The sequence below is a fragment of the Gossypium hirsutum genome, chromosome A05 (assembly GCF_007990345.1).
Source record: "Gossypium hirsutum isolate 1008001.06 chromosome A05, Gossypium_hirsutum_v2.1, whole genome shotgun sequence".
Taxonomy (NCBI): domain Eukaryota; kingdom Viridiplantae; phylum Streptophyta; class Magnoliopsida; order Malvales; family Malvaceae; genus Gossypium; species Gossypium hirsutum.
Genome location: NC_053428.1, coordinates 20374749 through 20434099, shown reverse-complemented (window position 1 = coordinate 20434099; position 59351 = coordinate 20374749). Strand labels below are relative to the sequence as shown.

The 59351-nt window shown below is 30.7% G+C and overlaps 3 protein-coding genes across 6 annotated transcripts; 2 read left to right on the top strand and 1 right to left on the bottom strand.

The window, feature by feature from the left end:
* Nucleotides 1–2211: 2211 nt before the first annotated feature.
* Nucleotides 2212–6947, bottom strand: LOC107958123 (protein WEAK CHLOROPLAST MOVEMENT UNDER BLUE LIGHT 1). 2 transcript variants are annotated; one of them, XM_016893798.2, is made up of 4 exons: nucleotides 6886–6947; nucleotides 6707–6771; nucleotides 4545–5476; nucleotides 2212–4348 (listed from the first exon to the last, which is right to left on the bottom strand). In XM_016893798.2, the coding sequence occupies exons 3-4, from the start codon at nucleotides 5454–5456 to the stop codon at nucleotides 2474–2476; spliced, it is 2787 nt and encodes a 928-aa protein (XP_016749287.2). In that variant the 5' UTR covers nucleotides 5457–5476; nucleotides 6707–6771; nucleotides 6886–6947; the 3' UTR covers nucleotides 2212–2473. The 2 variants fall into 2 exon arrangements, with proteins under 2 accessions (XP_016749287.2, XP_040969814.1); XM_041113880.1 differs by having other exon boundaries at nucleotides 6707–6947.
* Nucleotides 6948–24481: 17534 nt separating this feature from the next.
* On the top strand, nucleotides 24482–26090 carry LOC107958121 (cold-regulated protein 27). 3 transcript variants are annotated; one of them, XM_016893796.2, is made up of 5 exons: nucleotides 24482–24719; nucleotides 25006–25197; nucleotides 25294–25474; nucleotides 25766–25850; nucleotides 25963–26090. In XM_016893796.2, the coding sequence occupies exons 1-4, from the start codon at nucleotides 24639–24641 to the stop codon at nucleotides 25840–25842; spliced, it is 531 nt and encodes a 176-aa protein (XP_016749285.1). In that variant the 5' UTR covers nucleotides 24482–24638; the 3' UTR covers nucleotides 25843–25850; nucleotides 25963–26090. The 3 variants fall into 3 exon arrangements, with proteins under 3 accessions (XP_016749285.1, XP_016749286.1, XP_016749284.1); XM_016893797.2 differs by having other exon boundaries at nucleotides 24484–24719; nucleotides 25766–25866; XM_016893795.2 differs by having other exon boundaries at nucleotides 24484–24719; nucleotides 25766–26090.
* Nucleotides 26091–28340: 2250 nt separating this feature from the next.
* Nucleotides 28341–31318, top strand: LOC107958120 (coenzyme Q-binding protein COQ10 homolog B, mitochondrial). Its single transcript, XM_041113879.1, has 5 exons — nucleotides 28341–28489; nucleotides 28650–28998; nucleotides 29115–29310; nucleotides 30325–30456; nucleotides 30893–31318. The coding sequence occupies exons 2-5, from the start codon at nucleotides 28682–28684 to the stop codon at nucleotides 31013–31015; spliced, it is 768 nt and encodes a 255-aa protein (XP_040969813.1). The 5' UTR covers nucleotides 28341–28489; nucleotides 28650–28681; the 3' UTR covers nucleotides 31016–31318.
* The last annotated feature ends 28033 nt before the right edge of the window (nucleotides 31319–59351 follow it).

The window sequence follows — 59351 nt, the reverse complement described above, 5'->3', positions numbered from 1 at the left end:
TTCATAGATTTGGATTTTAATTTTGAAATAATCATAAAAAAAATATAGAATATTTGCTAAAATGATGATGATGATGATAATAATAAAAAAGTAGGGCCACGTAATTCTCCTGATGCAAAAAAATATCCCAGGTTTAAGAAGATTAGAAGACAATTTTATTTATTAAAAAAGAGAAAAAGATAGAGAAAATGCTTGAATAGAGAGGAGAGGAGATGGACGGCCTGAATTCAAGTGATGGATTTTTCTGGCAATGTTGAGACAACTCCAATTTCTTGGCCTGAATGGAATTTTGGCAAATATGTTATGACTCACAGCCTTGGCATTCTCATTTCTGATTCGAATGTTATTAGTTTAGAATACGTTAAAGCTTAATGGAAAACTACCGATTTAGCATTATTTATATAGTAGATATCTTGTAAATTAGTAAAATCAAATGAAAGAGAATTTAAGATGTATATGTTGGGAGATTGTTATTAATCTTTAACTTTCAATATTCTAAGTTGATTAATAATGTAATACATTTTCATTATGAGGTGAAGTTAGAATTTTTCTTTTTTTTAGAGGATTGAAATTAAATTATAAATTTTATAATAATAAAAATGTAATTTTTAACCGATTAAATCAAAATAAAAATTTGAAATTTATGATAATCGAAAGATTTCTGTTAGCAGACAAGTAGCTTTCCAAATTTTACATTACATTCATCGGCAACTCATTTTCAGATAAGAGTAAACGTCATGCTTTAGTATTAGTAGCTTGGTGTTTTCCATAAATCATGACCACACTCATGATGTATCCTTAGAGCTTTCTACCAGGAGCTGCAAATGATACACGTATTGGCTAGTTGAAATGGATGATGTCTCTGGCAGGTGTGCATCCTTTGAAGCACACCCAAGCTTGCTGACCACGGTTTATGCTGTTTTTATTGATTAAATCCTACTTAACCACACTCTTCTATTGAAAAATTCATGTCTCCAAGACATGACATAGAACCTCATCATGCAGTGAGTGGCCAGGTAATATATGATTTTTATATGGTTTTCCCCTCGTTTGAATCATGTCATATTCTTGATCATCTAACTTTTAGATATGCCATATCTTGAGAGGTTCACTGATTTTTAAAAAAAGCCATATCTATTAGGCTTTCTTCATCTTCTGCAGATAAATTCCAAAATTTATGAATTTAAAGGATGAACTGCCATTAGTAAGTTCACCATATATCTATACCAACACAAACTATCAGAATTTTCTCCGAGATTAAAAAATGTTGTGCTCTATTTCTAACATAAATAACCCTCCACGGATTCACGGTAAGTTTAAAATTGAATGACAAACAAAAAAACATAAGATATGATATAGGATTTCTTTTCAAAGTCATAAATATTTAAAGAGTTGTGCATAGGTCGGGTCGGGCCCCTAATAAAATTCTAGCCCAATTTATAGGTATAGCCCTATCCAAAAAATAGGTCTAAATTTTTGTCCAAGTTCGACCCGGATAAAAATATTAAAACTTGGGTTCGACCTGATTCGTTTGTATTAATTTTTTATATAAAACAATTTTAAAAATATAATTCATTAGAAACACTAGAAATATTACTTAAATAACATTAACATAGGTACAATTTAATAAGCAAATGTGTCTAAAAATAAAACAAGAGTTGTATAATATCTAAATAAAATCAACAAAATAGTAGCAATATAATAGTAAAATGACAGCAAAACAGTGGGAAAATAGTAAAAAAATAACTAAACTGTGGAAAAACAGGAGCAAAATAGTAGGTTTTTTTTGTGTAAAATATCTTTCGCCAACTCTACAATCTTGAAACCAAGTAAAGCAATATCCACGTTCCATTTACACCCCAGTTTTCTGATCTTCCTTTTGTTTTTATTTTTCATTCACACCACAGTTATTATTGAAGTTATGTTTTCTTTCTGCTAAGCAAAAGCATCTAAAAACATATCCATCAGTAAAATATTTATCAGTTTATAGTTCATCAAATACTTGCTAAAAACATAAACAACAGTTTCGACAAGAACAGCAAGAATTTGGGTATTAAAACTACAAGTTTTCTGCGAAGGAAATTGTTCTTCATGTTACAAGGACATTGAATGAAATTGAACAACTTAATGAAAAGCTAGCAGCTTCCCTGCTGGGGAGAAGTGACTAGCTTATGTAGACGAGGTTAGGAATTTCTTAAAATAAGCATAATGTGAATAACAAACCAAAATCTGTCCTCATAACAAACATCACTTTTACAAGAGCTGACGTCCAAGCGTCTCAAAGCCTATACAGAACCATACAACCCTTCCAGTATGCAAAAATATGTTCTCAACTTTATCATACATCAAATAAATCACTAGAATTTACACTCAATGAGTAAAAATCTGTCAAATCTTATTGAACATCTATGGACACTGTGACAACCCAAGAAAAAGGGAGGCAAAATCACAACAACAAATATACCGCAACACTTCATTGACTGCTTACGTGGGACTTGGATGAACTTGACTTCTTCCTGGACAAAAACATTAAAATCTTCGGGAACAATGACTTTTTCTTTTTCTTTACAACCTTCGGTTCCGGGGATGATTCAGTTTCTGTGGTGCTCCCGTGATCATATGCCTTTGGGCTTGCTAGGGTATCGGCCAGAGTAGGAGCAGCAGGTACAGGTTCAAAGTTCTTTGTTTCTTTCTTTCCCTCAGAGATTGCCCTTGGAGGGTTTTCTCCATGATTCAATTCAGTAGCCTTACGCCGCTGCTCATGTTCAGCCCTCCACCTTCTCAATTCCTGCTCAATACCTAACTTCCCTTCCTTGGCCTTCTCAGCCTTCTCCATAGCAATTTTTAGTGCTTCCTTTCTTTCAGCCATCTCTCGGGTCACTTCTTCCAGCTTACCCAAGCTTCTTGACTCAGATTGCTTAGCTACCTCAATTTGAGAAATAGCTGCTGCAACCCTCGTGTTGGCCTGCTCCTCTGCCTCATTTGCACGTTTACTAAGATCATAATACTCCTCTAAGGAAAGTGTTACACCAGCTGGTGAGTCGACATTATCAATGCTTTTAGCCGATTCGCTCCCTTGCAAAGCTTTGATTGCAGCTAAAGCTAACTTCTCTGAAGCCCGGGCAGCCTCTATCTCTTTTTGAGCAGCAAGTAATCGACTCTCCACGGTACTTGCTCCAGCCTTCGCTTGCGCTGCTGCTTCTTTTGCTTTGCGCAGATCTTCACGAGCCATTTCAGCAAGTGACTTGGCCTCATCAGCCACTTGTGCTGCCTGCTGCAGTTGTTTGGGCAGCTCCACCATTTTTTCTCTGGCCTCTTTTTCCTTCATCTGGACTACTGCTATTTCCGATCGAGTCTTCTCCAGCTCAGCTTCCAAAGAAGCAACTGCAATTGAAGCCATGCCTTCTCTCTGCTTAGTGTTGGCAAGATCAGATTTTTCCTTATCAAGCTCTGATTTTAATGAAATAGCAGCCACCTTCAAACAATCCACTTCTGCAGTTGCTTTTTCTATATTGACCTTCACATCTTCAAGTTCCTTCTTTAATGAAGCAACGGAAGCTTGTGCATCAGTGTGAGTTCTTGTCTCTGATGCCTGTGACTCAGTATTGTGGTGTCCATCAGTTTCCTCCTTAAGTGCAGATTCCATATAAGAAGCTAACTCAGCTTTTAAATCAAGTAGCAGGGCTGAAGCAGTGTCTAGCTTTGATTTTAGATCCTTTGCTGAATGAATTTGCTGATTGAGTCTTTGGAGCTCCTCTTCAACCTGTTTTAGTTCCTTTTCCCAATGGTGAGTATCTTGGTCTCGGGCCATTGCTGCACCAATCCTTTTCTCTTCTGCTTCTAAATGGGCAGCATGTGCAGACTCTAAGGACTCCCTTGTGGCAATCAGCTCAATAGTCAATTCTTCCACTGTCTTCTCAACCTCCTTTGAAGCAGAAACAGCCTCTTCAGCTTTCTTAATGGCAATATCTCTGTCATTCATCAAAGAAGCATATTCCTCTTTTAATGTTTCCAACTCTTCTTTAACGGATTTCAGTTCAGAAACTGCAGCTGCATGCCTGGCTTTAGCAACCTCAAGCTGTGTCTTTGCTGCAACACTAGCCTCATCAGCAATCCCTTGTTCCATCTCCTCCACCCTAAGCTTGGCTAGTTCAGAGTCTTGTTTTGCCTGATTTTCTTCAGTTTGTGCTCTCTCCAGGTTTAGCTTGAGCTGTTCTATTAGTCTCTTTGTGCTATCGAGCTCCTTTAATACTTTCATTTTTGCCTCTTCAGCATCCTCTGACCGTTTTTTATATTCAGGCATCTCTGCCTGTACTTTTACAAACTCTTGTTCCACAAGCTTGCGTCTCTGTTACATAAAAATAAATTTTAAGTTTTAGTGGACATGAACAAAGTAGGCAGAGAGAAAAGACAAATTTATGATGATAAATAATAATTGATAAAAGGCATAATAAAATTCAAGATAAACAACATTCACTAGACATGAAAAAACTTATTGCAGCAACGCAAATTATTTTAAGACCATATTAACATATCTAATATACCTCCAAAGTTTGCATTCTATGAGCTTTCCAATCAACAATTCCTCCAAACTTAGAAACAGCTTCTTTAACAGATTCAAAAGGTGCAGCTGTATCAATGAGACCTCTATTTAAATCAATTTGCTTTTTACGTGAAGGGACAATAGATTTTGGGGATTCAGCAGAACTGATAATCTTTTGATGAGGCAGGGTAAGATCATTGATTTGGTATACATTATCCTCATTTTTAGCATCTCCTGTCTTAGAGTCATTGACCTTGGGAGAGGACGAAATAACGCCATCAAGCAGAACATGAGTACTATCAAGAGAGGATCCAATAGAAGTATCTTGTGAGGACCCAACAGCAATGGTACCAATATCGCGAAGGGGCAAGGTAAGCTCACTAATTTGCGATTGATTGGTAGAAACAGAAGGTAAAATCACGCCACTGTCATTATTAACAAGAGAAGAACTGACAACAGAATTGGTTTCTTGAGATTGTTGTCCATCAGAAACACCATGAATAGATCCAACAGCAGTTCTGGCTGGTTCTAAATGGTCATTTCTGGAATCTCCAACCTTTGGATTGGAGCCAGTATTTTGAGAGGGATGTTCATCAGAACCATCATGTATTCCCCCAGTCTTAATATCTTCCATCAGTCTACCCTGATGATCTGTCTCAGTTTGTTCAATTTTAACTGACGAAGTTGAAGCTGCACTTTCTGTTCTACTGGCTTCTTGTCCTCTAACTGGATCACCAGAAGCATTTTGTAAAGAGGCTGATTTACAACTGTCTGCTACCAACAAATGACTTTCAGGTTGCTTTGTTCCATTACTAATCGAAATTGCTTGACCTTCACCAGAAATGTGGTCCATATCTACTGGCGATGAAACAGATTCTGAACGAGGAATCTCTTCTGCTTTTACATTCTCCATACTTGAAAATGATAAGGTGTCTGAAACCGAGAAAACAAAAACCGTTTAAGGGACTGGGAAAAGAAACTCACAAGATATCACAGCGTAATCCATCTAATTCCAAGAAAAAAAAATAGCAGATCTGAAAATCAGCAATTATGTGTTTAACATGCAAAGTAGATTTCAGCAAAACGAATTAGCGTCTACAACTGCTTTCATGTATTGTAGATCCTAAAATTATGTTAACAAGTTTTGACCAAAGAAATTAGGAGCAAGAGTAAGAAAGCATTAAAAATCAAGTGGACCCTGGAAAGCTAGAACAATTTATCATCTCAAACTTGTTTTCCTCTATCTATGTTTAAGCTAGCACATGCACCTTATAAATGTCCTCTTTTATCAGGCACAGATGTTTAAGTAAAGATTCAATTGGTAAATACCTCAACAACAACTAATCACATCAAGGAATGAATCAACAATGTCTAAGAAAACGGAGCAAAAGTTGAACATCTCATCAAATTTAATTTCGTGCAAAAGCCCCATTCAATTATCAATTAAATGGAAAAAGACACGCCAGCTTTCAGCTCAAACCTCTAAAAACGTCAAAAACAGAGCCCCATTAACAATGGACCCCAAATTCAGCCCCACAAATTAGAGGGTCTCTCAATGACATAAACTAGCAATTTAATCAGCAAACAGACATTTCATATTCCTAAATCTTATTCCTAGTCGTAGATTAGAAGCGTAACCATTTTCAATCCTATTTCTTTTGTTATAAGCAGATAAAACAACTTGATTTAATCAGGATTGAATATCTTTACCAGTGTTTTCAAATAAAAGGATTGCTTCTTATCCAAAGAGTGATAATCATGATAATAATTAGAATAAGCTGACCGGTTATCATCTATAAAATCTGTAACCTTGAATTCAATTGCTAAAAGTTGGGAATATAAGTGTAAAGGAAAGCTCACAGCAGGCAAAAGAAGCTAATATGCTAATTAAGAAGCCATAAATGATTTGAAGTCTCGACTGTTTCCGTCAGCCACAAAAAAGGAAAATAAATCAGGAAAGTAAGCTTCATTACTTAAGTCAACGTCGTGATAATAAATTCAACCGACTCAAACACCAGCAATTTCAAAATTCTCAGATCTTCATTCCCAACAGGCAAAAAAAAAATTGTCGCTTAATTTATAATTAAAGCTTCGACTTGTCAGAGATTAAATGGATAGTTAATTAATAAATTCCATTCCAAAAAAAAAAGGAAAGAAACTTACCCGGATTTCTCAGAACCAAAAGGACTGACGAAGAGTGGAAAGTAAGCTATAATTATAAGTGATTTCTGGAAATTAAAGAAAAATAACTCATTAATTAATAGAGAATGGTGAGAAAAATTCACTGCTAAAATTAGGGAAAATAAATGAAAAAGCAAAAAAGCCAGAGGGAACACACGTGCCTATCTATTCTCGCCTCTTCTTACATACCAGATAACGGACGGATTGTGATTTGAGGGGTGTCGAGATTAAAGAACCAAGTGTGGCGATAATATCGGCCTTGTCCGAGGTCAGTGGGTTTAAGCCCATTGGTAGCTTGTGAATAGCCCAGGAACTGTTTTGGGCAGCTCGGCCATTTTGTAGCATTTAGGTGAACACTGTACTGAACCCAACAAGGGTCGGTCAGGTAGGGAGACTTATCAATAAATTTCAGCCCATTAAAAAGCTTACTGTTTGGACTCTCGCACCCAAAATTCTTAGACACTTGTAGATGTGTTTATGAATAGATGGAACTGTTCGTGAATCTTTTGTCTATTAAGTTAAATAGGTGAGTATAAATAAAATTTTTATGTTCATTTAATAAATGAATGAACACAAACAGAAGTGTGTTCGGTTTGTTTATGTTCATGAACAAACTTATTTAAAAGCTCATTTATTGACTTGTTTATTTATTAATGATATTTTTTTATAAAAATTTTATTAGTATATATTAATAAAATTATCTTAAAATTTTTTATTGTTCTATTAGTATATATTAATAAAATTATCTTGGTTTTTATTTTTTTCATTTATAATATAATTATTAATATTTATATTTGACTATTTTATATCCAATCAATATATGTGTATGTATTTATTGTTTGTTTATTATTTATTAACATTGTTCATAAACATGTTCAATTATATTTCATGAACATGTTTGTTTAATGTTTGTGAATATGTTCAATTAAGTTAAATGAACATTGTAACGCCCCGTACCCGAGACCATCGATGGAGTCGAAAACGAGGTGTTAACAGAATTAATTCATTACTTAAACAGCTCAAACAATTTATTTTTAAAATTTCTAGTCAAGTTAGCAATCTGCGTCACAGTCGCTTAAAAATTCATATCTCGAGTTTCGAAACTAAAAATCAAATTCCGTAAAATTTTCCTGAAACTACACTCATAAATCTATTTACTAATTTTTTTCTAGAATTTTTGGTCAAGCCAATTAGTACAATTTATTAGTTAAAGTCTCCCCTATTTCAGGGTTTGAATGCTCTGACCTCTGTGTATTACGAATCAGATATCTCCCTGTACAGAGTTTCAATGACTATGTTATTTGTTTCTAATAAAACTAGACTCAATAAGGAATCTGTACATATAAAGAATGACTTCTAATTATTTTTGTAAAATTTATGATGAATTTTTAAAGTCAGAACAGGGGATCCAGAAATCGCTCTGGCCCTGTTTCACAAAAATTTAAACATCTCATAAAATATAACTTATATACCTGTTTTGTTCCATCCATATGAAAATAGACTCATAATTATTCAATTCCATATTTTATTCATCATCTAATTATATCTATACTATTTTTAATGATTTTTCAAACTCACGTCACTGCTGCTGTCTGAATCTATTTTATGGTAAATTTTACCTATTTCATGGTTTCCATGGATTAGCTAGCAATTTAGTATACATAACACCAAATATGATCATGATTAGCCATTCCAATGGCTAATCATTACCAAGCATTTCCATACCACTCAATATCCATATCATAAGACCATATACACAAAATGATTATAATGCTATACATGCCATGCTCAAAATATACAAGCCATTATGCCAAGATGATACACGGATAGTATGAGCGAACCTCCGACTGTTCCCGATTTCCGAGCTGGCTTGTCAAAACTACAAGGAATGAAAAGGAGGGAGTAAGCATAAATGCTTAGTAAGTTCACATGCAAATAGCAAGTAACACAACTATATAAGCAAACATAAAACATCATTTGCATAATCATCACCGAGATATTCTTATCACATTTTCATTTATCATCTTACCATATTGTTATTATATCGAGTTTTCAACCCGAGGGTTAAGTACATACCTGTTCAAAGTATCCATTTCACAACACTTACCAATACGTCCCTTTCATCTCGAGTATTCCTCCATTTGAGTAGAATTTTACCCGTTGAACACATCGGAATATAATTTGGATACATGGAAAGTTTGCACATAAGTGCCATATATGTAGCCAATCTACCATGTAACCCGCCCATAAGTGAACTCGGACTCAACTCAACGAGCTCGGGCATTCGCATCCATAAGTGAACTCGGACTCAACTCAACGAGCTCGGATGCCTAGTTACATCTCTCGAACTAGGCCTCAACTTAACGAGTTCGGACATTCGCATTTATAAGTGAACTCGGACTCAACTCAACGAGTTCGGATGCCCAAATATCCTAGTGACATGTCACTTGTATCCTAATCCATTCTAAGGTTCAACGGGACCTTTTTCCCAATCATGTGTCTCAACCATCTTCTACGGAATGCCGATACCGATACTCGGTAGTATTTCACATTTTCCAAGTATATCACATAATTTGACATATTATCAAACAATTACCACAAGTATAATATTTCATAATAATTATCATATCATTTAAATAACATTAAAACATTTAAAATAATAACTATGTTACCAAAATTTACATATGAACTTACCTCGTATGCGAAAATGGCTACTTTTACCATTTCGTCCACAACTTGGTATTTTTCCCATTTTAGCCCGAATTTCAGTTTTCCTTGCTCTATCATTTAAAATATAGTCTAATTAGGACTCACATTATTCAAATTGACCCAAAATCATATTTTGGAAAAATTACAATTTTGCCCCTAAACTTTTGCATATTTACATTTTTGCCCCAAAGCTCGTAAATTAAACTTCAGCCTATTTTCTTATGTTTTATGACATGCTGATCATTTTTCCCTTCTATGGAAACATCAAATTCTCACTCTAACATGTACTTATGACTATAAAGTATTTTTACCGATTAAGCCCTTTTGCTCGTTTTCACTTAAAACCGAGTAGCACAAGTTGTCTAACATAATTTAAAACCTCATGTTCTATCATAAAACACCAAAATACACAAATTTCACGTATGGGTATTTTTCCAAATATAAACCCTAGGTTAAATTATTGCTAGCATAAGCTAAATCAAGTTACCGGGACTCCAAAAACGTAAAAAACATTAAAAACGAGGCTAGAACGGACTTACAATCGAGCTTGGAAGCTTGAAAAACCCTAGCCATGGTTTCTCCTTGCTATATTCGGCCATGGGGTTGAAGATGGACACATTTGGGTTTTAAAATTTGTCTTTTAATTCATTTTACCCCTAAATGACCAAAATGCCCTTTTCACTATTCTTTAAATTTTTACCCTTCCAAGCCCATTTTTGTCCAAATTTTTTTTAGAAATTGGTCAAATTGCTCTTTAAGGACCTCTAATTAATAATCTAATTCAATTTTATGAAAAATGCTTCTAGAACACAAGTTTTGCAATTTATTCAATTTAGTCCTTAATTTCAAATTAAGCACTTTATGTATAGAATTTCTTCACGAAATTTTCACACAATCATGCACTCATATCATAGACCTCAAAATATTTATAAAATAATTATTTATATTTCGAATTTGTGGTCTCAAAACCACCATTCCGACTAGGCCCAAAATCAGGATATTACAAACATGTTTGTAATACCCTGAAAATTTTTACAGTAAGATATTATCCTTGATATAGTAAAATAAAAAAATAAAGTGACATAAAGGGAAATTTTGAGTTATGTCAATATTAAGAAGTATATTATGATATATTAATTCAAGAAAGGACTAAATTGTAAAAGTGAGAAAAGTTTTGTTGCACAAGAGTAAATACTCAAAATTTAAGGGGTTAAAGTGTAAATATGAAAAATTTGAAGGACCAATAGTGTAAATATTTTAAGAGTGGAATGATCTAGAAACTAAGAAAAATGGATGAATTAGGACCAAATTGAATAGGTGAAGAACTATGAGGGACTAAATTGTAATTTTACCAAAATTAAATGATGACTCAAGGATGGAATTTTAAAAGATAATAAAGGGCAAAATGGTCAATTGGAAGAGAGAGAAATCTAGAAAGTAATGATGATGTTGATGATATTTTATGATTATTTAATTAGATATATATTATTTTAATGAGATATTTATTATTATTTTATTATTAATTATTTAGTATAAAAAGAAGGAAAGATGAAGAATTTTCATCATCTTTCCATGCATGCAGCCAACGTTAGAAGAGAAGGAAAAGAAAGAAATTTTCTTTTCTTTACAATTTGGTCCTTCCACCAAAAATTCACCATTTCCACCTAGAAATCAAAAGAATTTCAATTGCTACTAAGAGAGAGAAATGTTAACGAGGCCATGGGGAGTTAGAATATCAAGTTGGATTCAAGAAATAGAAGCTGGAGGAGAGAGAAAATCAAGTTAAAGATTAGTATCAATAGAACAAGGTAAGTATATCAAGATTTCAATATGTTTTTAAGTTTGTTATTATTGATAAAACATGAAAATGATGTTATAGTAGAGTTTTCTTACATAAGGTCTTATGTTCCTGATATGTTAGTGAAGAGAAAATAAGAGAAAGTGATGAGAAATGGTGTAGAAAAAGAAAATAAGGATGTTATAACATGGTAATTAATATCTTGTACTAAAATAGTATTGGACAGCAGGAGTAGACTAACTTTGAAAAATCACCATAAATTTTATAAATCAAATTAGAAGATTAAAAAAATATTAAATTAAAGATCATTGAGTCTAGTTTCTCATAGAAGAAACGGTGTAAGCAATAGATTTGTAAATTTTGAGATATAATGAATTTTGTGAGACAAGGTCAGAATGAATTCGAGTTCCCATGTTCTGACTTTGAAAAATTATAAAAAATCGAATAAAAATAATTAGGGACTTAAATTTATATGTATAGAATTCTGAATGAGTCTATTTTTAATAGAAACAAACAAGAACATCATTTGAATTCTGTATAAAGAGATAATTTATTTTTAGTGAAGAAGGGTTACAACTGTCAGACACCAGAATAGGGGTAACTTTAAAGAATAAACTGTACTTATTGAATGGACCAAAAATTCTGAAAATTTTATGGTAAGAATATATATGAGTATAGTTTCAGGGAAAATTATCGGATCTTAATTTAGAGTTCTAGAGCTCCAGATATAAATAATTTAGTGACTATGACATAGATGGACATCTTGAATATTCATAAAAGTAAATAATAAAAATTATGGATAATGTTACTTACAAGTGTGTTATCTACATTAAGGATGTGGAATGGAGAGGAGGAGGAGGAAAATTATGTATGAATATTCATCTAGCATGGCTAATTTGCATATTTTAGGCTCAGGGACTAAATTGAATAAAAATAAAACTTTATGGGCAATTTTGTAAAAATATCAGAAATGACCAAATTGCATGAAATGGATTATTTTATTATTTAAATTACAAAATTGAATGAAATTATTAATTTAGTTCAAGATCGGGGGAAAACATGTTTTAGGGATTAAATTGAAAAGTGTTGAAATTATGGAAAATTCTGATATTTTATAGAATTCATGGACTGTTATCAATATATATATGAGAATAATAGCTGGAAATAAGGATTAAATTGCAAGAATTTTATTTTCTTGACCCTAAGGGCGAAATCGTCATTAATTAAAAGTTAAGGGCAAAATGATAATTTTACCTAGAGCATTAATTAAATGCATTAGAATATGAAATGAATGAAAACGATGATCAAATTTATTTATAAAGATCCGGACGACTCAAATATGAGACTTGATCGTGGAAAAGAAAAGATATCGGATTACTGAAATTATAAACACAAATAAGCAATGAGGTAAGTTCATGTAACTTGAATTATATTCTTAAATGCTTGAAATGCATGTTTTTGATATGAATATGATTTGAATGTTCATTATATGAAATTTTATGAAACATTGACATATTTGATAAAAGAGGAAGAAATCCCGGTTGAATGAAAGGAAAATTCGATGGATCTCTGAAAAGGAATTGACGGTAAAAAGGATCTAGCCCGGACGGGTGATCCTATCCTGATATAGCCCTCCCGAAGAATACGTGTAAATGGATTTAGCCCGGACGGGTAATCCGAATTAGGGTCTGAATTTAGCCTGGACTGGTAATTCAGATCCAAGCTCATTAGAGTAATTGTCGTTGCAGGGGATTTAGCCTGGACTGGTAATCCCGACAATACTCTATGAGTTTATATTACAGGGGATTTAGCCTGGACTGGTAATCCCACTGTAAGGATGAGGTTCGCGGGAGTGTGCTCTCTGATATGAAATGTGTAAGACCATGGTTGAAAGATACCATGGCAACCTGATATGAAATGTGTAAGACCATGGTTGAAAGATACCATGACAGCCTGATATGAAACGTGTAAGACCATGGTTGAAAGATACCATGGCAGCCTGATATGAAATGTGTAAGACCATGGTTGAAAGATACCATGGCAACATGACGGGAAATAAATAAGACCATGGTTGAAAGATACTATGGCAACGTGACATGAAATGAATAAGACCATGGTTGAAAGATACCATGGCAACATGACAAAAAAATGAGTAAGACCATAGTTGAAAGACACTATGGCATCATGTCAAAGATAAATAAGACCGTGGATGGGAGACGCTATGACATCTGTTGAACAATTGATATTCAGGTAATATGTATCAGATGACGAATGGTTATATGAAATAATTATAAAGATAGATAAACGAAATAAGTATAAGTACATGGAATATAATTTATGTTAAGTTTGATATAAACTATTACCGGAATAAATATACATAAAATATATGGAAATGATAGAGCATGAAATATTGATATAATGAAATGAATGATATATGCTTATGAAGAAACGGTAAGAGCATGATATGTTTCATGACATGTACATATATGATTATCTTTGATATGTTGATACAAGGAAATTATGTAAGTTGAGACTATTATTAAACTCAAGTGCGATATGTGTAACGACCCGCATTTTACTGTTACCGAAAAAGTGTATTTTCGGGTCTCCGTTTCTGAAAAATGGATTCGTAAATATTTATTAAAAATATTTACGAAGTCAATTGAGTGGTTAATTAGAGTTTAATTAAGTAAATTTAGTTTAATTAAGAGTAATTAGGAAAAATGACTAAATTGAATAAAGGATGAAAGTTAAATTGTAGAATAAAAGAAAATGAAGAGGACCAAAATGGCAATTATGCCATTTGTCCTAAATGAGGCGGCATAAACATAAAAATCTGAGATTTTTTATGTGTTAAAATATATATTAAATTATTATTATATTATAGTATATTATATTATATATTATATTATATAAATAAGTAAAGAAACATAAGAAACAGAATGAAAGCAAACGAAACAGAGAAGAAACAGGGGAGAAAGAAAGAAAGAAAAAGAAAAAGGAAAATTTGGGTTTCAAGGCTCAAAGTTTAATTTGGTAAGTCAATTAAGTCATTTCTTCTTAAATTTTGATGTTTTAGAAGCTTTGGAACAAGACTTTGATGAAATTAAGTTGATATTTTGAGAGTTTATAGATTTTCAAGTATAGTTCATGTTGAATAAAATAGTGAATTAAGGGTTTAATTGAGTAAATTTCAAGCTAGAATTGATAATAGGATCAAATTGTAAAGTAAGTTATAAGTTTTATGTTGTAGGGACTAAATTGATGAAATTTTGAAATTAGGAAAGTATGCTGGAAATTTAATATTTAAATGAGAGTATGGATGAAATTTTGAATAGAAATAAAGTATGAATTAAGATAGAAAAGTAAGTGAATTTAGTTAGAATTAAATTGAAATTAAAGTAAATCAACATTTTGTACTAAGACTATTTTGGACAGCAGCAGTAGTCTAAGTTTGAAAAATCACCAAAAATTGTAGAAATTTAATTAGAGGATGAATAAAATATGAAATTAAATATTATTGAGTCTAGTTTCTTATAGAAGAAACGATATAAGCAATTGAATTTTAAATTATGAGATATAATGAATTTTGTGAGACAAGGTCAGAATGAATTCGGGTTCCACTGTTCTGACTTTGGAAAATCACCAAAAATTGAATAAAAATAATTAGAGGCTTAAAGTTATATGTTTAGAATCCCTAATGAGTCTATTTTCATTAGAAATCAACGAGAATGTTATCCGAGTTCTTTACTGTGAGATAATTAATTTTTAGTGAAGAAGTGACGAAACTGTCAGACAGCAGAATAGGGGTGAATTTAAAGAATAAACTGTACTTAATGGCTAAACCAAAAATTCTGAAAATTTTATTGTAAGAATATTTGTGAGTCTAGTTTCTGGAAAAATTAGCGGATCTTAATTTAGAATTTTATAACTCAAGATATGAATTAGTAATGTATTAATGATTATGAATTGTATTAATTTCGTAGTCAATGTGGTACCAGAAATCTCGGCTAAGAAAGGACAAGACAAAGTCAACGGGAGTTAGCTCTAAAATTTACGGTTTGTATTTCTATAATCCGAACCTAATACTTAATTGTTGAATTTATTTCTTAATATGTATATTAAGTGTTTTGAAGTAAGAATTATTGTGTTTTGCAAATGAAATGGATTGATATAGTATGTGATGAAATTATTGAATTTATATTGATTGAATTGGCGTATATATATAGATATATATATTGAATATTGAATATATATTGATTATTTGAATTGAATTGAAATATAAATTGTTTGAAAATTTTAAATATGAGATTTGTGATATTTGGATATTTGTTATTGAAAAGTGAATTGAATTGTATTGAATTATGAATTTATGTGATTAATTAAAATGTGTATTGATTGAAAAAAATTGAAAGTGAATTGAATACCCTATTAACAGTATCGGGCTGAGTCGGATATAGTTGGCATGCCATAGGATTGGAAGTGTTCAGGGATTCTTCGACCTCGAGTCGATGAGACACTGGGTGTCACTATATTTCTTCGGATAGATTCGATGAGGTACTGGGTACCAACTTTACTTCGGCTAGGCCGATGAGACACTGGGTGTCAAATATTGCTTCGAACTATCCGATGAGGCACTGGGTGCCATATTGGTGTGTTTGGTTGGATCCGTGTATCCGCCAAGGTCCGAGTCTTGTTAATAGGGGTAAATAAGTGAAAAGATAAGTCGAGTGAATTTGATTGATTGAGCTATTGGAATGAAATGAGAAATTGAATTGAGAATTGAAATTGAGATATGAGATTGAAAACATGAACCAAAAGGTTCATGAAATGAGTGAAGTTCAAATGGATGATGATTGATGTTAGAATGAATTAAAATGGTATATTGTTAAGAAATAAAGTGTGAAAACAAGTGAATTGTGAATATATTGTATAGAATTTATACGGTAAGTAAATGAAAAGAATTGAACAAATATGTTATTGTGTTTGTTATATGACTTGTATAGAATTTATATGGTAAGTAATTGAAAATTTATCTATAAAACAAATAAATGAATACTTATAATTGTTATTGTGATTTTAAGTTTAATTGTTATATTATTAAGTGTTCGGATTATGGAAATACCACTGAGTATACCATACTCAGCGTGAGTATACCATACTCAGCGTACGGTTTGTTTCCGTGCGCAGGTTTAGTAAAGATAGAACGTTGAATCAGCATCCCAGTTCGATCCCGAATTCATTAAGGTAAAGTGTGTTAATTATTGGTAATGGCATGTACCTAAGATGTTTTACGAGAGTCATTTAGGTTGTAGATTTACTCATGAAATGAGTAAATTATGGTTGGCAACGGTATGTAGTATGAATTTTGAAATTTACTAAAAATTCGTAGTGATTCTAAATTAGTCCCGAATTGAATTTACTGTTTATATTGGACCGCGAGGGCCCATTAAAGGGACATCTTAAAACTAGGATGTGTGTAAATATTTATTTTAATTAATGACCGAAATTGGACTGTACTGACTGGTAATGTCTCGTAACCTTGTTCCGATGACGGTATAGGGTTAGGGGGCGTTACAATATGTCGAGAAAATAGATATATCAATGTTGAATTTATATCAGATATGTGCAAGTATACTAACAATGCTGCTGTTTGATGCTTATACAAGTGTCAAAACTGTTGATTGAATGATAATATATTTATTTATATGATGCATTGAATCGGTAAGTATTTAAATTTTTTTTAATGATCTGTAAATGGTAGTAATGCTCTGAAACCCTGTTCTGGCAGCGGATACGGGTTAGGGGTGTTACATTTAGTGGTATCAGAGCTACGGTTTAGTCGGTTCTCGGACCAAACGTAGTATATGTGAAGTCTAAAAACACATGTCATTATAAATGTGATAGTATGATATCTCCCGACTCTGATGAGATTTGTTTTACTTATAAAATGATATGCTTTCTAACCCAAGATAATTCTGATAATGCTAAAAACGATACTCAGGTATATGAGTAAAAAGTTGATTAAAATGAATTGGAATTCATAAGGTATGAATAAATACATGTTGATGATGAATGTTATGTGTATTATTAAAAGTAAATTATATTGCTACACGAAATATTGTGCTGATGACTAAATTACAAAATATATAAAAGTCGTATATGAAGTACATGATAAGGATTATTAGTAAATTATGGATGAATAAGAGAATTTCAAAAAAATATTACATGTATTAAAGGTAGAGAAGACATAAATAAACGGATTATTGGTACAAGGATTAAATTATAAAGCACGTAATAGTATTATGCGAAAGGTGTAAAAGTGATATGCGTGCATGAAATAATTTTCCCAAGTAGACAAGATTAGAACTACCAGGATATTAAGGGACCTCAGCATGTTCTTTGATTTTCTAGCACGTTAGTGCTATCTGATTATTAGCACATTCAACACATTCGTACTCTCTGTATAGCACTTCAGTGTTCTCTGTTTAATAGTGTATAATAATGCACCTCTATATAAGTCTCGTATATCCGAAGTATTCTATCTAGTCTACTGGGCCTCTGCTAAGTAAAAAGTAGACAATTTTCGTTATGAAGAAAATGATTATCTCTGAGTAAAAATGTTAGTTATGATGAAGCAGAACTCGTAAAAGTACGGATAAATGTTTTATAGTACTTGAGAATGATAAATGTTATATGAGTAAATACATGGAAATTAAATTATGAGGCTTTATGATCTATACTCCTTTACTAATACAGTTATATGCAATGAAATGCATAATATTTATATTGATTAAGTTCAGAAGCGGAAAGTGAAAAGCTCAATGGTTGAACAATTGATAATGCAGTCGGAACTGAGAATGAGTTAATAAGTAAAGATGGGTTCTGAATAAAGATATCAGATTTTTCTTAAACTAGTTAAGATATACAATGTCACTGTTAAAGAAAGAAGTTATTTATGGGAAAATTGATTTATTTAAATATGGGTATCTTATATATACTGATATTTTCAGAGACATATGGAACTGTTCATGTTTGGATGCTATAATCAATATATGAAAAGGTTGGATAAATATGCTAATAGACAGAAATTATTGCAAGTCTAATTGATTCACAAGTGGTACTACTATATCTTTCTTTGGTTTTCCAAGCCAATATATGTGATAGAACACTTGATAATAAGATTCATATGATATTATTTTCTATTTCTGTTGGTAGAAGCTCTGAAAGGCAAATGTGAAATATTGTATTGAAAATAAATTGTGAAATGAAAGGATAGAGAATGGATATAAATGATAAACTGGGCAAATATGTTCAGAAAGAAACTATAGAACCATAGAAATAATGAAATTCATGATCAAAAGAAAACAAGGAAATTTCGAGGACGAAATTTATTTTAAGGGGGAGAGAAATGTAATACCCTGAAAATTTTTATAGTAAGATATTATCCTTGATATAGTAAAATAAGGAAATGAAGTGACATAAAGGGAAATTTTGAGTTATGTCAATATTAAGAAGTATATTATGATATATTAATTCAAGAAAGGACTAAATTGTAAAAGTGAGAAAAGTTTTGTTGCACAAGAGTAAATACTCAAAATTTAAGGGGTTAAAGTGTAAATATGAAAAAGTTGAAGGACCAATAGTGTAAATATTTTAAGAGTGGAATGATCTAGAAACTAAGGAAAATGGATGAATTAGGACCAAATTGAATAGGTGAAGAACTATGAGGGACTAAATTGCAATTTTACCAAAATTAAATGATGACTCAAGGATGGAATTTTAAAAGATAATAAAGGGCAAAATGGTCAATTGGAAGAGAGAGAAATCTAGAAAGTAATGATGATGTTGATGATATTTTATGATTATTTAATTAAATATATATTATTTTAATGAGATATTTTATTATTATTTTATTATTAATTATTTAGTATAAAAGGAAGGAAAGATGAAGAATTTTCATCATCTTTCCATGCATGCAGCCAACGTTAGAAGAGAAGGAAAAGAAAGAAATTTTCTTTTCTTTACAATTTGGTCCTTCCACCAAAAATTCACCATTTCCACCTAGAAATCAAAAGAATTTCAATTGCTACTAAGAGAGAGAAATGTTAACGAGGCCATGGGGAGTTAGAATATCAAGTTGGATTCAAGAAATAGAAGCTGGAGGAGAGAGAAAATCAAGTTAAAGATTAGTATCAATAGAACAAGGTAAGTATATCAAGATTTCAATATGTTTTTAAGTTTGTTATTATTGATAAAACATGAAAATGATGTTATAGTAGAGTTTTCTTACATAAGGTCTTATGTTCTTGATATGTTAGTGAAGAGAAAATAAGAGAAAGTGATGAGAAATGGTGTAGAAAAAGAAAATAAGGATGTTATAACATGGTAATTAATATCTTGTACTAAAACAGTATTGGACAGCAGCAGTAGACTAACTTTGAAAAATCACCATAAATTTTATAAATCGAATTAGAAGATTAAAAAAATATTAAATTAAAGATCATTGAGTCTAGTTTCTCATAGAAGAAACGGTGTAAGCAATAGATTTGTAAATTTTGAGATATAATGAATTTTGTGAGACAAGGTCAGAATGAATTCGGGTTCCCCTGTTCTGACTTTGAAAAATTATAAAAAATCGAATAAAAATAATTAGGGACTTAAATTTATATGTATAGAATTCTGAATGAGTCTATTTTTAATAGAAATGAACAAGAACATCATTTGAATTCTGTATAAAGAGATAATTTATTTTTAGTGAAGAAGGGTTACAACTGTCAGACAGCAGAATAGGGGTAACTTTAAAGAATAAACTGTACTTATTGAATGAACCAAAAATTCTGAAAATTTTATGGTAAGAATATATATGAGTATAGTTTCAGGGAAAATTATCGTATCTTAATTTAGAGTTCTAGAGCTCCAGATATAAATAATTTAGTGACTATGACATAGATGGACAGCTTGAATATTCATAAAAGTAAATAATAAAAATTATGGATAATGTTACTTACAAGTGTGTTATCTACATTAAGGATGTGGAATGGAGAGGAGGAGGAGGAAAAATATGTATGAATATTCATCTAGCATGGCTAATTTGCATATTTTAGGCTCAGGGACTAAATTTAATAAAAATAAAACTTTATGGGCAATTTTGTAAAAATGTCAGAAATGACCAAATTGCATGAAATGGATTATTTTATTATTTAAATTACAAAATTGAATGAAATTATTAATTTAGTTCAAGATCGGGGGAAAACATGTTTTAGGGATTAAATTGAAAAGTGTTGAAATTATAGCAAATTCTGATATTTTATAGAATTCATGGACTGTTATCAATATATATATGAGAATAATAGCTGGAAATAAGGATTAAATTGCAAGAATTTTATTTTCCTGACCCTAATGGCGAAATCGTCATTAATTAAAAGTTAAGGGCAAAATGATAATTTTACCTAGAGCATTAATTAAATGCATTAGAATATGAAATGAATGAAAATGATGATCAAATTTATTTATAAAGATCCGGACGACTCAAATATGAGACTTGATCGTGAAAAAGAAAAGATATCGGATTACTGAAATTATAAACACAAACAAGCAATGAGGTAAGTTCATGTAACTTGAATTATATTCTTAAATGCTTGAAATGCATGTTTTTGATATGAATATGATTTGAATGTTCATTATATGAAATTTTATGAAACATTGACATATTTGATAAAAGAGGAAGAAATCCCGGTTGAATGAAAGGAAAATTCGATGGATCTCTGAAAAGGAATTGACGGTAAAAAGGATCTAGCTCGGACGGGTGATCCTATCCTGATATAGCCCTCCCGAAGAATACATGTAAATGGATTTAGCCCGGACGGGTAATCCGAATTAGGGTCTGAATTTAGCCTGGACTGGTAATTCAGATCCAAGCTCATTAGAGTAATTGTCGTTGCAGGGGATTTAGCCTGGACTGGTAATCCCGACAATACTCTATGAGTTTATATTACAGGGGATTTAGCCTGGACTGGTAATCCCACTGTAAGGATGAGGTTCGCGGGAGTGTGCTCTCTGATATGAAATGTGTAAGACCATGGTTGAAAGATACCATGGCAACCTGATATGAAATGTGTAAGACCATGGTTGAAAGATACCATGGCAGCCTGATATGAAACGTGTAAGACCATGGTTGAAAGATACCATGGCAGCCTGATATGAAATGTGTAAGACCATGGTTGAAAGATACCATGGCAACATGACGGGAAATAAATAAGACCATGGTTGAAAGATACCATGGCAGCGTGACATGAAATGAATAAGACCATGGTTGAAAGATACCATGGCAACATGACAAAAAAATGAGTAAGACCATAGTTGAAAGACACTATGGCATCATGTCAAAGATAAATAAGACCGTGGATGGGAGACGCTATGACATCTGTTGAACAATTGATATTCAGGTAATATGTATCAGATGATGAATGGTCATATGAAATAATTATAAAGATAGATAAACGAAATAAGTATAAGTACATGGAATATAATTTATGTTAAGTTTGATATAAACTATTACCGGAATAAATATACATAAAATATATGGAAATGATAGAGCATGAAATATTGATATAATGAAATGAATGATATATGCTTATGAAGAAACGGTAAGAGCATGATATGTTTCATGACATGTACATATATGATTATCTTTGATATGTTGATACAAGGAAATTATGTAAGTTGAGACTATTATTAAACTCAAGTGCGATATGTCGAGAAAATAGATATATCAATGTTGAATTTATATCAGATATGTGCAAGTATACTAACAATGCTGCTGTTTGATGCTTATACAAGTGTCAAAACTGTTGATTGAATGGCAATATATTTATTTATATGATGCATTGAATCGGTAAGTATTTAAATTTTTTTTAATGATCTGTAAATGGTAGTAATGCTCTGAAACCCTGTTCTGGCAGCGGATACGGGTTAGGGGTGTTACAATGTTCGCGAACATTAAACAAATGAACAATAGCACACATAATTTTAAATAAACGAACTTTAACAAAAAAATTAAACTTTTTAACGAATACAAACTGAATACGAACAAGCTTAAAAATAAACAAATGAACATGAACAAAGGTTTGTTTTCGTTTGTTTAAGCTCAGTTCATTTACAGAAATGTTACCACCACTCTAATCACATTCAGTTTTGACGAAATTAAACTTTCATAGGCCTTCCCTGGAATACAAAGCTGAAGACAAGTCACTCTCGGAAAATTAAAAAAAAAATTTAAGACATCAAAAATAAAGTAAAAGTAAGAAGTCACGAATGAAATAGAAAAATAGTGCACATCAAGTGTTTGAATAAATACTTTAAAATATATTCAAATTATGTTCCTAGATCCAATAATACAGTTTACTTTACATCGATAGCCGAGATTCGAGCTTATCTACAATTGAGATTTTTAAGAGATCGACTTAATCCTTTTAAGATTACAAAATCAAATTTGAGAATGTGTGTATGATAAAACTCAGGCACCCTATTCCCCTTGTACAAAACTACTATACATTAGTGGGGGATTTGCTTTGTGCTCAAACAAGTTTTCAGGCAACAGATACACACAACTATAGTACTCGTATATTTGCAAAAGGTGGAAAATGGAGGCTTCACTTGATAATCAATTAGTTCCCTTTCTATTGAAGCAGGTCAGATTGATTTTCAAAGGAACGGTGATTCCGTAGGCCGAGCAGAAAACTTGAATCAGACAGAGCACTGTCTGTCTGATCTTTTTGTTTCATCCCATGATGAACACTCACTACGCCAAAGCCCAAAAGGGTTGCTAGCTATCATATGGGATCGAATTAGTGAAAGAAGTGCTTCTTGGAAGACATATTCAAGTGGAAGGAGGTCATCTTGACCGCTATAGTTTTGTTTTCCTTTTCTAAAATTGTTGGGTATAAGCTGCCACTTTAAAACCCAAAATTATGTTTAGTCTATTTTTTTGTGTAAATTAAATATTAGTTTGATTCCATTTTGTTCTTTGAAATTTTGGAGGATTCGAAATTCATTGTTTTGGATTTTATTTTTAAAGTAATGATCCTTTTACTTGATTGTTGTTTATATTATTATTTATTAAAATGTATATATGGAGAATATTTCTTTGAATAAGTTTTCTTTTAGGGTTACTTGTTATTATGGTATTCATGAGGGTTGAATTATATATGATTTTTTTACTTAGCCAAATATTTTGCGCTTGGTCGAAATTAGAATAATTATTTCAATTTTAAACAGTGACAATAATACTGAATATTTTAATGGTTGGACTAACATTTAGTTTGAAATTTTATGAAATTTTAAGAATAAGTATAATGTAATTTGAAAAATTTTAACGAAATCCTAAAGGGACACCAACATCTTTATGTTTCAAGTTTCAGCAAAACCCTAATTTAAATTCGTTTAAAGGTAAAAAGCCCTTTAGTTAAAAAAATTAAAAAAAATCAACTAATTCTTAAAAAAGTTTATATTGTTAATTCCTTAATGACGAAAAAATTAATTAAAATATTTTATTAACGAAAACTGTTAGTTAATTAATTTAACCGTTAGTAGTGCTAATACAACTTATTATAGAGACATAAAACTTAAGAAAAATATATATTAAATAAATTTAGATAAATGGTTGTTGAAGTCATTTTTATTTATTTATTGATACTCCAATGTAAAACTATAAAAAAAATTGATGATATTGACAACATAGTTGCCAATGTGATAATCTTCCCTAATAATAAAATACTTTTTGGAAGGTTGAAGTGGATTTTGAAAAGAAAAAAGAGATAGAATACTCACATAATTGTGGACTCAAACTTCAATATTTGAACTTAGTACCTATAAACGTCAAGATATTATTAATTATACTTTATAGGATTGTCAGACGACACAAACTTTCATAATGATCGTAGATTACCCTAAACTTGAGTCTTATAATAAAAATATCTTTTACAGAAACATATAATAAAAGCCATAATCAAGTAAAAAACCAAATTAAATGTATGCATTTAAAGATAATATCTCCAAATATAAATAATAAATAAGAAATAAAAATAGTTGAAGGAAAAAAGGAAAAGTACTGCTACATAATCTTATTTCCAAAGTTAAGCGAAAAAGGAGAGAGGGAGACCGAGGGAGGGAGGAGATATTTTGAACACTCCAACAAATATCTGGCGCTTGTTTTAAGGAGTGATGTGGCTGTGTGAAAGTCCTATGACACGTGTAAAAGTGATGACAAGTGTAACTTTCTTTTTGTCAATCCTCATTCCTCGACTGATTACCTTTTCATTACATCTCACCTGCCATCATCTCTACCCCTCCCTTCAAATATATGTCTTCATCGCTCTAAGGATCTTTTCTTAAGTTGTTTTTTGCATGGAGGGTATGAACAGAATTGAGCCTCGGAGGAGTCTAGAGGCGTCTCCCTCTCAGTTGACAAGTGTAAATTACATATGGGTTTGTAGCTCAATTTCCTTGCTTCACTTTAAAACCACCTAATATACTAATAAAACACTTTTATAGGCTAATTTTTTATTTGTTTATTTTCAAGCATGCATCTTCTTTTAATTTTTCATTTACAACCTTTCTTCTTTTGAGCATTAGTTTTATAGTTTGGTGTTTATTTACTTTAATTTTGGATTGTTGTTTTCTAATCTGGTTGCCAGCAAGAATTACGTACTGTTTTAATTTCTTCCCTTTTGCAATAACTTGCTGATGATGTGTGTTGATGATAATACAACAGAGTTCTGTGGTGGCAGAGACTACCTCTAATGAATGGACAGATGAAAAGCACAGTTTATACCTTAATTCCATGGAAGCATCATTTATTAACCAGTTATATGATTCTGTGAATCTTGTTGGCTGGAACTCACAAAAGGAGAAATTGGAAAGACCAAAATCATCAAGGCAAATACACTGTACCTCTTCTGGCCAGGTTCAAGGCTGATCTCTGCTCCTTCATAATGATAGTGTTCCTCTGAATTCCCTATGCAAAGTCTTATATACTGCTTTCTTCCCATCTATACTGCAGTTTAAAGTTCTTCGAGGTGGTTGCTGGAAGAAGATCAATTTCGAAAGACCTGGATTTCAACCTAATAAAACTAATGGCTCTCGTTCTTTTGTGGGAAGCCCTTGCATCCACCAGTTCAGATCTGGATCTAAGTCATGTGTCTTAGCCTCCTCTAGTCTTCAAGGCAATGCTTCAACCAGAGGTAAAAACAAACAATTTAAATGAACACTTTCATGCATCCCATTACCCATAGTTGGCCGAGATTGTGAAGATAACATTATTTCACTTGGCAGTACTACAACAGATGTCCGCACTGGTATTTCGGTGTGTGCATGATGATTGAAAATTGAATGGTCCATATGTCAACGTTTCAATTGAAGTGCTTTCACTAATATTTTTCATCTCTATTATAATCACCATTTCTATATATATGTATCAAAATGAACATTTTATTCAAGATTATCAGAGCTTTGGCTGGAGTTTTTGTTTGCAGAGGTGTCTGATCAGAACTTCGTAGATGAGGAAAAAGGTGAAAAGGCTAGCAATGAGAATGTAGCTCCAAGAAGCTGAAATCTTTGGTAACTGTTGCTTCATGTAATGATGAGATCAAATTGTTGGCATTGCCATTGATTAATGATCACCTCTTTAGTCCTAAGTTTCTGAATACTTTTTCATTTTTCTGTTTTTTAGTTTCATCCTTAAGGCGAAGCCTGCTTTAGCAGAAGTACCTAGCTTAACATGTATTGGCACGGCAGCTAGATAAAGAGCTTCCACCAGTGAATATTCATTTGGAAAATAGCAGATGTTTTGTTTAGTTACATCCTGATATAGTAAGCAAACCCAAGGATACTCTATAAATATTAAAAACTATTGTGACTTCATACTTAATGCTTGTGTTGCTTGCATTTGCGTACGTATAAAGGAATGACACTAACAAAGAGACAGATAGGAGTAGTTCATATAGGGCAGTTTGTTTCCTTGCAAATATAAACAAGTGCGGCCGACATTAGTATTTAGTGCCAGAAAGATGAGTTATAGGGTTCAAATTTGAAGCATTGGCGATATATAAATTTATACACTTACACAGGCAGTGATGGTATGATCTGAGAATATTTTGGTCTACCCTGTCCTTCTATATGTGCATACTATTGCCATAGCAGTTTTTGAACTCAGAATGGATACCTTGTTATCATCTTCATTGTGTAACAAAAGGTTTATACTAATTTTTAGTGGAACTACAATGCGTAAAGTAGAGCAATGCGTTGCAGATAGTTTGCTGTGTCCTATTTTGCAGTTTTCATATATAGTTCTTTTAAATTGTAAATGATATTATTTTAATAGTTAAATTTTGATCTTATTTGTTATTTTTAGTATTGCTACAACTATAAAAAAATTATATATAAAAATCAAACATGATTTTAATTAAAATGTTAAAACTAAAACCCAGGGTTCGTTTATTTATTTAATATAAGAAGACAATCTTTTTTATGAACAAAGTGAAAACATACAGGGAATACAATGAGAAAAAATACCTACAATCCTAACTTAACAAAGTTGAAACTAGTTTATTAGCTTCTCTACATGTCCAATTCAGGGCTTCAGCATCATTGATATTGTAAATTGGAAGAGTCTTCGCATGATTATATCATTCCATACTAATTGGATTTCCCAAGTCACCCCAAGTAGTTTCTCTTTAGTCCAAAACACTACAAATGAGAAACCCATACGATAAATAGATGCAACGATGAATCGAGAAATCAACAACTTGCTTTTGATCCCAAAGGATTGATGGAAAATTTTTCTTGTGATATCTTCCGGATCTTCGATCCAACATACACGTTATAAGTCGGCGTCGTGATGCTCTCTATTCTCGTCACCAAATTATTTTGCATTAGTAGTTAGTGATTACATAGGCTCTCATAAGCTTTAATCGCTCTATTGACGTAAACCGTAGCCATGATGATAACGATTGGATTTGGGGTTTTTTTTTGTCGTTTCTTAACTAAGTTGTTATTCAATTTGATCAAGACATTAAATAGTGTTGAATTAGTTTCGTTCGGTTTTTGTTTCAATAACATAAGAACTAATATGAATCAGGATCATTTGCAAGTTATACATTTTTTAAAAATTAATGTGTCTTTCGTACTTTCAAAAAAATAGTGTCTTTTATATTTATTTCACTATTGATAAAAATTAATTAATCTTTTGGGAGTCATGATTTTCTTTTTTATGATATTGTTTTTAAAATTTGAACTTTTTTTAAAATACAAATATATTTTGTCATGCGTAATTATATACCTAGGTTTTAAATTTAATCATATATTGAATTTTTTAGTTTTATTTGTTGACTTTAGTTTAAATTGTATTAATTTTTAGCTTGTTTATGTTGTAATAATTTGATTCTACTTTACGATTACTTAGACAATTTGTTCTTATAGTATTTACATTTATAATTTGATTGTGATATATTTGTTACACTTAATCAAAATTGTTTTATCATTATTTCTTGAGACCGTGTACGTACTTACACCGTTTAGTGTGTGTTGCGTGTGAATATTGTTATAAGTTGAGGAGATGGAACAGATTCATTGTCAAAAAAGAATGAAGGACAAGTAAATTTGGAATTTGCTTTATGGTTTGGTTAAGCTAATTGTAGATCAGCTGCCATTGACCTTATGGCCCATGGGCTTTGGTATTGAGGTTGAGGGCTAATCTTTGATTTTCTTTTTTTGTTTATAAAAAAAAACTAACTTTCACGCCTTGCCTGTGAAATTATAGATAACGAAGATATAATATTAATAACTTAACTTTCACTATTTTAATTTTATCATTTTCATTTTAATTTTTTTATATTTCTTTGGTCTAAATTGTTTTTCTTTGAAATATCATGACCTGATAATTTACGTCACATTTCATATGTAATTTATAATAAAAATTTCTGGAAATTCCTAAAAAAATAAAAATTCTAGAAATAATTGATAATAATATCCAGCATCATTTTCAAAATCAAAATTAGAGAAAATTCTCAAATTCTTAAATTTAGAGAAAATTAAAATTTATATTAGTTTTTCTCTTTCGTTCTTTTTTTTTTCCCCCTTCAGAGAGAAACCAAAAATGATATTAATCTAGAAATTTATCACCCAACGCTTAAATTGGAAATTGAAGCCGGGAATATCCAGGAACCTAGCTCCATGTCCCAAACAAAGAAATTTCTATGGTAAACTTGTCCTAGTTCTTCTAAAAGACGTATCTTTTCTTTCCCTTTTTCCTTGTCAACTTAGGGTTTCCCTTTTTCCTTTTTTTAAAGATTTCCTCTTACCTTCTTCACATTAGTCTTCATCATTGGTTTTAACCCCCAATCTTTTTATACCTAACAGTTTCAATTCGTGCCTAATTCCTGAAACTTGCAATGCCGCCATTTTTATCGACCTCAAAGGCGGTCGGGTCGGTAATATCCCGTAGAAATGTGATTAACCAGTTTGTTGGGCACGCAAAGAACGGAGGGCGAACCGGGAACTTCGATCAAATCCGATGGGTTACTAGTATTTCCGGTATCCAAATGCCGTCGGTTCACCCGGTACTTGGTTCACGCAAGGTGGATTCCATTGTTCCATTAAACTATTTTTTCAATCATTATACTTTCCAAAGGAGACAATTTTTAGGCTGTGGTGACGGCGAAGAAGGCGGCGTTTTATCTAAAGTTTACGAGGAAAGGATCGTCATGGGGTAATTTTATAAAAAACCTTCTCATGAATAAAACTTGTTTTACTTCCGTTAAGAGATTTAAGTTAGTATTAGCATAAGATTTCTTATTGGATTAAGATGATTTTGTTGATAATTAGGTATTCGCCAGAACAATTATTTGATGTGGTCGCAGCTGTTGATTTGTACCACGGATTTGTTCCTTGGTGTCAGCGGTCTGACGTAATTAAACACTATCCAGATGGATCGTTTGATGCTGAATTAGAGATTGGTTTTAAGTTTCTGGTTGAGAGTTATGTTTCTCATGTAGAATTAAGCAGGCCAAAGTTTGTAAAGGTAATAGCAGTGAATTTCACCCTTATATTTAAAACTGCTGCTTTCTCTTCGCTTGGCTTTTATGTGTTCTGTAAGCTGATGATATCTACTTAGCGACGTCTATTGTATTAAGATATTGGATATTTGATGTTTGAAAATATTGCAATATGCTAATTACAACACATTTTATCTGGTAGATACTGAGATGGAGTTGAATTTCAATACACTGTTTAGCTGTAAATCTTTTTGCATGCTTTGCCATTTCATGAAATTGAAGATTTGTGACAACATTTACATTGAGCATGCTATTGTCTTTCTCTGGATATGCTACTTGCAATCTGTTAAAGCCTTCATTGTCCTATATATCTACGAATAGAGTAGTTCTTGATGTAGATTGGTTGCCTGTCTGAGAATGTTTCTGAGGCAACTTATGTGAACTCTATGCAATGCATTTAGGGGGATTCAGATGCCAAATTTTGGATTAGGGTGAACTGGGCATGATTGAGATATGATACTTAATGTTTTGAACAGAACCTCACCAAAACTGGAATGAAGCCATTGGACAGCAGCACATGTTTTTGTCTCTCTCCCTTCTCCCAAAATATTGGAGTTAGAAGCCATTGCCATGTAGCCTCAACTTAGAAAGAAATCATCTTATTTCCAGTCAAAACAATCTCAAACTTCAAAGTTTGCCTGAATGTTTTGGGTACCATTTCAAGTTATCTTATAGTGGGTTTTTATTTGTTTAACCTGTATGCTCGTGGAGTATGTATGTGATCTCTTTTGCTCTTTAGGATTGCAATGGCATGCTACTTCATATTGATTGCTTTTAATTAGGGTTTCCTCTTGGCTGGATAATACGAAGAGTCTTTTCTTAGTCCCTGTCTATGGCATCTGTGGGCTACTATTTTGTACTTGTAAATTATAAAAAAGATATTGCTTGGCATCTGTATGGATGATCCCTTTTTTTTTTTTGGTCCATGAATTTAATTTTTACCCTTACTGATGATCTGACCCTATGTAATGTTTTTGCAGTCAACTGCATCAGAAAGTAGTCTTTTCGATCATTTGATAAACATTTGGGAATTCAATCCTGGACCAGTCCCAGGAACTTGCAGCCTTTACTTTCTTGTGGACTTTAAGTTCCAGTCACCACTCTATCGGCAGGTAATGTCCTAATAGGCCATAGGGCGTTTATAGGTCATTACCAATACTTGATTTTCCCTCTTGTGGTATGCATGTAACAATCACTCTGCTGTTTGTTTTTTGACTTATTATTTCTTTTCTCCTTTGACGAAATGTTGCCAGCCTCTTGAGTAGTTGTTTTAGATTCTTGTTAACCACCTGAACCTTCTTCCCTTCTGTTCTCTTTTAATATAACTGCATCCATATTGTCAGCTAGATGGGTTTCAAAGCATTTTATTGCTTGAGAGTGTATATTTTCGGTTGTGGATACATATAGCCAAATATATAAATATCCAAGGACCAACAGAGTTTTAACTATTAATTTTATGGCTTTATAATAGATAGGTTTAAAAAAGGAAAATTTTTATCTGAGGTAGCTTCAATAGTCTTGGATCATCCTAATATTTTGGTGTAACAGGTGGCATCCATGTTTTTTAAGGAAGTAGTGTCCCGAATGATCAGCTCATTCAGCGAACGTTGCCGATTGATTTATGGGCCGGGGGTTCCAGTCCTTGAGAACTCTTATGGAGAAAGGACATAAACATTTGTTTTCCAGAAGCAGCGTTTGAAGTGCATTTTAGGACAGCAGCTGGAATTATAAGGATACAATGCCTGCTGGGTAGTGTGTTTTCTGCACTGCCCAGCCATTAAAACTTGCCTTAACCATATTAGGTATTCGTTTGCCCTCATCCAATTTTCACAAAGATCAAGTGATTGTCATTCAACCAATTTTCAGCTCTGTCTATATTTTACGGTTTACAAATTGATAACTATTGAATTATCGATCATGCATTTGTGTTGTTGCACCCAATAATCTTATAATAGCATGATAATTTTCACTTTAGTTGGAATGAAGGGGTCTTCTTTTTAGTGTTGATAATGCACACTGGTTCTTGTTTCCTTTGCATTCTAAAATTTCACCATAAATTTGGCAAGTTAAAACGACTCATCGGTCCAGGCATATATGCCTATTTTATTTTCTCTCTAGAGGCCACAATGCCTATTGTCTACCCATAGCTAAAGTCTGGGCCTTAGGCCCAATCGTTCTGATATTATAAACCCAATAAATTTAAAAAATCTAATTGGAAAGATATTATTTAGTGGAAGTATAAAAGCCTAATGAGGTTGCGTTATAGTGAAAACTTATGTAATTCGGATTTAATTATTACAATTTACTTATAAATTAAGTCTTTTCAAATTGGTATCCTGGCACGGTAACTTTTAGCTTTTCATTCATATTTAACAAGCGGATGTGTTCGTGTGTCTGTATGGGTGGAATGCGCTTTTCTTGCCATGATTATTACAAGTAATATTTGTTCCTTCTAAGTTATAATCGTGTCATAGTCATCAATGTCTCTTAAGTTATAGAACAACAATAATAGAGCTTTGCATCTCGTTTAAGGATTTAATTTAACTTGATTTTCGAAGACTACTGAATATAGGTGAATACAAGACAAAATTAAATCTTCTTAAAGCTTAGGATATTGTTGGGCTTTTGCATTTGGAGGTAGAAATAAATGTTGAGAGGAAATCCGGGATGTGTTGTTCTAATTTTATGAAGTGACAAATCAAGCATTTGAGGATGCTTCACCATGGCCGTACTAATAATATAGGAAGAATTAAGACTATGCTAAGCTATTGAGGAACATCTTTTTTATAGGATTCAACATGTGGTAAGTGACAATGTTCCCCCAGGTGTGATAGGCCTTCATCACATCAGTTTCTGCCCACCTATTATGTTTACGTGCCCATCGAATTGCCAGTCACTAAATCTGAGTTTCAGATTATAATACACGGGTGAAGTCAAGAACAGTGATAAAAGGAGATTGAAATTAAAGATGTTCATGAGTTGAGACAGATTAATTTTCAATTTAGAAAAATTTCAGATTGGAGCACAGTTTAATCCAATAATTTCAAATAACTCATTTCATTATTTAAAAATTAAAATATATAATTTTATATATTTTTAGAGTTAAATTTAAATAAAAATATTTTTAAAATTTATTTAATAAAGACAAAACATTCTGCCCAAACCTATAACGAGTGGATTACCTAAACCATGAAGAGAGCTACAAAAAATTAGAGGAGTTAAAAAAAGTAGTCCTATCTAATGTTTAAAAATTCCTTAAACCCAAACTTCAAATATAAACAATAATTTATTGTGAGGTTGCCAAAATATAGAAACACCATATCTTTTTATGTAAACATTAAAGAATTAATGTCTCTATAACTTAATTGAATTATACATACAATTATTTAATATAATTGATACCTACTTGATTAAAAAACATTACTAATGAATAAGGTTTAGATAAAAAGTGTTACCGAAATTTATAATTTCAGAATAAATATTTTAAAAAGGCTCAAACATCAGTATTACCTTTAAAACTTTAATTTTTTTTGTTGGACCATATTTTATTATACAAACATTTGATAGAATTTGGGTATTATATACCATCCTTTAAATATATATAATTAAATTTGGGTATTATATACCACCCAAATCACATGTTGTCAAAATCTACAACACTACTCTTACATTTGGATTAGATTAAAATAAAGGAAAGTGAGGGCTCTTGTTTGGATGGATATTTTTATTAAGCCAAGGAGACTACTTTCCTTTGAATTACTCCAATTTTTTATTTATGAGGAGAATGTTGAAAAAAGGAGTAAAAGGTAATTATGTAAAATAATTTTTCCCATCCCCTTAATCTTTTTTCATAAATTATTTTGTATTAAAAATAGATTTTTTTAAAAAAAGTAATTATAATAATCTTTACTTTCTTTTCATTTGTTTAACCATTTTTTTTAAAATAACAAATTTAGCCTTTTAATGTTTATATCTCTCATCAAATTGACTCTTTTTTTTTTATGTTAAAGCTGACACTCAATTTTTTAGAATGAATTAAATTTAACCATAAACTTTTAAAAGATGGTTAAATTGTTATTTTTTAAAATAAAAATATTTTTAAAACATAACAACTCACGTGATGTATATTATACATGTATATATATATAAAACAGAAAAAAAACTTGAGTCTTAGACGGAATTAAACCTCAAAAACTAAATTTATGATTAGTTGTAGTAATATCAAGACTTGTCTATCATTGATTGTCCTTCACATCTATTACAAAGAGAAAAGAATGAATACGTCACTTTGAATATAATAGTTGATGTGAAAACAAGTGTTGGTAAAAATCTTTGGAGAAATCAATGTTCGGAAATCGATAATAAAGAAAAGCAGTGTCTGCTTTATTATTATTATTATTTATTAAGGATTTCACTTTAATTAGGTTAAGCTTTTGAACTGGCAGATGTTTTGGGTACACTTATTATAGTTTAAGGATTGACACGAGTTTGAGTGGGACTAGGGATCATAACTCTGGGCCGCACCATTTGTGAATGCCAATCATCAATCATTGTTGTAGCTACCAACACATGCGCATTGCCCCTTCCTTCAAATCCCCCATCCCCTTCCCCTTTGTTTTTCTGTAGCATTAATAAAAAAGGGTGTGGTGAAGAAGACAAGAGAAAGGAGGCGGGATTATGGAAAATGGGTAATGGATGACAGGCCAAAACTCACGAAAACGACCCTTGACAATTACAAACACCAATATGATCTATAAAATCATAGATTTAGACTCTGATTTTATGTGGACTCGCCTTTGCCATTGAATCTTCAACCAAAAAAAAAAAAAAAAAAAAAGAGCGTGTCATATCAAATATTGATCAAAGCGTTTAGAACAAAAATCATAAAAAGAAAAAAGAGAGGATGATGAGAGTGAGCCCACATTCAAATTCAATTATATGCCTATGCACCATGTAATCGATTGGCTGTAAGTAAGAGTTGTCAAGATCCCCCTCATCTATTTACCTCAAATTATAAATAATCCTAAAGCCCACCCAATAATTCATGTACTTTCGGAGATACCTCCAGCTGGAACTACTCTTTCATTACATACCAATATTTCCCACACTCTGTCCCCCCCCCCCAATCCATGATGATTGGATATATGTATTAAGCAACCCTCATTCCATATCAAATATGACCAACAGCTAATACATTATATCTTCTTCTTTTCTCTTTTTATCTCATCTACTTTTTATATCAAATAATTCAATTAATAAACTTTGATCATTGTAATTTGCAAGAATTAAGAAGCTACCCCACTTGGGTACGTAACAATGCTAAAATTTATCATTAAATTGCACAAATTTATATGCAAAAAATTAACAAAAATCAATAATATAATTCAAGTTCATGTATTTCATAAATAAGAAGAATGAAAATAAAATATAAATTGGGGTTTATATATAATAACGCGGCGAGGCGAGAAATCTCACATCAAGCAAACAAGCAGCCATGTTGAGAAGAAAATATCTGCAGTAGAGCGTTGTTAGTGTACGTCCCAGAATTGCAACTGCATTGCTGCCCCACCACACAATGTGGTCGTGGATCCCGCCCTCCACCTATTCCTATTCGTATTGCTATTTTTCATGTTGAGGTTGACTGCTTATTTTCCAAATTCAAATCAAACTAATAATAGCCATACCATTTTATTGTTAATTTAACTAAAAGGAAACTTGTTGATAAAACTAAAATTGGTATTTTTCAACCTTTTAAAATAATAATAATAATAATAATAATATAATAATAATAAAGATGATCTCGAGCTTAACAATTGGCTTATCCAATATATAGAACAAGTTGTTGATGAAGGAAGATATTCATTATTGACGGCTATTAATTTGATGCTGATACGTTATCTTGGCGTTGTCACAGCAGCTCCCAAAAGTCGTGCCTCTCATGAAAATCAAAATTGAATGTTCTTCAACTCTATCTATACGTGTGTGTGAATAGGGTCCAGCAAGTTGATAATGTAGCGAAAATCTATAGCCAAAATCTTTTACGACTGATACATTGCACATCTTTAATAATTCCGTACATGAACTTAATCCAGATATGCTTAGCTTTTGCCCACTTGCTATAATATATATCGTATATGCTTTGTACGTTTATATTTCTCGTACGGTTGTTTTATTATCATTGATTGTATTATATACTTCTAAATTATAGTCTAGGATTTTAATTGGTGTTCAAATTTTAAAATATTTAAATTGAGTTATATACGTATTGATTAGGTCTTCTACTAACTTAGCCATTAGTTTGGACATTTAATATTAAATCAGATGTGGATTAAATTATAAATATGTGTATCTATTACATGATCAATTTAGATATATTGTAATAAGAAAAAGAAGAAGAAGAAGAAGAACTAATCCTTATTTACAAATTTTTTTACACATTTGATCCAAGTTGTCAATGCAATATATATATGTGTGTGTGTTTACAATTTGTATTACATGTTTTAAACATACTCCATGACCCACATAAGATCAAAATGGGCGTTTAATGTCTAAATTGACGGTTAAACTAGAGGAATGACTCGATTGATATAATATTTAATAATTTGAAAATTGAATTAAAATATGTTGAAATTTATAGGCCAATTTAAAATTGAGTGATGGTTTGAAGAATGGATTTAACCATTTTTTATACACCTAAAACTTTTTTTAATCACCTCGTTGAATCTTAATTTAGTTGGCATCAATATTGTTATTATTGCAGAAAGATATGAGTCCAAACATTCAAAATGCATTTATACCTCTTATTTAAAAGTTGAGAAGGTGATTATATCAAAACAAATGTTTTTGATTATTGAAAATTAAAAATCTAACATGAAATGCTATGTTTTACAAGCTGCAGGCACTGCTTTACGGACTGCCTGGTTAATAAGTGAATATACTCTTAATTTTTTAAAGGTAAAAAGCATTTCATTAATACGATAAAAAAACAAGAGAAACCAAAAATCCAAAACAACATGCTTAGTTACCTTATACATCCATTCCTAAATCTCTTACTTTCAATAATGGTCATTATCCAAAATACATAGAACTTATCATGAATAAAATTATCTGCATAAAAATAAGTCTGCCTTAGAGAAATAGGAGCATTATTATGAATATATTTTAATTGGATAAACTATAAAAATAGTCACTTTATTTGTTTTAAATTAGATTTTAGTCACTTATGTTTAAAATTTTACATTTTAGTCACTTACATTATTGTTTTGTTACGAAGTGGTTACTCTACCGTTAACTCTGTTACTTCCCTAATGCGGTCCTACGCGACAATTCAAATAGATTTTAAATGTCAACTTGGATGTCTTACGTGACAAAATGATGAGTAGAATTATACCCTAAAACAATTACTACAAATTCGGTTTGATATGATGAATGAATGGTACTATATAGAATGCAAGACCCACGACTTTTAGAGTTCATTAACTAAAACAAACGTGAAAAATCAATGACTGTATTAATGGAATGCAGCCAAGGCAGTGATATAATGCAATGTGACAAGAGGTCACTAATGCATGTATGATTTTGAATTTTGTTACTTAGTCTTTGCACAGGGAATAAAATCCGAGAAAGATTTTTCTCATGATGGGAAGCCATGCATCCATCTTGAATCCTTGATGCATGCTTGAAGCAGTATTCCTGAGCCCGCCCATTCATTTTATATGTATTCAACTAGGAAATGATCAGTATTTACTTGCAAATACTATTGCTCGATGTGTCCTTCAACCTACATTGGATAATAATATATTATATGTCTATATAGTTTGAACGCATGAAACATGTTCCAAGTGCCTAGCTACGTAGCTAGCTAGCTAGCTGCTAGCTAGTCATTTACCCTAAGAAATACATATATGTCCATATATATACTTATAGCTGGGCTTTTGGAATTATTATGTAATGATGAAGCCGAGAATTTGAAATTGATAGCGAAAATTAAAATTTAAAATTAAAATAATTTTAGAGAAAACTTAAATGAAGTTGTTAATAATTATGAAGGACTTCAAATAAAATTACCCCATTTTCAAGCGCATGTGAATTGTTTTGGACCCATTTCGGGCCTATTTATCTAGGGTTTTCATTAAATTGATTAATTATTGAATATGTGAAAGTCAATTCTGTTTCTCTTTCTCCCTTTTTGCTATTCCATAGCCACGCATCACTCTTCCCGCCTAGTGATATATTTGATTTTCTTTTTAAATAAAATAGCTACAAACCTTTTTAGAAAATAAAACAATATAGGAAACCCCGATCGAATCTTAACGATATCATTACTAATATAAGAAGATGTGGGGTTTAAGCACGTTAATCAAAATTTGTATATATTCTATATTAAATCAAAACAAATTTGCAAACTTGAAGATTTATGTAAGAAAATCATCTACTCCTCCTAAAGAACTTGCATTAGCACTAATAAAAGTGTAAAGCATATTACCTGCACGTTGATAAAGCTGCTTAAGTTTTCCAAGTACATATGTTTGTGTCTGTATTATTTTTTAATTCAAAATATCATGAGTTTATATATGTATTTCGCACTAATAATTCCTTTTTATGTATACATTAACAAGTTTGTGTATGCGTGCCATGTTGGTGAGTCTATCGTATTTTGTGTAGTCATAAAGATTACTTTATTCTTTGGTAGATTGTGTATTATTTTTTTATCTTATATTTTGTATAATTTGTAATAGTGATTTAATTTAATGAAAATTACCTTCCTACTCTATTTATATTTTTGTGTATCAATTATTATAATTTTTATATGTTGCTTTGTAATTAATTTTATGTAACTTTTGATACATAAATTTTGTGTCATTTTATTTTTTAATTATTTTTTCATATTATATTTTGTATCATGTGTTAAATTTCTTTACATATGTTGTATTATTTAATTTTAACTCTAAATTTATTTAGTTAAAAATTAAATATATATATTTATGTATTATAATATAAATATGAGATAAAGACGCCAACTATTGTAGTAGCAATGGCAATAGAGATAGGCATTGCCAATAAAAGCATTGAGATAAGAAGACAGAGACATATACAGTTACAGAGCCGAATAGAGAATCAGTCCTTCTTAAAATGCAACAATTTTAATTTTAATTTTTATAATTTTTAAAATTTTAAATTAATAATAATATTATATTTTATCCTTTAAAAATGATAAGATTTTGATTTAATCATTTAAAAATTATAAAAATATAATTTATTAAAATTATAAAATTATATTTTTACTATCATAAAATATACAATTTAATTTCAATCCAAAAAAATTTCTAACTCTGCTATTCAATATACATTCCAATATTCACCATTCAAGTGTTGAAGATTTTATTTCGTTACTCAATTTTTTCTTCTTGAAAGGTAATGTAACTTTAACAATAAAACAAATCTTCTCAATTTTCACTTACAACTTAGAAATGACATAAAGCCATATTGCGCTAAAAAGCTGAAAAAATAAACAAAGCGCCATCTTTTTTATGGATTGGAATTTTTGTTACTCACTTAACTTAAAGTTATTAAGCCAAAAAGCAATTAATTTGAATTTTAAATAATTTAACTTAACCTATTATATAACTAATACTTTTTTCTTCATTTGCTAACTTGTAAATAATATGTACCCAAAGAAAGCCCTTCCAAACTTAAGGATAACCTTATAATTCATACCTCAAGTTTTTGTTTGGATTTAATTTATATTTAAATTTAGAAATAGTAAGTTAACTTGATACTTTTTTTAAGTATCTGACTAATATCACTAAATACGTTGAGGTGACATTGACAACTATTAGTATGTCGACACTTAACAGCATTACATTTTGATACGTGGCAAAAAATAAATTATTTAAATTTTATAAAATATATATATAATTTTTTTTTACAAAAAGGGAATGTACTTGAACATACTTTTTTAGTATTTTTATTTATTTTTAAGTTTTTCATAATATATCATATTTTTATATTATTATTTTAAAATTTAAAATATATAAAATCTAAAAAAAATTAAAAATTATCAATTTATAAAAACAGTACACATATATTTTTAATTTTTCATAAATTATCATATTGTTGTACCATTAAATTACAATACATAAAATTTAATAAAATCTAATGTTATATACATTTTTTTATATATTTTAGATTTTATATGTTTTATATAAATTATATTTTATGTATTTGACAAATTATTTTATAAAATCTAATTTTTTAATATTTGTTTATAAAATCTGACGTGAAATAATATACTTTATAAATATAATTTTTTATTATATATTTTTAACTTTCTAATAATAATCTAAAAATCTAATATTTTATGAAAAAATAGAAATATATAAAACTACTCAAAAACATGTCTAGAATGAATCTAGACAAATGATTATTTGGGTTGAAAAGTATCTGAATAATGGTTGCCCAAGTTAGTTCTAGTTTCAAATAATATTTATAATAGTTTTATAAATTTATAAGTCTATAATTTTTTAGATTTTATATATTTTAAAATTCAAAATATTGATATGATATGTTATAAATAAAAAATAAAAAATAAAAAAAATACTAAAGAAGTATGTCCAGAATGAACTTGGACATAATGTTGTCTGGATTCATGAGATGAATTGAAGAACTATTTGTCCAAGTTTGTTCCCTATGTAATTTTAAATATTTTTCTATTTTTTTTCACGTGTCAAAATGTGAGGTTACCACGTGTCACTATGTTATTAGGTGTCAGTGTGACATCAACATATTTTAATGATATTAGTCAAATACCTAAAAAAATGTACTAAATTAGCTTATAGTTTCCAAATTTAGATATGAATTAAATCTAAAAAAAAATTAAATATCAAGTAAGTACAAATTACTAAATTCAAGTACCTTCATATATATTAATTTAATTTAGATACCTTCATATATATTACCTCAAACCATAACAGTTAGAGAGACAAAAAGCATAATGTAAATTAGCTAATGCCACTCATTTCCTATAATATTTTGAATTTTTGAAAGCAAAATGTACTCAAAATATTATTAGTTCTTTAGGTGTTTTTTTTTTCAAAAAAATATTATATTAGATTAAAAGTCTGTTATGTCCCATGTCAGCATGGCTTTATAGTATTAGTTTTTAGTGCAACGTGTGTTATATTTAAAATAATTAATATAATTAAAGTAAAAAAATATTATTTAAATTGATAAACATAATTAAAATATTTTAATTATTTTGATCATAATATCAATATTATAACAATATGAAATATTTAAAATTGTTGAGATGTATACGAAGGACTGTCAACTTCCTTCACTATTGCAACAATCAACAGCTTGTCATATTTACGAGATTACCAATTTATTGAATCATATTTTTACGTTAAATTGAGATTGTGAATGATATTTAGCTCATCAATAAATATCATACTAATTAGAAAAATATATATGAAGAATCGAATTAGATCAGAACAAGTCTATCTTATCTCTTGTAACGAGGAAGTTGGATCTAATTGAAACTTTATTATCTTATTGCCAACAGTCTATGCTACCTTGATTATTATTATTATATTGTATTTGGTTATTTCAAATGCATTTTAGAAGGGATTGTAATTAATCTTTATTATGTTAGTAAATTTTCAAAACTTGTATAAGTTAATGTATTAATTATTGAACGCACTTAAATCTATTCAAGAGAGAAATATTATTTGTATAAGTACATTTAATTGTAAACCTATATAATGTAATTTTACAGATTAAGTTCTCTTAGGAAAAAATTAGTAGCGAGAGTTGTAGTTTGTAAGGATAAAAAATAAAAAAAAATCTAAAATACAAGCATTTTAAAAATTTCTCATTGTTGGCAGCACCCGTGGTGATTTATGGCAGCATGTCTCGAGGATCCCGCTACTACCAGAAGAGGTGGATAGGCTTGTTTTAACTCCGGACGACAAAGGTATTTTTTCAGTTAAGAAACTCTGATTTATGAAATTATATTTAAATTTAAATAATATGCATGGATTAAAAGAATTAGTGAGTTGTATAGACAAAATGAACTATCAATTCAGTAAGGATCTCTAGACACACTTACATATAGCTTTGAAAACTAAATCTGTACTTTGATCGTCCACATTGTTCACTAAATTCAGTGAGAATCTCTAGACACACACCATCTTATTTAACTTTTTTGACTAAGACTGTTATCGAATCTCTCAATTACAATTTATTCAGACACCAATCAAAGGTTTCTTTGAACTTCAAAAAGAATAGAACGTCCAGTGCTTTTCAGGTGCAGCAATAGTAATACCATGGCTAGGTGACTCGAACCTTGTAAGAAGGCGACACATGCCCTAAATGATTGACAACACAGTAGGATTTAGGACAGATTTCCTTGTCATTTGGAGATTACGTAAATCAAATCAATGTCAATACGTGTCGAAAGGAAAGGACTAGAGTAATTAAGATTCGACACATGGTAATATCCCGTATCTTAGTACATTCTACATTTTCTTTCATGCATGATCATTAACGTTGAGTTGATAACATTATTTTATTATCTTCATGTACAAATTTGGGCAATCGGGACGCAAAAGGTTGTACCATTGAATTTCAATTTATGGCAATTAAAGTATTCTCCAGTTGTTGAGCATTTTGAAGTCTCGAGAGACATTAAGGACATCAATGGTGTGTTTACACACGCAAATTTGGCTCCATGTATTTGTTTCTTCGGATGATAGGGTAAAAGATCTAACATTTCTAGACATTGGGTTAGGGTTTTATGTACTGAAGCAAATTGCGTTTTATTGTATATTTTAAAAAGTAATAAAAAAGAGTCGAAGCCATGAATAAGGTCGGAATATATAAAAAGAAAGGAATTGTAATATAATTATGTCGGTTTTTGGCAATGTAGCAAGTTTTATATCAATGGTACATATTGAGCACTAGGGTTTATTTCCCTCATAAAAGCAACTATATCTTTTTTTCTTTTTAAGAAAGTGGTGGTGCCACATTTTGATAGGTTAACCAAATACTTTGGGACAACAAGTAGTTAATAAATAATTGATACATATACATACAATCAAACATTATGATTGCTACATAATCTACTCGTATTTTTTTTACTCAGTCAATTGATTACAGAAAAAGGCATTGGGATCATCCAACCCATTCCAGTTCGAACAACGAATCAAAAGCAGCCAAACTATGCCAAAATAGGGCACAAACAACCAGAAAAATAGCAAACCCCAAAATAGATTAACAATATGTTCTAAACAAGGTATTCCTCGACAAACCTGCTTTAGCCAAGGCTTCCGCCATTCCATTCTTATCTTGATTTGTGACTTCAATCCAAACCTCAGCCATTCACCTTAAACTTCCTTCAATATTTGCGAATAAATTCCTAAACGACCATGGCCGAAGACGACTATACCTCAACCAATCCGAAACAATAATTGAATCGCATTTTATGATTAAAGGGGCCTGTTCCTTCCGAATCAACTCTATAACCATCTCTGCAGCCTCTTTAATTGCCATTAGAACCCAATTTTCAAGCCCCCCGCTGTACATCTACCAGAAAATAAAGCCGAAACCACCCTCCTATCATCCTTCAACACTCCTCCACAAGCCACTATCTCATTCATAACAAACCCTGCCAAATTGAATTTTATCCTACCCATGAGAGGAGGATCCCAAACTAAGTCTCGAGTCCTCACACAACATTTCACTGGCCAGCTCCACCAATCACTTTCCGAGAAGAAACATTCATTATGGACAACTCTTGTCCATATTAACACTCTCATTTTAGAATGAAAGAATAAAGTGTCAAGAGTTGTAACCAACCTTTCAAACACTTTACCATTCTGAGATAGCCATGTCCAACAAGACGCCGTAATCGCCACTAACCATAAGCTTTGTTGCAGACCTATCAGGGGCATGTTCTAGCACAAAGTAAAGAACTCATCAAAATTCGCCACATTCTTCCAATCAAAACTTCACCAATTAAAAATATGAGACCAAAAACTATCAATAAAAGGACATAGAAGAAACAAATGATAACATTTTATGTAACTCTATCACACCATGCACAGCCACTAGATAACGGATCCAATTGTTCCCTCGCCTAATCAAAAAATCTTTCGTTGGTACACAATTAATCGCCAATTTCTACATAAAATTATGCGCTATTGGTGGAACCTTCAATTTCCAAATTCTTTCGAACGGAAAATCAATAACACCCATTCCATCAACAGACAACAAGTACGAAAACTTCATTACTGAGAACTCCCCCCACTATTGTGAATGCGCAATATCCGATCCTCCACATCCTCGTTCAGTTCTAAAGTCCCCACCAACAACTTCAATCTATCCACATGCAACTCTCTTTATCTAACAACTTTCTCGAAAAACTTTATCCCACTGTACCTCTTCAAAGCTATTACTGTAACCACTTCACAAACCAAACTATTCTTAACCTTTGCTAGTCTGAAGAGTCTTAGAAATTCCACTTTTAGTGATCAGTTCCCGCACCACACATCCTCCCAAAATAACACCAATTTCCCATTTCCAAGCACCCATCTAAAAGAATTCTACCCAATCCATTTAAACACTTTCTCACTTTTGGAATTTTCCACAATTACCATGCCGAACTACTGACATTTCCTTTGTCTTGGTCATCTTCAATCTCCAGTTTTGCTTTGACAAACATACTTTGATTTTATCACCTTTCTCCACAAAGTATTTGTAATGACTCGATAGTCAGGGGTGTTAGAAAGTGAAGCTCGGGACTCCGTCCTGTAAAACAATTTCATCTTGTAGCGAATTAAATTTTAAATAGTAAATTTTCATGAAATTAGAAGTTGTTAAGATGTAGGGATCAAATCGTATAGGTATTAGAAGTTGAATTATAGATTTAAATAAATTAAAGGGAGTAGAATAGTAAATATACATTTACTTAGTGATAGTGGATGACATTGGTGCTATGTGTTATATATATGCTAACTTAATATATATGTTATAATAAATAAACAGTATAAAATTTATGTATATTATATAATAATAAATAAAATGAAAACAAAATTAAAAGAAAGAAAGTGGAAGTAGAAAGAGAGAATACATGCAAATTAAAACAAAGAAAAGAAAGAAAGAAATAGTAAGGGATGCACGACATTAGGGGTTTCTAACCTTCCAACTTAAATTGGTTAGTTAATTTAGTCTATTTTCTTATAATTTTTATGTTTTTGGAATCCCAGTATCTAGGGCTAGCCGACCCATGTTGCAATTTTTAGTATTGCTTAAGATTTTAGATGTTGTTATTGTTGAATAGTTTAACTACTAAGAGTTAAATTGATAGATTTTTAAGTTAGAAGTGAAAAAGGATTAAATAGTGAAATTATTTATTGATTTTGAGCAATATGAACTAAATTGAGAAAAAAATTAAAATATAGGATAGAATTGGAAAATAGGGAGTTAAAATTAGCTTTAAGTGAAATTAGTATAAAAATATAAAGTTAAATATGAAAATTAAAATGAGTCTCGATTCAGGGACTAAATTGATGATTAAGCAAAATGTGGTGTAAATTTTAAATTGAGTTGTGTATTATTAATCTATTGTAATTATTTTATTTCGTAGTGAACATCGTTTCAGAATCCTCGAGTAAGAAAGGAAAAGACAAGGTCGACGCCAAATAGCTCAGAATATACGGTTTGTGTTTCCATAATCTAAATTAAATAGTAGATTGTTGCATATTTAATTGTTTGCAATATGATAATCATTTGAGGTGAGTACTTTGACTTTGGGATTGAATTGAATTCATAATTGATTTGAAATGGATTGGTTTTGTATATTATGAAATATGTTGATTATATGAATATTGAATTGAATATATGTGATAACATATATATATGTATATGAGATTGTGACATTGATGTATTAAAAAGTGAAATGAAACCCTATTAATTGTTCCAGGCTAAGTCGGATATAGATGTCATGCCATAGGATAGAAAGAGTTTAAGGATTTCTTTGACCTCGAGTCGATGAGGCACTGGGTGCCAACTTGCTTTGGTTTAACCGATGAGACACTAGGTGTCAACTTATATAGCATTGGGCACAGTTATTACTTCAGATATGATGAGACACTGGGTGCCAAACTGGTTTGTTGGTTAGATCCATGTATCCTTCCAAGTCTAAGTCGTGTTAATAGGGAAAATTAAATAATAAATTTATTTGTTTGATATTGAGATGACAAAGTTGAGAAATGAATATGAGATGAGAAATGAAATATGAAATGATAAAATGAGATCAAGTATGGATAAAAAAAGATGAATCATGCCATTGCATGAGTTGAATTACCAAATGCTATATATATGAAATACCATTGATATGTACTTGAACATGTGGAATCTAATAGATGTAAATGAAGAATAAGTAAATTCATATTTTCGACTTGATATATATATATGTTTATAACATTACTTGCATTTTAACTACTCATATTAAGTTTAAATTGTTCGTATTATAAAAATACCACTGAGTTATACTCAACGTGCGGTTTTGTTTTCTGTATGTAGGTTAGGTACTTTTCAAAATATAGTCTGCTCAGCATCCAACTTCAATCCCGAGCTCATGTGTGGTGTTATTTCATTTTGTAATGGCATGTACCTAGAGGGTCCTTTGTTGATGTTGTTTATAATGTGTTGGCATTTTGGTTTGTTAGTGAAATGATGGTTGATTGTATATATGGTTGTGGTTGAGGCTATGTTGGTATGTTAGCCTAGTTATAGTTTTGGTATGTGTTTAGCTGAAAATTTTGGTAGCCTAAGTAACTAAATATTGGTTCAATTATGGTAAAATTGGTATGAATGAAAGTCTTTAAATGATTGATGTGTAGTTGGTGTATTTTATGGTATAAAATATGGTACCAATAAGGGTGCATTGGTTAGGCACTTAAGGTAGTTGTTTTGGCATGTTTTGATCAGGTTTAATTAAGTTTTGAATAGGTTAAATGGTTAGTAATTGAGTTGCTTAGTGTCCAAGAAAGCATGAAATAGTAAACTTGAGTTTTAAGGTACATTTAGGTGCATACGGCCTAAGACACAGTCTATCACACGGCCATGTGTCACACACACGCGTACGCCCTGGGTGTGTTGAAAAATAATATAGGTATAGTTTCCACTCTGGCAGGGATACGGCCGTGTGTCTCAAGTTAGGGAGTTACACAAGCAGAGACACGGGTTGGGACACGGTCGTGTGCCTCAACTTGGAGAGTCACAAGGTCTGGAGGAGAATCCAGCTCCTGAGATGGATCAATTGACTTTCTTCGAGTAATTTCTTGCCTCCTACTCCGTGTTTTTTCTAGGTGCCCTTCTAGGGTGTTTATATAGGCTTTAGAATGTTTCCAAACCCTCAAAAGTGGCATTTTTCGAGTAGAACTAGACTTGGGCTCGACAAGGACACGCTAGTGTAGGGTGGCCTAGGCCGTGTTAGAGTCTGCTAAATAGGCACGGGCATGTGGTCTACCTGTGTGAGGAAGTCCAAGCCGTGTTGATTTCCCATGTTGACCCATTTTCTCTGTTTTTGGCCCGTTTCTCGCTCTTTTTACTCTCCTATACTCACCTAAGTATAAAACATGAAATTAAAGGATTAGGAGCATCAAATTCCACAATTCTAATGATAATTCATCCAAAAATGTGCTTAAGCATGGGATAAAATATGTATAAATTACGACTTATCAATGATCCGAAATTGATTTGCCATATCCCTGTTGAATGAGATCATTGAAGCGCACCAACCAATATTCATCAACAAGAAAACGATCCAACCAACTGATCTTATTTTTTGGTCCGAACCAAGTAAATTTCATCCCCAAAAGCGGTAAGTCCACCACCTTACATTTGTCAATGAAGTTGTTAAAAGCCTTTAAGCCCGTAAGCAACCCCACATAATTACTCCTTTCACTCCACATAATCTACTCATATCAATTTAAAAATTATTTTTTTTGTCACGTATCCCTAATCGAGCTCTGTTGACAGAGGCGAAGCTAGGGGGCTAGCAGAGGCCCCACCCCTTAAAATGAAAAATTATTATTTAGGCCCTTTTAAATTTTTTTTGAAATTTTAAATTAGTAAAGATAAAATTACACTTTGGCCCCCTAAAATTATAGAAATTTGATTTAATCCTTTAATATAAAGATATAGATTATAAAAAATTAAAATTTCATTTAGTGATCCTAAAAAATTGTTTTAGCTTCGCCCTTATCTATTGACATACATTCTTCTAATTGTATTATTTCATTGATATCTAAATATGTATTTTTAGAAGAATTTGATGGATATGAGAATAATAGAAAACTATTATCTAATTTATCTTATTATTATTATTATTATTATTGAAAAACGTTTTGTTGATCAATGTTTTGATGACTATAATAAAAAGAAAATACAAACGAGAGGAGAAAGGTCAAACAAGAAATTAAAAGTAGTAAATTATATTGCAGCATATTTAATAATGTTTAAAATTTTTTATTATTCAAACTATAAAAACTTACGAATCTAATTGCATTTATATATATATATATATATATATATTAATTTCGTTGACTGTTGTTAACTTTGTGTGGGATTGATGATGTGGTGATACTAAAAATTAATTTCATAATAACAAATTTAACTTGATATATTATATTTAAAATAAACATTCAACATTTATACATTATCTCAACTTTTAAAAAGTCTAAAAGAATTCTAAAATTATATAAAATTTTTAAATTTATAAAATAATAAATTTCAAAATATATCTAAAATTTTGGGAAAAGAGTATATATAAATTATCAAAATATCAACAAACATGTAAAAAATAAAAAAATTCTTTAGAAAATGTATAAATTATCGACAAGACACGCATATATATATATATTTATTATTTTATAAATTTAAAAATTTTATATAATTTTAGAATTCTTTTAGACTTTTTAAAAGTTGAGATAATGTATAAATGTTGAATGTTTATTTTACTAAAATTTTAGTTGAACTTTTAATGCGGCATTTAATTCAACTTTTGGAAGTATATCTCTTTTCAAATATTACATATATTATAAAAATGGTTCTCAAATTTTAAAATATTCTAATTACATCTTTAAATTATTGATGTTATATTAATAAAGTTTTTTTACTAAAATAATTAATTTAATTGTTAAATTATATATCAAATCTCATGTAACATAAGTTAAAATAAATATTATAAAAATAGATGTTACAAATATATTAATTTTGAGGTTTTGAAACTTTTACAAAAATTACCATTCTCTCTCCTTTTTTTTCAATTTTAATATATTTTTAGTTTTTAATTTAAAAAATTATACGACAACATTTTATTTTTCTTTAAAATTTTCATTTTAAATCATGACACATAAAATTTTACATGTCATTTAATGTTTATAGTAAGAACTTCAGTAATGAAAAAAGACCTAATTGACATAACATCAATAATTTAGAGATATAATTAGAATGTTTTACAGTTTAGAGATCAATTTAGAATGATGGTCATCGTTTGGGGATCTTTGATGCAATTAAATTAAAATTTTTTTAATAACATATATAATAAATTATTTTTTATAAAAACTAAAAAGCTCGTAGATAAACTCATAATTCAACAGTTTCTCACGTCTCTTCCTCTTCCCCATCCCTTCTTTAACCATTCAATAGTTTTCCCGGAAAATCATCATCAAACCCAGATTTCAACCAGCCTCTGCCCCCACAGTCCTTTGTGGGCGTCGATCATCAACCCAGGATATTGTCAAAATTCACCAAAACCATCGCCTCTATCTCCTTATTCACATTTCCATTTAGTTTTTGCTGAAAAACATTCAACAAATCTTTGATCTACAAAACAAACTTGAAGCTTCTATCGTCTTCCGTGGCTCCAAACGTCATCATGGTAATAATAAAATCAATCATAAAATGTATTTGAATTTAAATGTAAGTATTGCAATAAGATAAAAATAGATGCAATCACCTCTATGTCACGTAGTACCTATAAAAATCTCCGTTGCCTCACCTTTGGTTTTCGTTTTCTATATACCTTTTAGCTATTAAGCATAAAATAAAGTGGAATCACAAAAAATATGCCAAGGGATGAAATTCGACTATAGATTTTTATATATATTGAAGAATCAAAAGAAATTAGGTATCAACATTCAAGAATAACAGAATTCATCTAAAATTAAAAATATTTTAAAGTTTAATTTTAATTTATAATCACCATGTATAACATAAATGTTAAAGGCATCATCTTTTTGTCATAAAGTTAAGAATAGTTAATGAAGAAATAGATAAACAAGGTTAATGGAATAAACTATATTGTAATGTATGAGCAGAATAGAGTTGAAGTAGTGTAATTTGGGAATGGTAGGAAAGAAGAGATAATCGGGGGGGCATTCTCGAATTGGAAGTCGCTGGAAATGGTCCAACCAGATTGGGACAAGTGTAAAGATCCAGCTAGGTGTGACGGTGACGAGCACCACCTGGGGACATCAACATTACGCCCCGGAATCCTGTTTTGTCTTAAGAGCATAACAAGTAAGAAAGCAAAGGTGTGGTGTTGTGAGATGGAACAGGGTGAGGGCTCCACATAGTCAAGGGGCATGGGCAAACATTTTTGTAATGGCTTGGGGTGTCACCGACAAGAGGTGGGTCCAAGAGAATCAGTAAGCGCAAACAAGATGGAGACGGGTTGGAGATTTTGGGTGGGAGCCGGAGATCCTAGGAATTCTCTTATTGCGTCAGGTGTTGAGCTGGATGCCACTCTTTCCTTCTGCTCAAATTAATCCCCTTTTGTACTTTTTCTTGGACACCAATAATTAAATTTATTTACTATTATTAACCTCTTTATAAATGAAAGATGATGACATATTTGTATTAATTGAGCATCAAGTCAAGAAAAAAGTGATGTGAAACTCGTCGTCAACAATAGCAACAAAAAAAGCTGCTTGCTAAAAAGGTGACGTTAATGCGACTTTGAGACAAAACCCAGATTGATGAATTATTCTTTGAATGAAGTGAATCAATTTGATAAGAGGATCTTTTTAGGTTATATTCTTAATATACAAAAATGATAAATGGGCAGTGTGTATGATTTTCACCTTTTACTTGATGAGGATCGACACGATAAGATATAACACAAAATGAGTAAAGTAAAATTGGTAGTATAGCATGAATGACTTCAATCATCAAATTACTCTCATAGGTTATTAATAAATAGCAGATAATAATGGTCTTCACATTTATAAAATGTCCTTCCATTAGTGTTAAAATTTGGAGGAATATATAAAAACATATACACAACTACATCTTACACACGGATATTATAAGTTTAGATGATTGTAATTTTTCACTTATAATAAATTAATTAATTCCAAGAATTTGTGAATAATGATATGTTGTAAATGAAAAGATAAATTATAAACCAACCGCTTACACAAGGATAAAATAATAAACCTTCGGACAAAGTTTTTAAGAAATAGAATTTAGCTAGACTTGTACCACACTTAATAAAACCAACGGTTTACACACGGATACACCAATGTAGATATATAAGATCTGTCAGCGAATTCTTAACACTAAACAATTTAAGGTTCATTGGCAGATACCATCCGCATCTAAATGCAGTCATTTGTTACTTAGGTTTCCATGCAAATATTAGTCATGCCAAATCACAAAACACAAACAATTTCATACTACAACCAAGTTAGTTTACAAGTGGATACTATTCACTGTTAAGCACAAGTTGTGCGGATACTCATTCATCCAAGCACCATTCACATGCAGCAACTTACATAACACTTGCATGCTTTACATGGATTATTCATGGACCCTTTCCTTGCGTTAACTCCTTATCCACATAACACTCCAAATAGCCACAGTTTCTTATTCACAGTATTGCTCCAATGAGCCAATATTTCATATATCCATCTGAACCTCTGCAAATCCTCCTTATTAATTCGAACACTTATGTGTTCCCTTGCAAGGTCAGGACATTCACCATTTGTGGTTTGCATTTACATGCTCTAACGGAGGTAAAATCTCATTTTATATCATAATCTCCATACATATCAGCCATCACATCTCAACAATTTCCACCATTCCCCCTTTCACCATTTCGGATACAGAGCTTGTGCGCTAAGGAAGAATATCCATTCACAACCATTCATGCATAAATTGTCTTTATCATTTTAGTTCGTTCTCACAGACATACACTGTTGATTTTTAATAACATACTTACTTGGAAAAACAACACTATCAAAAAATTAGATGAGATTTAACAGAATCACGAGTGGAACTCGCCAGAGATGACCAAGATGAGCTTTCCCTATCTTACAAGTTCTTTCGCTTTTATTCTAAGGCCTTCTCTCATTTCTTTAGCTAAATAAAATTAAATATTCATTAAGCACAAAAATAATTGAACTTTTAATTAAAAAAAGGAATTGGAAACATGCAAATATTAACCCAAAATAAGTTTCCTTCCCTCCGACTTCCAATGGAAACCTAGACAAACGGTTTCTACAACCCTATCATTCTCTGGTATTAAACTAAAGAAGGACTAAAGAATTTGCTAACAATTGGCTTGAGAAAGTCTGTTACTAAACAAGCTAAAGGTTGGTACCTTCTTCACAAAGCAATAACGCACTAGATTTCTATTTTAAAGAACATGGATGAAAAGAGAACCGAAAAATAATGTCCTTCTCTATTAAGCCTTCATCCTATTTATAAAGGACTTAGACCGTAATCCCACTATAACAGGTTACTTAATCACTATTCATGCATACACAATTCTACTAATCACACGCAGTTCCATTAATCAGACACAATTCCACTAATCAAACACCATTAACAAGGCTCTACAGGTGTCAGGCAAAATGGCATGTTCTTTACTAAGAGTTTGACATGTAACTGATACATGCCCTACCTACCCCAGTTAAACTATTGAATAGGTATCTTAACTGTAAAGGAACTCACCACTGGTATGTTTACGCCCGGAAGAACTCACCAATGCAAAAGTTCATCAAAACTAAATACGCGAAAGCCCACTAGATGGCAGGTTTTAGTGAAATAATTTTATGAACAATTCTACCTCAGACTAGGTCTAATCTTGTTGATTAGACGGACTAACTTACAAGATTACGCCACCACATCAACTAGTCAAGTGATTCTAAAACTTGGGGTGTAACATGTTTCCTACAAATAAGAACTATGGAATGACCTAATTAACACAGTAATGAGCATTGTTACTCTATCAAAAAAATAGTGGCAATTTATTTTTAGAATAAATCCTATTTTTTTATAAAAAAATAAAAAAAATTTATGGTTCCTATAAAGAAAGCTAATTAAGTTTTCATTTTGTGCATTCAATTCATGTTATTTAAGCTCACAGTCAAAGCAAGCTAGGATTCAATGATAGTAAAGAAGGTGGTTTGGCAGAAAACTAGGAAACGACTTAGACCGTCTCACTCAAAACACAAGTAATAATTCAATTTAAGGTTTATTACTATAAATACTATAAGGCTTGGTTTTAAGAAAAAAAATTAAACATTTATTGTGCAACGTTCACTATTTTCTTAACTGATTTTTCCAACAAAAAAAATTAGTCATATTTAAGTAATAATGATCAATGATATATTGATGCTCGTGTAAAACCTGAGGTTGCAACTCATTGTAATCATATTGAAGATAAAAAAAAAATTCTCCATCTTAATTACATGGAAAAGATTATTGTTGTTTCACGAGCTACAATCCTTATTGTTGAAGAGGTAGCACTGTAACACTCCGAACCCGAATCTGTCGTCAGAATAGCGTTACAGAGCATTACCAGAGTTTACAATTCAATTAATCAAACATTTCCTATAATATAAAATTCATATCAGAAATGTATTGAAATCATACATATCGCCCCTTATAAGAGCCATCGAGACCCAAAATACAAGTTAGAAACAAGTCGAGACTAGATCGGGTGCTCAAAGAATTTTTCGAAAAACATTGAAAATTTTCAACACTGCAAGGGACACACGGCCATGTGGCCAGGCCGTGTGACTCACACGGTCAGGAGACACGCCCGTGTTTTAGGCCGTGTGGACATTCAAAATAGGGACACATGGTTGTGTCCCAGCCCATGTCCATGCCCGTGTGAGTATACTAACTTGGGTCACACGGCCAAACCATACGCCCGTGTGCTAGACTGTATGAGTATACTGACTTAGGTCACACGGCCAAGCCACACGCCCGTGTGCTAGGCTGTGTGAGCATACTGACTGACACAGCCGTGTGTTACACATGGCTGAGACACACACACCTGTATCTCTACCTGTGTGGACAAAAATAGGTCATTTTCCAAGCCACATTTCTCACCCAATTTGATATCAACCTAACTCAACATTTTTGCACATAAAAAAACGACAACAATACATTCAAAACCAACTAAAATCAAGTCTTGAGTATGTATTATCACAACATACAACCAATATACCCTTAGGCACTTCAATTGACAACTTAAAAACATGTCAACCAAATATCCAAATCTACCTAAATGTCCAAATTCATATATGCATATTCAAACCATATTTTACTTTCTTTCATTCTACCATATCAAACACACTTCAAATATGATAAGGCCAGTTATATACACATCAAAATATACCAAACACAAGCCATTCAAGTGGCTAGTCTCAATAAAACAATTATATGCCAACATTGTCCAAATTAACCTATACATGCTATTATAATCGGGATTAATTTACTAAAAGTACCAAAAGAGCAGATGGACAGTGTGAAATAACTCTGACCAGCTTTCAACATGAACTAGCTTCCAAATTGCTATAAGACACAGAGAATAACACAGAGTAAGCATTTAACTTAGTAAGTTCGTATAACACATAATTTAACTTACCATATATCCATAAAATAGGTAAGTAAACAAAGCATATCTAAATCAATTTGGCCAAAAGCCTAAACACATGATCACCAACACATTAGCCATGAAAATCACATATAAAATCCAACACACATAGTTGAATTCATCAAATAATCATATTTCATGTATTTCATGTACATACCGATAATAGTTCATATCGAACTCATATAGTCTCGTAACAGAACTGTGTCCATTGAACCATTTAGAATATCGTTGGATACATGGGTAGTACACACGAGGTGTACTGAATTGAAATCCATCAATTCATATTCATGTATGCTTATGCGAGCTGTAAACAGTAAGCTCTTCCGAGCTGAAAACAGGAAGCTCATGCTAGCTAAGTATCGAGAAGCTTATAAGAGCTGTGGTGTGTCCACAACACATGTAGGACCCTAACCAAATCGGTAACCCTAATAACATGTCATTTGTATCCTATGAATTTCATAAAGTTCAAACGGAGCACGGTAACTGTCAAATATACAACGGTATTTATTCATGACAATTATACAATTCACAAACAATAATTCAATTCAACACATTTAAATGTATAATTTAATTACACGAACTTACCTTGACAATTGTACGTAGATACGAAAGCGAATAATCTGATATTTTTCCTTTGTCTCGATTTAAATCCGTACTAGGTCTAACCGAATCTATATGAATGAATTTAACTCAATTCAATATAATTCATATTTAATTTAGTCCAACACATATTTTTGAAAAAATTACTATTTTGCCCCTATAATTTTAATTAATTGTAATTTAGTCCCTAGGCTTGGAAAATGACTTTCATGCAATTTAATCCTTACTTAAGCCTAGTCAATTTTTGCACATATTAATAGCAGCCCACATAATTCAAAATTTCAAAAATTTACCATAAATTTATAATCTTATCAATTTAATCCCTAATTGATAATTTCATCAAAATTCTATTTATAAAAGTTGTTTATCTAACAACAACCTTTCATTTTCTATCATAAAACTTCAAAATTCAAGCATACTCATCAATGAAAAAACCCTAATACTTTAACAATTTTGCAAATTAGTCCCCCAGATAGCTAAATTAAGCTACTACGACCTTAGAAACATAGAAATCATAAAAAACGAGACAAAGATACATACCAAATTGAGCGAAACAAGTTTGCTAATATCTCCAACTTCCATGGCTAGGTTTTCTTCTTCTTCTTCTTCTTCTTTTATTTGGTAGTAGATGATGATAATAGATTTTTTTGTTTTATTTAATATAACTTTAATTGATAATTTCCAAAATTAACCTTAATGTTTTATAAAATTTCCAATGATGACTATTCATACTTATCCACTAAGCATTTTAATGGTCTATTTACTATATAAGGACCTCTAATTTCAAATTCTATAGCTATTTAATGCTAATAATATTAGAACTCAATTTTTGCACTTAATGCAATTTAGTCCTTTTCATCAAATTTGACATGTAAACGGTAAAATTTCTTAACTTAATATTTATATGGTATTTCTATCATACTGTAGACCATATAATAATAAAATTTTCCGACTTCGGATTTGTGGTCCTGAAACCACTGTTCCGATTTCACTGAAAATGGGCTGTTACAAGCACCTCATCCCCTTGAATAAATTTGACGCATGTAACACCCCCACCCGATTTGATAACAAATACGATAAAAAGATGTTACATTTAAGGACATAATCATCTTTTAAAATTGTATTCATACACTTGCTTTGTGACGCCTCAAATATACATTTATAGTTCATATTTACACTACCAAAACTAAGTGTTATATATATATATCACACTTACTTGGTAAGCATTCAATTGGATTCAATCTTACCTTATATATATAATTCAATTAATTTTAATAATATTTATTCACACAATTTCTTTCACTGTTATACTTAAACTTTTAATTCATTTCCAAAACATAAAATCAATTTAAATTAACTTTATAACTCATAAATTTAACTTTAACATATGTTATCACTAATTGACTTTCACATTTACATATCAAAATATTTCTCTCATTTCACAAACATAACATAAACACTTAATTCACATATATCATTTAACACTTAATTCACATGCTCACTTTTATCTTTATTTTTCACATATTATTACATACATATACATATTGTAATAGCCCGATTTTCATTGGCACCAAAAAATACAATTTTAGAACCCCGCTTTTATAAATCGAGCCCGTAAATATTAAATATTATTAATATTTACAAAGATAAGGTAATATTATATTGAAGTTTGGCTAAAAAAAATTTGTCGAATTAATAACTAATTAAGGCTCAGGGACTAAATCCAATCACTATAAATTTTTAATTGGTCAAAGGTTAAAGGGTTTAAATAGCAATTAGTTAAGGATTTAAAATGGTAAATAAACCATTTTTAATGATAATAATACCATCCACTAAGTTTAGTTAGTGTTATAATTAGATTAAATATATGATAATTAAGTTTGTAAACTTAATTAATTACTTCCTAACAATAGTATATAAACTAAATTAAAAGAAAAAGAAAGGTAAACTTCATCTTCCACCTCTTTCTACCGTCCAAAAGAACATCACACACATTTTGATAATCTTTTATATGAATTTTCAAACTACTCTTAATCTTTAATTAGACCTCTAACGAAATATTTCGCACGTAAACAACATTGAATCCGTAATTTATAAAAAAATCCAACTAATTTCATATAAAAATAATAATATAATTTTCATGTGATAGCATTTAAGAAAATTCGATAACCTCGAATAGAAAATTCTAGTAGTCACTTGGGAGCACGTTGTTGAAATAATTGACCATTGATTTGACTGCCCCATAATGCAACCAAATATTTAGCACCGCTTCATTTCTAGCAAGATCAAGAACCCAAAAGCAAGCTACCTATTTATTTTAACTTCTGTTGAATTAATTGGAAATTTATTTTTTTTCCACTAAACTCTTTACTTATCCCCCATTTTTAACAACTTATCAATTCAGGTTTTCATGGAAAATAAAATTGTAATTTTAAGTCACGATTTTTTTTTAATAAATAAAAGAAGGTACCATATTACCTTATATCAATTTATTCTAAATATAAGGAAAACTCAATTTATCTTCTAAAAGTAATTTTAAATATAAAAACATCAAGAATAGGTAGATTAACATTAGTAAATGAACGTATTCTGGCCAGTCAATCAACAACTAGGTTTCCTTCCCTTTTCACAAAATGAAATTAAAGCGAAGAAGTTAATAATATGATAAGTGATGGGTTTTATTACTTAACACATCAACATTTTATAATATTAAATATAATAATTAAGACCACTATTTATCACATTAAATAATACATTTTCATCTATTATTGTTAGAATATGCTTTAATTTTAAAATAAATTCTTTTTAATTTTAGAATAAATTCCATTAGCTATATTTTTCTTCCATGTATCATTTTATCATTTTGATCTTTATTCTCTTTTTTTTTTGGTAATTTTAGCTTCAGCTTTTAAATATTAATTAAATTGCTTATTTTTTTGACAAAAAAGCTGACTAAATTGTTAAAAATTTAATAGCATTGACGTGGTAGCTCACGTGAATGTTATGCATATCTTACTGTTAACATGGATAAATTTTCTAAAAGTTTTTATGAAATTTTATAAAATTTTTTTGATTTTTTAAATATTTTAATTTTGATGAATTATACGTGGTCTACCATGCTAGTGACCACGTTACTGTCATTAAAATTTTAATAGATCAATCAGTTTTTCAATCCAAAAGAAAATTTTTAATTAAAATTTAAAGGTTGAGAACCAAAATGACCCCCCAGAAAATTACTGAATGTCATGAGTTAAATTTATTATCACGCCTTCAATATTTGATATACCATTTTATTTTTATCTATTTGTTGTTGTTTCTGTAAAAATTTAAAGGGTAAGCTGCATACATGGTCACTCTAAAATAGGATTTGTCCTATTTTTGTCACTCTAATTTTTTTTCTCAATTGAGTCTCTCTAAATAAAATAATTGTGCAAATTAGTCACTATGGTTAAAATTTCCATTTTCTATTAACGAATTTCTGATGTGCCACATAAGCACATTGAGTGATTGACAAGTTACATTTTTTGTTGCCTTTTGACTAAAGCTTAGGGACCTCCTTATGATTAGTCAAAAACTTTTCTCCCTAAATTTTATATAGAGGTCCCTAAACTTTAGTCAAAAGTCAGTTAAAAAATATCACATGTCAGTCACATTAGCAATCCATTAAAAGAAAACGAAAATGTTAACGGCAATGATTAATTTGCACAATTATTTTATTTAGAATGACTAAATTGAGAAAAAAAATTGAAATGACCAAAATAGGATAAACTTTATTTTAGAATGACCATGGGTGTAGTTTACCCAATTTTAAATCATCATAGAATGAAAAATCATTCTAATATACCAAATATCAGGATTTTAAAATTAAACATATACTGCTGTTTTAATTCCTTAATCATATTATTTATGAAATGTTATAATTTTTAAAAAAATTAAAAAAAATTTAATTAATACATACAATTAACTCATTCGTTATATCGATAAAAAAAATAGTTATTATATATAATCTATAAAATTGTTTATTGAGTTGGTGTCACAATTAACCAACTCCCACTCAATTATAAAATTACCAAAAATTTATTATTTTTACAAAATAACAAATATTATTTTGAAACAATATTTATCTTATATTTTATATAAATCTAGAAAAATACTTATACATAATAGAAGTTGAACCTAAGGTATCATAATATTCAATGTCTTTTAACTTTCCCATTTTTACCAAAATCTGGTTTGACTTTTATGTAATTATTTATAAAGTTATTACATGATTTTCACCCTTGATGGTCTTTATTAAAATAATTATAATAACTAAAATTATTTCTTTACTATTAAAATAATAAAAAAAGCATTAAACCTTTTATTAATTCAATTAAAAAATGATTGTGTTTGGTCAAATAATGGTTACAATCCATCTACTATGTTTAAATTAGTATCTATTGAGAGACT

Bases quoted from the DNA above. Each gene is read 5' to 3' on its own strand.
- LOC107958123 (XM_041113880.1), bottom strand. From the start codon at position 5,456: ATGGAGAATGTAAAAGCAGAAGAGATTCCTCGTTCAGAATCTGTTTCA. The intron at 4,349-4,544 runs GTATATTAGATA...TTTATGTAACAG, and splicing joins ATAGAATGCAAACTTTGGAG to AGACGCAAGCTTGTGGAACA.
- LOC107958121 (XM_016893796.2), top strand. From the start codon at position 24,639: ATGGAGGGTATGAACAGAATTGAGCCTCGGAGGAGTCTAGAGGCGTCT. The intron at 24,720-25,005 runs GTTTGTAGCTCA...ATAATACAACAG, and splicing joins CAAGTGTAAATTACATATGG to AGTTCTGTGGTGGCAGAGAC. The intron at 25,475-25,765 runs GTAAAAACAAAC...TTTTGTTTGCAG, and splicing joins AGGCAATGCTTCAACCAGAG to AGGTGTCTGATCAGAACTTC.
- LOC107958120 (XM_041113879.1), top strand. From the start codon at position 28,682: ATGCCGCCATTTTTATCGACCTCAAAGGCGGTCGGGTCGGTAATATCC. The intron at 28,999-29,114 runs GTAATTTTATAA...GTTGATAATTAG, and splicing joins GAGGAAAGGATCGTCATGGG to GTATTCGCCAGAACAATTAT. The intron at 29,311-30,324 runs GTAATAGCAGTG...ATGTTTTTGCAG, and splicing joins GCAGGCCAAAGTTTGTAAAG to TCAACTGCATCAGAAAGTAG.